General features: G+C 40.5%; 1 protein-coding gene across 1 annotated transcript; it reads right to left on the bottom strand.

Moving 5' to 3' along the window:
* Window positions 1-16,789: 16,789 nt before the first annotated feature.
* LOC117408430 (hematopoietic prostaglandin D synthase-like) lies at window positions 16,790-59,584 on the bottom strand. The gene is made up of 6 exons (XM_034927419.2): window positions 59,501-59,584; window positions 55,218-55,368; window positions 33,114-33,206; window positions 32,144-32,253; window positions 30,550-30,648; window positions 16,790-17,244 (listed from the first exon to the last, which is right to left on the bottom strand). Exons 2-6 carry the CDS (start codon window positions 55,348-55,350, stop codon window positions 17,080-17,082), a joined length of 600 nt encoding a protein of 199 aa, XP_034783310.1. The 5' UTR covers window positions 55,351-55,368; window positions 59,501-59,584; the 3' UTR covers window positions 16,790-17,079.
* Window positions 59,585-72,089: the final 12,505 nt, after the last annotated feature.

Here is a 72,089-nt window from a genome sequence, read left to right as displayed (position 1 = left end):
CACCAGAATTACTATCGATCCCTGTTGGAACAGGGATAGACAATTCTGTATGGCGGCCACGCTGTCGTCTGACAGGTAGGCTCGCATTGCAAGGGAGTCCAGCCGGAGTCCCAAGTAAGCTGTACTTCGCACCGGTACTAATTGGCTCTTGGCATCGTTGAGGGTGAGACCCGGCCACTGTTCCTTCCTTCAACTGGGAACAGATCAACCAGTCGTCCAGTTAGTTTGCACTTCGAGAACGTGCAGGGAGCTAAGTAGATGCTGAATGGCAGCATGGAAAATTCAAAGACGCTTCCCTGAAAGACGAAGCGGAGATACTTTCTGTGCGCTGGATGAATAGGGATGTGAAAATATGCGTCAAGTCCACGGTGGTAAACCAGTCGCCTGGTCGGACAGACTGCAGAATATGATGGTGTGTGACTATCTGGAACCCCCTCTTCCTCAAGAACCCGTTGAGGTGTCTCCAGGTCCAGTAGGGGCGAAGGCCGCCATCCTTCTTCGGCAACAGAAAATACCATGAGTAGAACCCGTCCTCTTGGGAGGTGGGTTCTACGAGGTGGATGATTTGTTTGAGAAGTAATATAGCTACTACTTGCTTGAGGGCCAAGACCTGGAGAGGGTCGCTCACGGATGTAACCGTGATCCCTTGAAAGTGAGGAGAACCTGCGCAGAACTGAAGCGCGTAACCGGTGTGTACGGTGGTGAGCACCCCAGTCTGAGGTGCAATTGCGCCAGTATTGCAGCTGATGTTGTGTGAACGGGAGGGTCTGAGGCTGCAAGCCTTCAGGGGCCCAGATTGGGCTGCTGAGGCTGTGGCAGAACCTGCTGCGGGGGCTGCCTAGGGCGGCGATGGAACTGCCTTCGGGAGCGCTGTTGTGTTGGGGCCCCATGTCAGGCACTCCCTCATCTTTATGTGTGGGTCCAGCAGTTAGCTGCCATGGAAGCCTGAAGGCAATGCCTCAGGTCATCATGCAGGGCAGTGGGGATCGGGATGCGTGCCATGGGTGGACGCCAGCGTCTCGATCTGTCTCGCACCGGAGCCCGGGAAGGGAGCTTCTAGGCTACCTGCCGAGACACCTCATGTTCTCGGTGGGAGCGTTGATTGTAGTATCTTCTCCACGGCTGGCCTGAAGGTATGGTCAGGAGATATCAGCGCATCCAGTAAGGCCGATTTGTCCGCATCAGTGACCCTTGCTTGGGACAGCCAAAGCTGCCTGCGAGCTACTCCAGACCAGGGCCTGCCCTTGGAAGCTAGGAATCTGTAGCAGCGTGTCTGATACTAGGCGCAGCTCCAAAGCCACCGGTTCAGAACTGAAGCGCGTAACCGGTGTGTACGGTGGTGAGCACCCCAGTCTGAGGTGCAATTGCGCCAGTATTGCAGCTGATGTTGTGTGAACGGGTGGGTCTGAGGCCGCAAGCCTTCAGGGGCCCAGATTGGGCTGCTGAGGCTGTGGCAGAACCTGCTGCGGGGGCTGCCTAGGGCGGCGATGGAACTGCCTTCGGGAGCGCTGTTGTGTTGGGGCCCCATGTCAGGCACTCCCTCGTCCCGGGCAACCACCAGTAAGGACGGGGTCAGTTCTGGGGCAGGTGCTAGTGGCAGAGCCGGGGCTGGAGCAGGGGGTTGGGCCTGCTGCCTGGCCAAATACTCCAGGACTTGAGCCATTTGGTCCTTCAAGTCAGAGATGCCCTATGCCTGCTTTGACTGTCTCACCCGCTTAGCACTCCGTGTAGGAGACCTAGAGCAGCTACAAGCATGAGACACCAGAGCCTGAGCAAGGTCACACCACGTGCACAAGGTGTCAAGTGCCTGAGTACTGAACTGCCAGGGCATCGAAGCACCGAGGCACGGAGCGTCTAAGCACCATGTGCACCGAAGTACAGAGGGCGTCTAAACACTGGAGTACTCAGGCACAAAGGGTGCAGGAGCACCAAGATCATTGAGTGTAGCGAGGCTCTGAGGCACAGAGGCGCCGACGCATTGAAGGGCGCCTGGGCACTGAGTGCACCGAGGTTCCAAAAGGTGCCGAGGCATCGGATGCCAAAGCACTGAGGGCACCACATGCACAGAGGGGTGACAAGCACCGAGGGAGTCTAACTCTGGAGCATCGAGGCCCAGAGGGCGCAGAAGCACTGAGGGGCGACGAGTCCTGAGGGCTTCTAAATTCTGGAACACCAAACCTTGGTGTGCCAAGGCTCTGAGGCCCCAAGGGTGCTGAAGCACAGAGGGGCACCGAGAGCGTTTAAATTTTGGAGCGCCGAGGCATCAAGGACACTGTGTGCACTGGCAACGGGAGAGCAGTATGAAGTAGCACACGGTGCTGCACCGGGGCCATAGCCTGGCCTTGACCACGTGCAGTCACACAACCGGGGCAGCTCGCAGCGTACACCGGAGTGGAGCACAGGCTCAAAGGGCTGCGGTAGGGTAGGAGGTGGGTGGGCCGAGGCAGCTGGGCAAGGTAGAACCAGGCCCCGGTGGAGGAAGCACATGTTGTCAAGCTGTTATTATTTAGTTTTTTTTTTTTTTAAACTGCAAGAGCAGTAGAAGAAAAACACACACACACACACACAGCAGCCAAGCTGTGGGGGTAGAACAGTCACCAAGCGCACCGAGAGGGCGGGCCAAGACAAACAGCAGAGTCGACTCAACAGCGGGACGTGGCAGAGCAGGGCCTCGCTGGAGGAAATCACGCGTCTCTTTTTTTTTTTTTAGCTGCAAATAGCTGCAAAAAAAAATAGCAAATATATTAAATGATTACTTTTCACAGGTTTTTACAAAGGAGGACACGGACAACATGCCCCACATGTTGACCTGTTCCTATCCAGTTTTAAGTAACTTTAGCATAACAGAGGCAGAAGTGTTAAAGGGACTAGAGCTCTTAAAATAAACAAATCCCCTGGGCTGGATGAGATCCTCCAATAGTACTCAAAGAAATGAAAGAAGTTATTTACAAACCGCTAACCAAGATCATGCAACACATGGGTAAAATTGCAAACGTAATACCGATCCACAAAAAGGGAGACAAAACCGAACCAGGTAACTACAGACCAATAAGCCTGACTTCTATTATATGTAATCTTATGGAAACTATAATAAGAGCCAAAACGGAAAATTACCTATATGGTAACAATATCCTGGGAGACAGCCAGCATGGTTTTAGGAAAGGGAGATCATGTCTAACTAACCTGCTTGATTTTTTTTGAGGATGCAACATCGACAATGGATAAATTGCAAAGCATACGACATGGTTTATTTAGATTTCCAGAAAGCTTCTGACAAAGTCCCACATAAAAGATTAATTCTCAAACTGAACGCAGTAGGGATTCAAAGAAATGCATGCACATGGATTAGGGAGTGGTTAACATGTAGAAAACAGAAAGTACTGATTAGAGGAGAAACCTCAAAATGGAGCAAGGTAACCAATGGTGTACCACAGGGATCAGTATTAGGTCCTCTGCTATTCCTTATCTACATTAATGATTTAGATTCTGGTATAGTAAGCAAACTTGTTAAATTTGCAGACAACACAAAAATAGGAGGAGTGGCAAACACTTTTGCAGCAGCAAAGGTCATCCAAAATGATCTAGACAGCATTCAGAACTGGGCAGACACATGGCAAATGACATTTAATAGAGAAAAGTGTAAAGTACTGCACGCAGGCAATAAAAATGTGCATTATAATATATAATATCATATGGGAGATACTGAAATAGAAGAAGAAAAAAGAAAAAAGAAACAAGGACCAGGGTCACAAATGGAGATTAGATAAAGGGGCATTCAGAACAGAAAATAGGAGGCACTTTTTTACACAGGGAATTGTGAGGGTCTGGAACCAACTCCCCAGTAATGTGGTTGAAGCTGACACCCTGGGATCCTTCAAGAAGCTGCTTGATGAGATTCTGGGATCAATAAGCTACTAACAACCAAACGAGCAAGATGGGTCGAATGGCCTCCTCTCGTTTGTAAACTTTCTTATGTTCTTATGTGAGTTTATTTTCATAAATGGCATACATTTAAAATTCAGGATTAAAATATTGATAATATGGTGTAATGTTTGTAAAACTATTTTATATTTGTTTTTTTTTCTTGTGTCTTTTCTTGTGTTCTAGAAAATGATTCCTTTGGGTGAACATATGCCTTCCCATTACCAGTATCTTGTAGAAGGATCTATTCTTGCTCTACCAACTTCCTGGCTAAAAGTTACCTTAGAAAAACTTGAAGAGAAGAAAGCTACATGTCAGTTGAAATTGCTATGTGATGCTTTCATGCAGCCAGATGACTGCTCTTTCCGTGGAGGAATATCAGTGCTCCAGGAGAAATACAAAGATGTTTTTGTTACTCTACAGTGTAAGTGTTTCTGATAGACAAAAGTCAGATTTTTTCACAGTGTATATGAAGCTTTATTGGGACATGTTTGGCAGTTTCAGTGCATCAATGTCAATGAAAGACCTTGGTATACTCTTTCATTAAGATAACCCTACAACCCAAACTCTGCAGGACTTCGATTGAGGAAACATGTAAGCCATAATAATAACTAAAGTTGCATTGACTGCTTTCTTCAAACATGATCTTACATTACTCTAGGTTCTTACACATATTTGTCTTACTTGATATTGGTCAGCACCTTTGTGAAGACTCAAGCATTCCAGTGCACAAAATGTTTTTTGTTTTGTTTACAGATATATTGCACCAATAATGGTAAACAATTCCTTTTTACAATGTATGCTTAGAACAACCTAAGGCTCTGTGGATCCGAAATTAACAGATGCTTCAATCAAAAGATGGCAACCTATCGCCGTGCTGCATCAAATATTCAAAGACAGAATCAGAAGGATGCTGAAACATCTTAACAATGTGTGGTAGGAGGAGCCACTATGAGGTTGCTGAGATTTAGGTACTCTGAGATGCATACACTGTATACTGAGATACTTGCACTATACTGAGTTCGGTCATCAGTCATATGAGTTGTAGTATTTAGAAACTTGACTGAATCAATGTGTGCTACCAATCTCTGTATACAGTGTATGAATATTAGTGGGTGAATTTTAACAAACTGAGCTGAGTGGATCAGAAATTAACAAATGCTTCAATGAAGAGATAGCTAACACCTTACTGAAACTAATTTTCTTAATCAGAAACTTGTATGACAAAAGGAGCCTGCCCTTATTGAAGTTTACCATATTGTGTTTTTGCATTTTTACCATTGTTTTAATTTAACTTTACCTATGGTTTCAACATGCTTTCACTGTTCTTTGCTGTACTGTACCATGGGAACACCATAATATTCCATAATAGATGTTTCTAAGAAATGTTTTGACAATGGTTCTGTATATTAAAGATCACGGAAATCAAGTTAAAACAGTAGGAAACCATGTTAAAAGTAAGGTAAAGCCAAGGTAAAAGTCTATGATAAATTCACCATGGAAAACTTGAATAAGGGTGGTCTCGTTTAAGACATACTTCACCCACTAATATATATATATATATATATATATATATATATATATATATATATATATATATATATATTGTAACGGGGCGAGCAGCCCTGTACGTATTTATTTATTTATTTTTAGAACGGGGTCTCCCACTCCGCCCCTGTGCAGATTATTGTTTTGTGTTTGTTTGTTTTATGATTTAGTTGTATTTATTGACGACGAAGCGCCGTGTGTTTATTATTGTTTTATTTTTTTTAAAACGTGTTCTGAAATAAATTTAAAAAACTTGTGCAGATTGTGGCCGAGGGGTAATAGAATAATTGCTAGCTAGTTAAACCCCTCGGCCATGATATAAAAAGCCTGCAGCTCTCCAGCTCGTGGTGTGGGTGTATGAGGCGCGAGAGTGGAGAGAGCAAGGAGAGAAAAACAAAACTAAAACTAAACACAGGATGAGTGAAGGCTACAGCCCAGCCTGACCTGTATGGTTTATTTATACTTTGTGTTATTATTATTATTATTATTATTATTATTATTATTATTATTATTATTTATTTCTTAGCAGACGCCCTTATCCAGGGTGACTTACAATCGCAAGCAAATACAAATACATTCAAGTGTTACAATACAAGTGATACAATAAGAGCAAGAAATACAATAATTTTTGTTCAAGTGTGACAAATCACAATTCAATAATACAGCAGATAATAGTGATAGTTACATCAGGATATGATTGAGTACAAAACACTACAGGTTAAACACTTGGCAGATTACAGTATTCTGAAGTACAGGATTAAATGCAGTAAAATAGGGGGCAGATAAGAGCAAAATAAAGCACATCTAAATGAAGGGTGATAGTGTCCCAGGATACAAACAGAGGAGTTCTACAGGTGCTGTTTGAAAAGGTGAGTCTTAAGGAGGCGCCGGAATGTGGTCAGGGACTGGGCAGACCTGACATCTGTAGGAAGGTCGTTCCACCACTGCGGAGCAAGGGTGGAGAAGGAGCGGGCTCGGGAGGCGGGGGAGCGTAGCGGAGGTAGAGCCAGTCTTCTAGTGCAGGCGGAGCGGAGAGGTCGAGTGGGGGTGTAGGGAGAGTGTCTGGAGGTAGCTGGGTGCAGTCTGGTCAAGGCATCTGTAGACTAGTACAAGAGTCTTGAACTGGATGCGAGCGGTGATCGGGAGCCAGTGGAGTGAGTAGTGGAGTAGCGTGGGCGAAGCGAGGCAGAGAGAACACCAGGCGGGCAGCAGAGTTCTGGATGAGCTGGAGCGGACGGGTGGCGGACGCAGGGAGGCCAGCCAGGAGGGAGTTGCAGTAGTCTAGGCGGGAGAGTACCAGGGCCTGGACCAGGAGCTGGGTAGCATAGTTGGTGAGGAAGGGTCGGATTCTTTGGATGTTGCTCAGGAAGAATCGGCAAGTGCGTGCCAGAGTGGAGATGTGCTGGGAATAAGAGAGGCAGGGGTCCAGGGTGACTCCAAGGTTCTTAGCGGAGGAAGAGGGAGAGAGTGTGGTAGATTCCAGAGGAACAGAGATAGAGAGATCAGAGGAGGGGGAGGAGGAGGGAAAGAAAAGGTGTTCGTGACTTGTTTTTGTTTACCTGTTTTATTTTTGGCTCTGTGAGCAAGAGTTTCTTTTTGTTTAAATCTTTTATTTATTTTTGTTATTTAAAAATAAAACGGCGCGTCGCATCTTTTTCTGTTTAAAACTGCAGTTTGGTGTCAGTGTTTTTAGTTCCTGCTTCTGTCTGACGTCACCGCCCAGCGATCCTGTCACAGGTGGTGTCCTACGTGGGATCACCAGCGCCTCCTGGACGTAGGCCAGCGCGGATACTGCAGTTTTTTTCGTTTTTTTCATTTTTTTGTATTACTTGCGTGTGGATAAAAGGAGAGTGAGGAAGGAGAATGAAAGGAAAGAGGAGAATGAGGAGACAGCAGCCACTGCAGCAGCAACAGCCACAGCAAGTCTGCCTTACCTGCCTGCCAGGGGAGGAGTGGTGCTTTAATTGTGGGGAGCCATGGCACATTTCCCCTGGCACATTCCCCATATGGCAGGAGGAAGAGACACGGACAGAGGTGAGGAGGAAGCAGAGAGGAAAGAAGGAACGAGAGGAAGAGGAGTGGTGCACCAACTGCATGCGGTACGAGCACCACTGCCTGGAGGTCTTACAGGACACAGACCTGGAGTGGGAGGAGCCCAGATGTCCTGCACCTGAGTGGGAGGAGCCCAAACGTCCTGCGCCTGAGTGGGAGGAGCCCGGACGTCCTGCGCCTGAGTGGGAGGAGCCCAAACGTCCTGCGCCTGAGTGGGAGGAGCCCAAACGTCCTGTGCCTGAGTGGGAGGAGCCCGAACGTCCTGCTCCTGATTGGGAGGAGCCCGAACGTCCACAGCCCAAGGGGGGAGTCGGTGCATCCATAGCCCAAGAGAGGGGAGTCGGTGCGTCCACAGCCCAAGAGGGGGGAGTCGGTGCATCCACAGCCCAAGATTTACCTAAATTCAAATCCCGCGGCGTTCTGGGACACGGGGGAGGAGCGGAGCACGCAGCACAAACACAAACAAACACAAACAAACAAAAGGCAGGCAGACTTCCCAGCGACAGCGTGTGGAAGCGACAGCGTGGGAGAAGTACGAGTGGACAAGTACAACGCAGTTAGAAGCAGAAAGGAGGAATTACATCTTTAAATCTGGAGTTGCTTTAATCAGAAAACATTGCAGCTTAAAGCCTTGCAGCTGCGTGTATTTTTCTGATCAGCTGAAACTCGGAGCAGCTGATTCAAATCCCGCGGCGTTCTGGGACACGGGGGAGGAGCGGAGCACGCAGCACAAACACAAACAAACACAAACAAACAAAAGGCAGGCAGACTTCCCAGCGACAGCGTGTGGAAGCGACAGCGTGGGAGAAGTACGAGTGGACAAGTACAACGCAGTTAGAAGCAGTTGAAAGCAGGTTGACAGCTGCAGAAGCTAAACTAAACAAAAAAAAAACAAAAAACAAAAAAAAAAACATGGTCTTCAAGCCAGTAATCTGTGACAACTGCATGATGTGGGAAATCCGAGAAAACCCAACAGAGCTCAACCAAGTTTGTGTAAAGTGCCGCACCATCCAGGACTTGCTTCAGCGATTAAGCCTGCTAGAAAAAGAGCTGGAGGAAATGAGACAGCAACAGGAGCTTGAGGAGCTGACACACTCACAATTCATGGAAGTCTGCACCCTTAGCAGACTGAAAGCCACCAGGGAGATGGAAGAGAGTCGAAACAGCTGGGTTCAGATAGGCAGAAGGAGGGAAAAAAAGAAACTTCGTCAAACACAACCACCAGAAATCCAGACAGCCAACACATTTGAGCCACTTCAACATTTAGATGACCAAAACCAACATCACGAGAATGAAAGAAACAACACCCAGGACCCTATAAACAGTGCTGACCAGGCAGCAAAAAGAAGGGAGGTCATGATTGTTGGGGACTCCATATTGAGAAACACAGCAAGTTCAGTTCGCAGTTTGGACCCCCTTACTACAACAGTGTGCTGCCTTCCAGGAGCCTCAGTCAAGCACATCACTGAGAATGTGGACAGGCTCCTAGAACGAACAGGAGATGACCTGGTAGTAGTCGTCCACATTGGTACAAACAACATTGGAAGAGACAGGCCAAGATCCCTGCAAAACAAATTCAGAGAGCTAGGAAGGAAATTAAAAGACAAGACCAAAACTGTGGTATTTTCTGGGATACTGCCGGCGCCTTGCAAAGGACCATATGGACAGCTGGAAATACAAAATCAAAATGCATGGCTGAAATCGTGGTGTACACAGGAAGGCTTCACCTTTCTTGAACATTGGAGCACTTTCTACAACAAGGACTATCTATACAGGTGGGACGGACTGCACTTAAACAGAAAGGGAACCAATCTACTCGGAGAAAGGATCCTTCAGGCGGTACAGAAGCATTTAAACTAGAAAGGAAGGGGGGAGAAAACAAAAAAACAGAAGGGAGACTACATCAAAACAAGGGCAACAACTCAGGTAAGACCACTATTAAATGTATTTATCTTAATGCTAGAAGTCTCAGAAACAAAATGTTAGAACTTGAAGCTACTGCACTAACAAGCAACTACGATGTGATAGGTGTTACAGAAACTTGGTTGTCTGAGAGTGATGGAGATGAATATAATATTAGTGGGTACACACTGTATAGGAAAGACAGGCAGGACAGAAGAGGCGGAGGGGTAGCGCTATACATAAGAAATAGCCTTGAAGCCCAGGTGTTAAATCAGGACAAAGAAAACAATGCAGAATCAATATGGGTCAGAATAATGGACACAGATTCAAAGGGCATAATAATAGGAGCATGCTATAGACGGCCAAATTCAGACGCTGAGCAAAATAATCTGTTGTACAATGACATTCGAAATGCGTGTAGAAAAGGAGAAGCCATACTAATGGGGGATTTCAACTTCCCCTGTATAAAATGGGAAAACCCAATGGGGGCGCGACGGACGAAATTGAAATGGTGGAAATGACAAATGACTGCTTCCTAACGCAATTTGTCAAGGCACCGACTAGAGGGGAGGCATGCCTTGATTTAGTCTTTTCAAATAACGAAGACAGAATAACTAAAACAGAGGTCAGAAAGCCATTGGCAAACTCAGACCACAACATGGTCTCATTTGAAATATTTTTTAAAACTCCAAAAGTAATGACTAAAGCTAAGGTTTACAATTTTAGAAAAGCAAACTACGAAGGTATGAAACAGAGACTAATAGAAGTAGATTGGAGTAAAATAGAGAAAACATCCACAGAAAAAGGGTGGCTGTTTTTAAAAAATGTAGTACTAGAGGCACAAAACAATTACATCCCAAAAGTAGACAAATCTAAATCTAAAACAAAATAGCCAAAATGGTTTAACAGATCAATTAAAAAAAATATTCAGCGAAAAAAGGCACTTTACAGAGCGTTTAAAAGGGACCAAAAACAAAGCACACAGAAAGAGTACTTGGAACTGCAAACACAAGTCAAAAAGGAAGTTAGAAAGGCCAAGAGAGAGATAGAAATCAATATTGCTACGGGGGCTAAAACCAATTCCAAAATGTTTTTCCAATATTATAACAGCAAGAGAACATTCAAAGAGGAGGTTAAATGTCTAAGAGACACAAATGGCAAAATCATAGATGAAGAAAAAAAAATAGCAAATATATTAAATGATTACTTTTCACAGGTTTTTACAAAGGAGGACACGGACAACATGCCCCACATGTCGACCTGTTCCTATCCAGTTTTAAATAACTTTAGCATAACAGAGGCAGGTGTTAAAGGGACTAGGAGCTCTTAAAATAAACAAATCCCCTGGGCCGGATGAGATCCTCCCAATAGTACTCAAAGAAATGAAAGAAGTTATTAACAAACCGCTAACCAAGATCATGCAACAGTCTCTTGACACAGGGGTTGTACCAACAGACTGGAAAATAGCAAATGTAATACCAATCCACAAAAAGGGAGACAAAACCGAACCAGGTAACTACAGACCAATAAGCCTGACTTCTATTATATGTAAACTTATGGAAACTATAATAAGATCCAAAATGGAAAATTACCTATATGGTAACAATATCCTGGGAGACAGCCAGCATGGTTTTAGGAAAGAGAGATCATGTCTAACTAACCTACTTGACTTTTTTGAGGATGCAACATTGAAAATGGATAACTGCAAAGCATACGACATGGTTTATTTAGATTTCCAGAAAGCTTTTGACAAAGTCCCGCATAAAAGATTAATTCTCAAACTGAACGCAGTAGGGATTCAAGGAAATGCATGCACATGGATTAGGGAGTGGTTAACAGGTAGAAAACAGAAAGTACTGATTAGAGGAGAAACCTCGAAATGGAGTGAGGTAACCAGTGGTGTACCACAGGGATCAGTATTAGGTCCTCTGCTATTCCTAATCTACATTAATGATTTAGACTCTGATATAGTAAGCAAACTCGTTAAATTTGCAGACGACACAAAAATAGGAGGAGTGGCAGACACTGTTGAAGCAGCAAAGGTCATTCAAAATGATCTAGACAGCATTCAAAATTGGGCAGACACATGGCAAATGACATTTAATAGAGAAAAGTGTAAAGTATTGCATGCGGGCAATAAAAATGTGCATTATAAATATCATATGGGAGATAGTGAAATTGAAGAAGGGAACTATGAAAAAGACCTAGGAGTTTATGTTGACTCAGAAATGTCTTCATCTAGACAATGTGGGGAAGCTATAAAAAAGGCTAACAAGATGCTTGGATATATTGTGAGAAGTGTTGAATTTAAATCAAGGGAAGTAATGTTAAAACTCTACAATGCATTAGTAAGACCTCACCTAGAATATTGTGTTCAGTTCTGGTCACCTCGTTACAAAAAGGATATTGCTGCTCTAGAAAGAGTGCAAAGAAGAGCAACCAGAATTATCCCAGGTTTAAAAGGCATGTCGTATGCAGACAGGCTAAAAGAACTGAATCTATTCAGTCTTGAACAAAGAAGACTACGCGGCGATCTGATTCAAACATTCAAAATCCTAAAAGGTATAGACAATGTCAACCCGGGGGACTTCTTTGACTTGAAAAAAGAAAAAAGGACCAGGGGTCATAAATGGAGATTAGATAAAGGGGCATACAGAACAGAAAATAGGAGGCATTTTTTTACACAGAGAATTGTGAGGGTCTGGAACCAACTCCCCAGTAAGCTGACACCCTGGGATCCTTCAAGAAGCTGCTTGATGAGATTCTGGGATCAATAAGCTACTAACAACCAAACGAGCAAGATGGGCTGAATGGCCTCCTCTCGTTTGTAAACTTTCTTATGTTCTTATGTAAGAAGGGAAGGTCGGTGCATCCACAGCCCACGAGGGGGAAGGCCGAACATCCACAGCCCAGGTATCCGCCAGCAGAGGGAGAATACCTGCGGGTTCCACCTCCACTGCCCTCGGAGGAATGTGTGTCCCTCCCACCTCCACCGGCAGAGGCAGAATACCGGCTGGTGCCACCTCCACCGCCGTGGGAGGACGACTTACCGCTCCCACCTCCACCAGCAGAGGGAGAGTACCTGCTGGTTCCGCCTCCATCACCGCCACCAGCAGAGGGAGCATGCCTGCTGGTTCCCCTGCTGCAGCCAGAAGGGGAGGAGCCCCTGTCGCCTTCGCAACCAGAAGGGGAGGAGCCCCTGCCACCTTCGCAACCAGAAGGGGAGGAGCCCCTGCCGCCTTCGCAGCCAGAAGGGGAGGAGCCCCTGCCACCATCGCAGCCAGAAGGGGAGGAGCCCCTGCTGCCATCGCCAGGAGCAGGGCAGCAGGAGCTGCCTCTGCCTCCACCACCACCTGAGGGAGAGGAACAGGAGCTGCCTCTCCCTTCACGACAGGACAGACCAGAACAGAAGGTTGGCGGTCAGCAGCTGCCCTTGCATAGGCTGCTGAGCAGTGCAAGGGGGAAAACGGCCGGGTCGCAGCGGCTGAAAAGATGGCCAACCCCAGCACCACCGCCGGTCCTGGCTCCCCTCCTGCAATCGCTTCCCGAGGGTCCGCTGCCGCCGTTGCCTCCTGAAGGACCGCTGCCGCCCTGTCATGCATCGCCTGGGGATGCCAGTTTGCCATCGCCTGAGAATGCCAGTTCGCCACCGCTCAGGGATGCCTGCCATGCACCGCCCAAGGATGCCTGCCTTGCACCGCCCAGGGATGCCTGCCTTGCACCGCCCAGGGATGCCTGCCTTGCACCACTCAGGGATGCCACACCCCCTCCACTCAGGGATGCCATGCCTGGATTGCCTGGGGCTGCCTGTTGCCCCGCATCGCCTGGGGCTGCCTGTTGCTCCGCATCGCCTGGGGCTGCCTGTTGCACCGCATCGCCTGGGGCTGCCTGTTGCACCGCATCGCCTGGGGCTGCCTGTTGCTCCGCATCGCCTGGGGCTGCCTGTTGCTCCGCATCGCCTGGGGCTGCCTGTTGCTCCGCATCGCCTGGGGCTGCCTGTTGCTCCGCATCGCCTGGGGCTGCCTGTTGCTCCGCACCAGTTACAGGGTACGAGGGAAAAGTGGAGCTCCCGCTGCCGCCTCCATGACCAGGGGCTCCCCTCCCGAGTTCGCCTCCGGAGGGTCTGCTGCTGCTGCCGTCGCCTCCCGAGGGTCCGCTGCTACTGCCATCGCCTCCCGAGGGTCCGCTGCTGCTGCCATCGCCTGGGGTCATCGAGGGTCCTGCTTCGCCAGGGGTCGTCGAGGGTCCTGCTTCGCCTGGGGTCGCCGGGGGCTCTGCTTCGCCTGGGGTCGCTACCAGTCCTGCCATGCGGCAGGAAATAATGTGGCCGGAGCCCCATGAAGGGGAGCTGTCGGCCATGAAGAAAGGGGGGGAGGTCAGGAGACCAGTTACCCCAGCCGTATTTTCGCGACAGGAAACACTGTGGCCAGAGCCCCACGGAGGGGAGCTGCCGGCCACGAAGAAGGGGGGGGGGTCAGGAGACCAGCTCCCCCCACAGCAGTTTCGATGATGGAAATTGGGTGGCTGGAGCCCCACGGAGGGGAGCTGCCGGCCACGAAGAAGGGGGGGGGGTCAGGAGACTAGCTCCCCCCACAGCAGTTTCGATGATGGAAATTGGGTGGCCGGAGCCCCACGGAGGAGAACTGCCGGCCATGAAGAAGGGGGGGAGGTCAGGAGACCAGCTCCCACAGCTGCACTTTCGCGGCAGGAGAAGTTGTGGTCGGAGCCCCACGGAGGGGAGCTGCCGGCCATGAAGAAGGGGGGTGGAGGTCTGGAGACCACCCCCAAAATTTCCTTACACGGAGGAGCCGGCCTGTGCACGGTGCACCGGGACGGTAGAGCTGTTTGGGTGGGAGGAGGACATCCTGCCGTGGCCGCCCCCGGAGACACCTTGCTTCCCCTGTTCCTGGGCCGGGACTGTTAGCTGGGACTTTGGGACTAAGGGGGGAGGTGGCCGTTGGGCCATGTGTGTTGCGCACGGGGGGGGGATATGTAACGGGGCGAGCAGCCCTGTACATATTTATTTATTTATTTATTTTTAGAACGGGGTTTCCCCCTCCGCCCCTGTGCAGATTATTGTTTTGTGTTTGTTTGTTTTATGATTTAGTTGTATTTATTGACGGCGAAGCACCATGTGTTTATTATTGTTTTATTTTTTTTTAAAACGTGTTCTGAAATAAATTTAAAAAACTTGTGCAGATTGTGGCCGAGGGGTAATATAATAATTGCTAGCTAGTTAAACCTATATATGGATGTTATGAGCATCAACAATTTACTCAGAGCCTCCACTGAGCTTGTATTCTCTGTATAGAGTGTGTAGATTATTCTCAGTAAAGAGTGTGTTTCAGTGTATGAGTTTGTAATCTCAGTACAGTATGTACAGTATTTCAGTGTATAGTGTATCTCGGTTCAGTGTATGAGCTTGTAATTTTAGTACAGCGTATGTGTTTCAGTACATCTGAGTATAGTGTATTCTCAGAATAAAGATAGTATGTTTTACTATATAGTGTAGTAGTGTATGAGTTTGTAATCTCCGTTCAGTGTTGAGTGTATCTCAGTTTGTATAAGATTGTAATCTTAGTGTGTTTCAGTATATACAGCTCAGTATGGTGTATGAGAGTTTATTCTCAGTAAAGTGTATGTTCATTTATGATCTACAGAAATTAAATAAAATAAATACATTACAGATCTTTTTGTGTTTTTTTTCTTTTTTTTTTAAGATAGCCATATAATTAGTAAATAAAGCAGCACAAAAGTTTCCTGCAATATTACTGCTGTAGGTTTTAACGTCTCCATAAATACAATTGATCCTAACTTAGTTACAGCAAGGTAATTTCAAATGTTCAATTAGAGAGGTAGTGATTCAACTCTGCCCAGTCTTAATCCAAAAGGGCGTAAAGTCCCCCGCTAACATTCGTGAGGTGAAGAAGTTGTCAACAGTGGTGACATAATTGCAATCATAATCATCAAAGTCCCTATATGCACCAGTCTAACTACAATCCATATTTTCTACTTCTGTTTTATTTTTACATTGTCTAGCAATGTGTCCCTTCTGATGACAATTAAAGCATATGATATCAGGATTAACCACCCTCCTATACCTTTTGCCCTAAGGTCCCTTCACAGTCCATGGCTGCTCTTCGTCACCCCGTTTCCCAGTTCCGTGGGTTCCCGGTTCTTCATGAATGGGGTGCGCTGTTTGAAGCGCCGTTGTTCCTCCAGAGAAAACCGAGCCAACCCGTCTCTCAACAAGAGAGATAAGTTAATTTGCGTCGGTAGGACTTGTTTGTCTGACCTTTTTTCTCAAATATGCAAATACCAGTCCATGACAAGTAACTCCACTACTTGAACTGATGAGTTGATCTCAGGCTGCAATCATCTTTGGGTCAGATGTATAAGGTAAAAGATTTGAGACCACAGCACTTTAACCTTCTCTAACCGCTGAGCTCGTACGGCTGTGGTGACTCCTGCCCGGGCCAATATCTCCTTCTTCAACTGACTATAGTCAGCAGCAGCATCAAGCTCCAAGTCAGAGTAGGCTTTTTAGGCATCACCTATCAGGAGTGGTGCCAACATCCCCGCCCATCGAAATTGAGGCCAGTTTTCCCGTTCCGCTGTCCGCTCAAAGGTAAGCAGGAACGCCTCCACGTTGTCCTGTTCGGTCATCTTCTGCAATATATGGGTCACCGGTACAGGTCGTTCTTCCACCATTTTAGCGATCTGTTCTTGAACAAGTGTCAATTGTTGCTGTACGAGCCGACTAGCTTTGCTGTGCAGCATTAACCTGCAACAGTTAACTTCTTCTTCCATGTTGTGTTTTATCATAATACACAGGGTACGAGTCTGAGTTTGTCATAAGACAACTCACCCCACTTCTGGTACCACAATGTGACGGATTGGCTCTTTGTCAAGGTTTTCCCTCCTTCAAATAAGCAATTTGACACCAGGATGCCAGAAAGCGCTGTACCTTATGTTCATTGTGTACAGTCACAAAACTAAATAAACAAAACAAAACCTAACTCAGTCTCGGGCCCTACCTAAACAGATGTGTTACTATCTAATTACGAGGCAGGCTAAGCCTGTTACCTCGTCTCCAAAACCAAATTGTAATCCAGGCTCGTTCTCCAAATACCTTTTCCAATTTTTTTGTTTCACAGTAATAATAATTCTCCTTCCACTCAGTCGCTCGCTTGCTCTTCAACTCACCAACCAAACTCCTACCATCACCCTCTGTGATCCATACACACTTAACTCAAACTGTATCATTCCTGCACAATAATATTTATTTTAAACCAAATTTATTTAATTTTAATTTCACTTAATTAACACACCATTTATCATTTAAAAGTTTATTCATGAACCCATCTTTAGTTTTAATCCCAAACACTTTACATTATTTGATTACTTTGTTCACCAACCAGCTTGTTTATGTTGTCCTTTTACATTTTGTTTAATTTTCTTTAACCAACCTCATAAATATGTGGAGGCGTTCCTGCTCACCTTTGAGTGGACAGCGGAACAGGAGAACTGGCCTCAAGTTCGATGGGCAGGGACATATATATATATATTAAAACAAGTATCTTTGGAAAATTAAGCACACAGCAGTAACATTCTGAAAATTTACTGAACAATAAAACATAATGCTTTTACTGGGCCTTAGAGGACTGTTTGTGGCCTGTTTTTGATCCATTCTGCTATTTCGGGAATGGCTTCAACCCTGTCTTTCAGAGCTAACAGGTTTGGATAGTTTGCTGCAAAGTCTTGCCTCAGTGTAATAAAAGTTGTAAAACAAACATCCCAGTAGAAATCTACCCAAGTAACCTGAAACAAGAAGAAAGAGAAAATCATGTTAACTGACACTGGTATTTCAGAGATTGGAATGCATTGAGAAGGCTAAAACCAAATGTACTGGTAAGATTCATTTTCAAATAATGGATTGATGTTCCATAGGAGCAGGCCAGAAGTATTTTACTCTGCACCTTTAAGCAATATACTAAATATTATGTTCTTATTATTTATTTCTTAGCAGACGCCCTTATCCAGGGCGACTTACAATTGTTACAAGATATCACATTAGTTTTACATACAATTACCTATTTATAAGGTTGGGTTTTTACTGGAGCAATCTAGGTAAAGTACCTTGCTCAGCACAGCAGCAGTGTCCCCCACCTGGGATTGAACCCACAACCCTCCGGTCAAGAGTCTAGAGCCCTAACCACTACTCCACACTACTGCCATATTGATCGGCAGATTTGTTAGTATATTGAACAAGACTTACACATTTTGCCATATGAATAGTACTTTAATAATAGAACTGTGTGAACATTTAACAGAGTATCATTACAGACATTTAAAATGTATGTGTCATATTAATAGTATAACTGTTATACTATAATATATACTCTTATAATATACAGTCTGAGAGCGGGAAATGTGCGACAATGTGGTTGTAAATAAACTTGTGTCTTTGTTTCCATTCCATCTCTGACACAAAAATGAAAACCTCAGTAAGTTAAAAACAGACAGATTAGTCCCATGGAAAGGGATAACAGGAGCACCTGGGAAATCCATGTCATTTCTACCCTTTGTAGTGCTGCACCGATTATTTTTCAATTAATCGATTAATCGCAAATTTTGCCATCATCGATGAATATTTTTATCATCGATTCAACAGGATTTAACAGTGAGCACTCAGAAGCAAGCAGTGACATGAGCCCCTCCCCCTAACACACACAGACAGGTTTTTTTTTTTTTAAGCGACAGTAAATGTGGAGAAGCGGATTAAGTGTCTAGATATTCCCAGAGCTAAAAGATCCAGAAACAAATATAAAGATTGTGAACACAGAGACAGTAGGATTAACATTCATTTATTTATTTAAGGCAAATGTTTCCTGTAAATTTATCAACACGGGCTAGACTCCTGTCACAAAGACGGCCAGAGTGGGTTGCGTCAGACCAGAGAGGAATTCAAACACAGACAGAGACGGTGGTGATGATGAGCTGAGTGCAATGGCTGCACTCAGCGTTTATTAACAAATAAAAGGTTTGAACAATGGAATACAAAACAGGACACGGCACTTGACGCCAAAATAAACAGACAGACAAAACGACTAGACACTAACACACAGGTGAAACGGAGACGAACAAACACGGTGAGAATACACTTATTATATTTATAATTACGCTGACGATTTTACTCCTTCTCTCTCACCCGTTCTCCACTCTCTGAACACCTAACCCTGACTGACTAAAAATGTGCCTATTTATACTGTTGTGCTGGGATTCAATTACTAATTAATTATTCACTTGAATCCCAGCACGTGAATTAATTCTGTGCAACCCCGTGCTCACATATTACATTTAACCAGCACGTGAAGTGATTTGTGCTCTCCTTGTGCCTAAATACAAATCTACACTTTAAATACACGTGAAACACAGACCCGTTTATATCCCGTGTACCAATCTATACACCAACATTTACACACGCAACATACAACACATAACACAAATGCACACAGGGGCGGGGCGCTTTGCCACAACTCCCCATGTCTTTTTCTTTTTTTTGTTTTATTTCATGTGCCCACTTCTATTTTTTACACTAGGATCAAATTTGTTGTCTTCCTCCAGATGGAAACACTGGCACGGTGACTTGCTCTTTATGCAAACAGTCAATGACTTATCATAACAGCACGACCGTTCTGCTTGAACACCTATGCATCCATCTTAAAACGCTTGGTGACTCTCAACAAGCGATTTATATGTTTGCAACAAAGCCCCTTCGTTGAATACGTGACTGACTTGAAGATACCAAATATATTTCACGTCTTTAGTTTCCTCAACAAATAATTATTAAAATGACTATTAAGATTTGCAAACAAACAGGTTATTTGTTTAAATTACATCACGCTGTGAGATATAATAGAAACGTTAGACCATTTTTGTTTTGTTTTACAAGTAAAGAAAATTACTTTTTTTCATACCATTCCATTGTTAAAAAAGCAATCGAACCTATAGTTGCTTTTTGTCTTATGAAGTGGTCAACTTAAATAAATAGTTTCTGCTTGTGAAATTATAAAGTTTATTTGTGGTAAGATAGATAGCTGCCATCATTTGACCTTGGCGTTTTTATCAGAAGGATACTACGCGGAGTATTCCTTATTTAATACTTTATTTTAGATACTTTAGAAATTGTAGAGTATTTTTTGTTGCTGAAATAGAAAAGCAAAGGAAGTACAATCATCTTGAGACATTTATTGCACTGGGTACATAAAAATCTGTACAAATGTTTCAACTTGCTAGCTATTGAGTGATGTGTTGGTATTTTTCCGAATACTCGATTAATCGAAGCAATAATCGATAGATTAATCGATTACATTAATAATCGTTTCATGCAGCACTACTCCTTTGTATGGTTTACTTTTTAATAAATCTCAAAAAACAATCGATGAAGGCAAGATCACACAAGAGTCGCACAAACACATTTCCATATTTATTTGAGTTATTTTTTATAATTTTTACTGACTGTCGGCAGGCCACTTGGTTGTCCCTTGCGGGCCGGACCAGTTGAAGAGTCTTGGCATACAATATGAATATGGCTACATTAGAAATATGTATATTATAGTTATGGTTTCAACTCAACACGTATCAACACGTAAGCATAGAATAGTTGTAACAGTGTTGATTGCGTATTTAAAAATATAATTCCTGACAATGACATTAATTCCAAACAGTAAATGACGTTAAACACCACTCAATACCTTAGTAACCCTACCTTAGTAACCCGAGCAACAAGCTTCCTCAACTCATTGGTTTGTGGTGTACAAGTTTGTGTTTGGTGTTTTCAATGGATCGCTTTGTGGTGCGAGTTACAAAAGATGGGGGAGAGCCTTCTGTGCCTTCCAGTAGTACCAATTTGAATGAAAATATCCCAGCTGTTTCAAAAAAGGCGAAGCTGGCGCCAAAGCGTAACATTAACGAAAGGTAGGAGCTGGAATTTGCCATTATTTTTGGTTCCACATACCTGTGCGAGACTATGTTTTCATCACTGACCGACCTGAAGTCGAAAAAACGCGGAAAGCGTTTATACGGTCTCCCTGCCAAATAGTGTTGCCAGCACAACTGTGTCATTGAAGATTACGACTAGTAACAATGTGCAATAGACTGTATAACCATCATATTAATTTGATATTTTAATTATGTTGCGTTCTTTGTTTTTGGTTATCAAAGAACATTGTACTGCTTATTAATGTATTTACTTCTTTAGTGTACATTTACATTTTCAGAATACTGTACATTTACATTTTCAATGCACAATTGTGTCTCAATGCAGATTACGACTAAAGTAACAATGTGCAACAGATTGTAAAACCATCTGTGACAGAGACAGAATGATTCTTGGTGATAAATCTCCCTCCTGACCTCTGAGGGCACTGTGTAAAGGGAACAGAGTGCCCTGGACTGGATGGCCAGACAGTTCATTCCCAAGGTTAGGTGGAAGTTGGCCATCGAGAAAGGGGGCGGAGCTACGGTACACTAAATCATCGACCAGGAAGGGAAACGATGTGGCAGCCACGGATTGGAGGAGCGGTTGCAATCGTTAACCAAGGGTTCATGATTGACAGTATAAAAGGGGACGTAGCGAAGTGATCTGTTCCTTTGTTATGGTTAACGCTAATCGGAAGGAGTACCGTATTGTGAATCGTGAGACTTTTGTTTGTTTTTGTCGTGTCTAATTGTACTTGTTTGTTATATAGATGGCTGATCCGGAGCTTTTGCTACAGGACAACACAAAACCTGGACAACACTGCACTTTGTTTCACAATAAATTGTATTTACACCACGAGCACTACAGCACTCACTTTGGACACATTGGACTGGTGACTGTGTTTGTATATTGTGGGTGTATTAAAGACTCTGTTTATTGTTTTGGGACTGAACCCCAGGGTTAAAAAGCATAAATAAAATACCCTTGCACCTGGATTACTGTTGTCTGTCTGTTATTGATCACTGCATTACTCCTTCACCTGCACACTGCTAACCACTTTGCCACACCATCATATTGATTTGATATTTTAATTGTGTTGCATTCTTTGTCTTTGGAATATATATATATATATATATATATATATATATATATATATATATATATATATATATATATATATATATATATATTTGGAAAAAGGATAACTGCTGTGTACCAAAATAATCAAAATAAAGAAGAAAAAGGTAATACAGGTACATAAAAATGTGAATAATTAATATAAAATCAATTATCAGAACGTTTCGGACTATGTCCTTCATCAGCTAGCTTTTTTCTGTATATATATATATATATATATATATATATATATATATATATATATATATATATATATATAATTTATTTCTTAGCAGACGCCCTTATCCAGGGCAACTTACAGTCGTAAATAAAAATACATTTCAAGAATACATTCAAGATTACATACAGTAATCCGTCGCTTATCCGCGTGTCACATATCCACCCTAGCCATTTATCCGCCATGATCAACCTCTTCAGCAACGTATTTATTATTAATACGAGGCTATGTGGTCCAGTGGTTAAAGAAAAGGGCTTGTAACCAGAAGGTCCCCGGTTCAAATCCCGGCTCAGCCACTGACTCATTGTGTGACCCTGAGCAAGTCACTTAACCTCCTTGTGCTCCGTCTTTCGGGTGAGACGTAATTGTAAGTGACTCTGCAGCTGATGCATAGTTCACACACCGAGTCTCTGTAAGTCACCTTGGATAAAGGCATCTGCTAAATAAACAAATAATAAAAATAATAATAATAATAATCAGAGAAGATTAGTTCAGATATTGTAGATCCTACCAGAGTTTTCGTACACTGTGTTGTATGTGCTCTGTGCGCTGCCACTGCTGGTAGTGTCACGTCACCTGTTCAGTCTGTTGATATGTAAATAAATCCTGTTCGCCTGCAGGGCATATCAACTTCAACCTCCATCTTGACAGTGGCGTGCCATCATGACCTTCAAGGTATTCTTAAGGTATTTAAGGTATTTATTAAGGAGGCTGTGTGGTCTAGTGGTTAAAGAAAAGGGCTTGTAACCAGGAGGTCCCCGGTTCAAATCCCACCTCAGCCACTGACTCATTGTGTGACCTTGCATAAGTTCCCTGCATAAGTCTAAAACAACGACCAGACGCTAGAAAAAAAACAGTTGAGGGTATTCTCCGTTTCAGTTGAAGATCTTGAGTGAGTTTAACCCATAGGCGATTTTTTTAGACAGGTGACCAATCAGGAGTGAGCAGAGGCGGGCCATAAATCTCCCAGGGTATTCTTTGCCTCACTTGAAAGCCCTGTTTTAGCAACCAATGGGAAAGTCAAAGCTCTGACAGCTGACCAATCATTAGTGAGCAACCCCAAAACATGAATATTCCTCGGTTACCACTGCAGTTAGGAGGATAGCTGGATTTCGCATGATATTGCTTATAAATATACATTGATAAATACAAATACCTTTACAACATCTAATTATTTCGAATTTTATTTTACACTAAATGAAAAAAAAATGTGAGAAAATGGAGACATCATAGTCGATTTGGTTACGAATCCTTTTTCAAGGAGAACTTTCTTTGAAAAATTGGAGATTGTTAAAAAAGGGAGATATACACCACAGATCCCCGAGCTGACACAGGAAGGGAAAGGATATAGTCAGCACTTTCAGAATTCAAATTATGAAAGGTATCTGTGGCTTACAGGTAGCTGACACTTAACAAAAAGAGGGTTGGGGGGTGGGGTTGCGATGACTCTGCTACCCCAGTCCATTTTGTCACGGCACGCCACTGCATCTTGATCTGCTGCCTGTCACTCAGCAGCGAATGCACACACCCACACAGCAGACAGCTACTCTGTCACAATAATACCCTATATCTTTCTAAACAAGGGATTTAGGGGAGCTCCCTAATAAACGCTGAATTTCAAAACAATAATTGTGTGAATATAGTAATTGTTACAGTACTGTATATAGTGGTATTTAAAACAGGATTCATTCATCCGACTTTTTATATATCCATCCTTATATAAATTCAAATTACTCAAATGTAGGACCAGTGTTTGGTTGGAAGCTCCGATCATCGTCACAAACTGCTATAAAACAAAGTTGATAAAACTGGGCTGTTTATATACAGTGACACGTCTTGCATTCAATTAGTCTAATAACTTAGTGTTCCATGTTATTTCAATGATCTTAATTAATAATAGTGCAAATTTGCAGAACTGCATGGTTTGTGTGGACGGTACCTTCCTCTTCTTAACTAAAAAGGGTTTCCCAATCGACAATGTCTATTTAATATCGTTTCCAATCAAACTTTGGGTTTTTTAAACCTTGTTTTTTAGGATTTTTTTTTTTTGTACACTGGGGTAATTTTAAATAACTACTTTTAGTTTGTTTATAGTATAACTGAATTATGAACTTTACTATTGTTACCTGCGACAACCGATAGTCCAGCAGACAGTGAAACACTCATTACTGGTACATTTATGAGCAGATCATATACGGAATATGACTATTCTAATAAGTATTACCAATTCTCTATTTATGAAACATGATAAGCATAACTTTTGATTAAGGTGTCAAACTGGAAAAATGGCCAACTAATCTGCAAACTAATCTGGTGGTTAAAGAACAATTGAAGACTAATCTGGTGGGTTCTGTAAGAAAGTTTTCACTTTGCTACCTTCCAAAGAGAACTTGTTGGCATATCTTCTTAAACTTCTTTACTGATTTTTGAATCAATTATTAGGGTATTTACCCTCAGTTAAAACATTTTTCTAATGTTCTCTAAAACCATTTTTTTCCATTTTCATGTACTGATTCAAAATTAAAGTTGAGTTTTTGGCAAAGATGGAGGAAAAAATATTCTAGGCATGCACAGATGAATTCGCATGACTGCGCATGTGTTCTGACTATAAATGAGACACTATTCTTCCAATTACACTATTTGGCACAACACCTGAAGCAGCTTGTTACTGACGCTTCTCTGGATTGATTTGAACTGTCGGCCCAAATGTTGATTAGAGCAAATGTTTCTACATCCCTGCTACAGTCTGGCTCATGCTGTGTCTCAGTCAACAAAAATATGGCTAAACAGAATAAACAGAAATGTTCCTTGTGGAAGTGAAACCTTCATGCAGGCAAGCTGTTTGTTATTGCGTCGGCTCACGAATGGCTGTCAAGCATTTTGTCTCGCTCAACCTGGGTCAAAGCGTGCCAAGTCATATCCTGACCTGGGTAGCCAGGACCCAGGCAGGAGTGCCAGTGTGAAAGGGGCTTTAGATGTTTCTTTAATTTTAATAAATGTAGATGTTCACTGTTACTTTTATGGGGTGATTTTTATTGGACAAAAATACATATCAGCTTTCAGACTTCCTTTTACTTGGATTCCTCCATTTTGTTAATAAGCTCCCCTAACATAATGGTCCCCACTGGCTTAAAGCCAGATAACCACAACTGGTCAAAAGTGTTTTACTTTATTGTACTCTTGTTCACTTTCCTGCTGGTGGATCGTGGAGCCCATTAAGATCCACTAAAATGGATCTCAATATTTGTGTATTGGCCACCACTCGGGTATAGTGATGTTCTTTGGAACATTAACACTTTGACATATCTCTTTAAATATTTAAACAGTCTTTCAATAGGATTTGTATTTTTGGGGGGGGGGGGGGGGGGGTCAAAACATACAAATTTCCCCTGTGTACAATATTAATTATAATGTCATTTTACATCTCAGCGTTTGAGAGGTGCTGGTTTTCCTCAAGTACGCTCAGAAAGACACACACCCATATCACAAGGCACTGTGTGAGAATGCTGGCCGTGTTCTGCCCTTTTTTGCCACCTGCCTCTTGTTGCTTCCTTAGGGAACTGCACATCCTCTGTGCATGCTCTTTTGCTACCTTTAAATATGCTCAACACTTCTACTATGTCTGAAATAGCTACCCAACCCAACCAAGAGACAAAAAAGATTCAGAAGGTAAGATACTTTAAATTCTGAGACTGCTTCTTTATTAACATTATTACTACTTTTTTTATTTGAAAATATTGCAGCTGTTTATATAAGTATCTGAAAAAAATAAGTATCTAAAAAATCTACTCGATAGGTACTACACTCAAACTAAATGGCTCAGATCGCTCAATTAAGGTAGTAAAATATGTTGTACTTTTGTGACAATTCCTTTATTATTCCATTACCCTTTAGTTTATAAACTTGTGCGGTTGCTGACTGTTTTCCTCACCGATGTTGTGACACATTTTTCCCTGCTGTTAAGCCCCCCCCCCCCCCCCCCCCCATCATAAACGTATCATCTGACGATTTGTTTTCGTTTAGCTCTGCATTTTCTGTGAAAAATACAATATTAGAATTGTGTTTTATTATGTATGAAGCATAACAGAGTCAAATAATTCGCTGTCAAGGTCAAGTTCTGAGGCTTGTGAAGATTAAAGAGTTACAAGGTTGAAACATTTGTGAGCATTAGCAAGCAATATTTATTTTAGTATCAAAAAGAATAAAAAACGCATTGAGTTCAATTACTGAAACATGTGTTACACATGAATAACAGTAATACAAAAAATATAAACTGAAAACTAATTCAGTGACACCAAAGACACTTAGGGTACAGTGTTGAACAATTCTAATAGATAATGGAAAACTACTAAACTGATATGTGGTTGTGCTAAGGGAATATTGCGTATTGTTTTGTAGGTTTAGTGGAGTTAGTAATATGAATCCAAAATCTAAGACACATTCAAGCGCAAAAAGCCATGGTTTTATTGTTTTTATTTTCAAACACGAATCTGCTTGGGAGAGATAATGAATTGAAAATAGAGATGTGTTAATGCACGGTAAGAGCAGCAACGATATCACAAATTTGTGATCTTAAAGAATTTGGGGTAACAATTAATTCAAACTGACTCTGGCAAGCCTCCGAGGCTATGACACGCATAGGATTGATTGACTTGGGGTGGGGGGTGGGGTTTAGTGCCAAGGACCTCAAAAGGTTTATTTGGAGTTTATATGTGCTAAGTGTGCAATGTAGCCTCAGTATTGATAGTATGGAACTGATTTTTGGGCTGTGGGTCTCCTGGTGTGGACTTCCGTCCATATTCAATGAAGCAGTTTTGTGTCTGTTTCACTCTGTCCGCCTGCCATGCCCAGCAGCCTGTCGTCTTTACATAGATGCTTGCTCCTCTGACATCTTTGAAACACAAACAGGCAATATACATAAAGCACATTATCTTTGTAACTCTCCTAGTTAAATCGATTGATTGGTTTTAAAACAACATTACCCAGAAGCACAGTGACGACACTTGTAAAGTACGTTTTTGTACCATTTAAATGTTCCTATCCTAACTACAGTTAAATAGGCTTGCATTTTACAAAGATTACATGAGACAGTAATAGAGTTAAACACTATCTTCACATATTTCTTTCAAAATGTTAATTAAAACTTAATAGCAATTGTAAATACAATGTTACTATGAACTCACCTCCTTTACTTAAACAGTATAGCAACATGATTTATGGTTTCAACTTCGTATTTATGTTAAACTCTGATTTCTCAGTCTCAGTCAAAACACATTTAAGATAATTACCCCACCCCCACTCGATACAGGCATATAGAAAATTATGTCATTAAATATGAGTAGAAAAAAGTTCAGTCAAATATAAACAGATTTAAAATTGTTTTTTTTACAACTTAAAAGTACTTTATTTTCAGTACTATAATAAAGTCTATGTATATATATATATATATATATATATATATATATATATATAGATAGATAGATAGATAGATAGATAGATAGATAGATAGATAGATAGATAGATAGATAGATAGATAGATAGATCGATCGATCTGGAGAAAAAAACTGTAATAGCTACAGCTATAGTACTGGGCACCTTCTATGGTGGTTAGAATGCGGCTTGTACATACAAGTGTTTGGTAGAATATTAAACCAATCATGTGGATGAATCCCAATGTCATTTGGTTGTGATTGGTTGTTTTGGAAATAGTTTTTTCAGAAAGCTAGACTTAAATTCTCTGAACCGGCCCTGCCGGCGATATCTGCTCTATGCGGCCGACTTGCAGCTCATTTCAAGCCTCAGGTCCCCCGGCCTCCCCGAGCTGACTTCCGTCTCTATTCATTTCCTATGGATTTTCCGAACCCATTCCTTGTTGTTATTTTAGCGCATCAATTGCTACAATTATATGGTATTTGTATGTTACTGGCAATACAAATCTAATTTATGTAATGATGAGTAAGTATTTTAACAGTCAAATATGTTCTATTTGTGTTGCTTTGATGTTTAATTGTAAAGGTTATTCACTTCAAATGTTGAGTTTGTAACATTAAAAATCAAGTTAAAATACATTAAGAAAAAGGGTATAACATTATGGACTTAAATTACTCTATTCCTTCGAATTTAAGGCACAGCCAAAATTTCCCACCCTCAATTTAAAGATGCATTTACAAAGATACAGCCTCAATTGCGCATATACAAAAATGACGTATGGAGGCTGTTTGCGCCCATCTGCTATCACACAGAGCATTACAGATGTGCTGCTTCTCATTTCCAGTTAAGATTACTCGCACCAGTTTTTTTCACTTTTTGTGAACTGTGGATTGCTTGGCATGTTGAAAAATATGGGGGTCTGATCAGCATTTCCGATCTTTCCAAGCTGGTACTGTTTGTTAGAACTGAGCCTTATAACGAAACGCTGAAATTGTAAAAGCGTCTCTTCGAATTCCTCAGGAAGCTAATGACACTTCTTTGAAAACGGCTGTCTGTATGTCATGGATGATTCAAGATCGGGCATTAACGTTTTTGTTCGGGCAGTCAGTCACATTGCTGTTTGTGTTCTTGTGCAGTCAAGTCTTTTGTTGGCGATTTTAATGCACATATCACTATTCTCAAATTTAAGACGCAGGAAGTTTTTGAGAAGGATTTTTTTTTTTTAAAAGTACATCTTAAATTCGATGTTATACAGTAACTGCATAATGATCAAAGGGCATCAGCTTTTAACAAAAGTTAATTTCACCGCCTTTGCAGGTGGTTAAGAACTATAGGCCACTTAAATATTCAGCTTTTTCATAATTAAACATTAGTCTAACACTGTCAGAAAGTACATGGAATCATATTAATTTAAAATGTTAATCAATTTCTTTTAATGCTTTTTTTAAAATCTCGACGTCTTGATCGGCAGCGAGAGCACCTTTGAGCGCCCCAGTCTTTAGTGCTGAATGCAGACGATCACTAGTTTCTTTAGCCGGGGTACAGCAGGGTTTTGTTGGACCTTAACAACAAAGCGATCACTTATGAATAAAAGAAAACAAAAAACAATTAGGTGCAAGAAGTAATAAAGTAAACAAAAGTATGTTAATTGCAGACATCAGTGTACATTAAAATGCAGTGAACAGTTTTGTTGGTATTGAGTGACACCCAGCAAGCAAGCAAGCAAACCTCTCTGAGCCTAACTGGAGGTGAGAACAAAAGTTAAAAATTTAAAGGTGCAGAGCTACTTTTCGATTTTATTTATTTGTATACTAGAGCTGGAAGGTATTGTTTTTCTATAAATGAGTAAATAAATGTGTCTATCTTGGAATCTGCTTGCAAGAATTTGATTATACTTTGCTGAAGCATTTATTATGATATATTCTATATGCTGTGGATGTAAGTCATGGTGACCTACCTATTAATTATACTAATACCTGTAATGTGTAGTTTACATCCTGGATAGAGGTACCTGGTCATTATTGCTTAATTGAACTTGTCATTGTGTTGCTACAGATTTTCATTGCTCCCCTTATCATTGTTTAACAAGGAAAAGTTTCACTAAAGGTGTTGTTGCTAAGGTTTTAAAATCAATTTTCTTACCTCTGCCATTTTCACTGCTCCCCTTATCACTGAATGCCACCTTGTTAAGACCCCATTCACACTTGCGATTCGCCACATTTTAGGCCTGCTTTTCAGTCACATCTGGGGTTGCAGACCTAAATCTGAAGCAGCCCCTGAGGCGGTCCTGGGCCAGCACAGTAGTGTGAATTGAGTCTAACACATCTAAATCTATACTGAAAGCCTAACCTGGATGCAGCTGAGTTATGGGAGGTATGGCATTTCATGACCTTTGTGGCTTCAGGCTTAAACCATAACTATTTTTAACAGTTTTTTTGCAATGAATGTGTTTTACACATACTATATTTACTATAATTATCAACATATTCTGAAGGTCTTTTCACTGCAAATTGCTGCATGTTAAAGTTATGCTGTCATCTTGATTTATACAACGTGTCTAGGAAGATGAAAGCAGCACCCCTCATGATCAAAAAGGCTGTTTGTTAAGTTTTTCTTGTTTATCACAGACTGCTACAATCCTTTTATTTAAGCAATGTCTACAATGTGCATAGAGTGTACAAAGAGATAAGTCTTCAGAGTGGATTCAATAAGAGAAGGTTTAATATGTGGCAAACGGTTGTCTCCAAATACATTCCTTTCTATGCGTCCTTTCGTTACAGTTGTGTTTTGGTCTCTCCTTAATGCTCTGAGTCTGACTTCAAATGAATTAGTCAACTGGCTTAACAACAGGGTCCTTTGTCTATGGTGTCAACAGGACCCTATTGGGACCTATGCAATCTGGGCCCAGTTCTAACAAATGTTTTGTTGAGGACTATTTTTTTTATGATTTTTCTCTAGTTTGCAGTTCACAAAACCTTTTAAAATTATACCTGAATGAAAAAATACTGAGAATGTTCATTAACATTCCTTAAAACAGTGATCACAAGTTCTCATCTTTAGCACTAGAGGTTTAAGGTTACACAATATTTGTTGAAATGTGTGGGGGAGTAGACAGATATGACAGATAAGTGACTCTGCTTTTTGCTGTCTATAAACATTATGCAATATAGGTTTTTTTTTTTTGCTGCACGTTTACTGATAAGCTATTTGTAATTTATCTTAGAAAGGCCAGGTTCAACAGTACTTCAGGCACTGGCTGGAACTATTTATTAAAACCCTTTTCATATTATTATTATTATTACTATTATTACTACTACGACTAATTGCTGTATGACAATGTTGCAGAAACTTTACTTACTGAATCGCCAACAAACCAGTCCTTGTTTCCCAATTGATTTGCTAAGTTCTGCAAAAGCACTGGGGCTTCATTGTCAAACAGATCATCAAGTAACTTTTTCTAAAAAAGAAAAAAAAGAAGAAAAGAGAATGTTTTGGTTAGTTAGTCAGTTTTATGTTACAGCAGTTTTGCCTCAAAACATTTGACAACCAAGCTCAATCCATTACTAAAGCTCATTACAAACTACATCTACAAATAATTGAATCTATTCAGTCTTGAACAAAGGAGACTACGCGACGATCTGATTCAAGCATTCAAAATCCTAAAAGGTATTGACAATGTCAACCCAAGGGACTTTTTAGACCTGAAAAAAGAAACAAGGACCAGGGGTCACAAATGGAGATTAGATAAAGGGGCATTCAGAACAGAAAATAGGAGGCACTTTTTTACACAGAGAATTGTGAGGGTCTGGAACCAACTCCCCAGTAATGTTGTTGAAGCTGACACCCTGGGATCCTTCAAGAAGCTGCTTGATGAGATTCTGGGATCAATAAGCTACTAACAACCAAACGAGCAAGATGGGCTGAATGGCCTCCTCTCGTTTGTAAACTTTCTTATGTTCTTAAGTTCTTATGTTCTTATGTTCTTATGTTCTTAAGTTCTTATGTTCTTATGTTCTTAAGTTCTTATGTTCTTATTAATTGTTGGTTCAAATTGGCTACATGAAGTTTGTGCTTTTATATTTCAAGGAAAACAAACAATTTAAATTCTAGTAATATTAAGACCCTAACAACTTGGGGATGGAAAAAATTTTGATATTGGAGGGTTTTTTTCTGTTGGCTAAAAAAAAAAAATACTGTTAGGGAATCTGCCCGGTTGTATTAGCTTTACACACTAGTGTTATTTAAAATGCTATTGTGAGTTTTGCTTCTGTTACATTAAGTGCGATTGTAAACATATAAAGGGTCTAACGAATATACATTCTTTGATATATAGTATTTAAATAACAATGTAACAGCTGTATCAATTATATACAGTTGTCTTATACTTTACAGTGCCTTGCATGAGTATTCTCTCCCCTTGGACTTTTCCACATTTTGTAGTGTTACAACCTGGAATTAAAATTGATTTAATTATTGTGACACAAAAGTTAATTAAACAAAAAAAAAAGACATTTGTTGGTTGCATAAGTATTCACCCCCGAGTCAATACTTGGCAGAAGCACCTTTGGCAGCAATTACAGCTGTGAGTCTTTTTGGGTAAATCTCTACTTGTATTCAAATATTTACATGGCTGTACTCTGTTAGCAATTTTTGTTAAAAGAGGAGATATTTCATTCTATGTTAGTGGTTGCATTTTATAAAAAAAAAAAATATTTACTGAAATATAGTACTCAATGATTTATAACGATCAGTGAAAGTTATCTTGTGATATGTTATATTTTGGTGAATGATTTGGGAATGGTTCAATGTTATTAATGCACCATGCTTATGCCTCCAGGACCAACTTGGAAAACTCGATGCTTTAACTAAACAGGGCAATTTCAAGTATCGGCAATAACATATTTAAAAAATGAAAAATAAATAAATAAATAAATAAATAAATAAATAAATACTTTAAGGATTTCATCCTTCTCGTTCCATGGAATCAATGTTGTGAAGTCATTTAGGGAGTCCACTAAAGCATCGATTTGGGCTTGTTCCAAGATGCTTTTCCCTACCAAACCTGCAGACAGGAGGCAAAATACTTAATTATTCTTGCTGGATTTGTGTATCAGATGAATGCATTGTTGAAAATGCTTAAGTGTTGCTTGTATGCTTGTCATCCCCCACAGGGGCTGGAATGGGGATACAGTGGAAGGTGTTGTCATCCTGTACACATATGTCGGTCATTCTCTAGGTCAAGTTTGATCGTGGATGTCATACAAAGAAATAAACTTTCCTGACAGTTTTTTTTGTAAAGCTGCCAAATATTTGAGGTAGTTGTATATATTTTCAGGGTTATATAAACCCTTCATGCTAAATGTGTTGCTGACAATGAAATACTTTGAGTTATTGTCTTTCTTTTGTAACCAGCTGTATTTTTTGTATTTCCTTATTCAAGTTCTATAACTCTTTCACTTGATCTAATATTACATACCCCTTGGATTATGCTTCTGGGATTGCTTTGTTTTTCTTTAGAAAAACTCCCAGTTCTAGTTTTTGAATTGGGTGAAGCCTATTTATTGTTGTATAACACTGCAGACTTAATCCCTCTGCAGCAGTTATTTGTATCTCACCTAAAACCAAGGTGCAGCAAAGGGCATTTAATGTTTCAGGTGTGGGACAAATAGTGAGTCTACAGTGTTGTGGGTAAATTAACTTTAGCAGGGTCAAAGTAAAGTCTGGAAAATTAAACACCTGCAGGAAAGTTTTTCTAACAAAAAGTATGAAAAAATATGTTAAGCCATTTTTGATTTCCAGTATATCTCTGGGGACCACTAACTGACTGTATATCATATGTGGTTGTTGGTATTGCTGGACTATACATTTTTCACAATGTGGAACAAAGCAGACATTTTACTAGTACTACTTTTAGTATGTTACCTGCTTCCCGGGCAAGATATCTTGAAATGGCAAGGCTCTGATGAATAATGACTCCATCAACTTCCATTACAGGAAGATGCAGAAACGGTATGGCTGGAAATAGAAACATATAGCACATCTATACACATGCTTTTATTGAAGGAATAATGATCAGGAGCTCGACCATTACCGTGGCAGACCCGCTGTGGACAGTGGCCAAGATGCCAAACTTTGGTTTAATGGCAGGGAAGCCTTTTATTCAGCTAATGCTTGTGCATCTATATATATATATATATATATATATATATATATATATATATATATATATATATATATAAACAATACAATACTTTTTTTTATTTTATTTTTTACCACTACCACCCCTGCGCTGACTCGGGAGGGTGAAGACGAACACACACTGTCCTCTGAAGCATGTGCTGTCAGCCGACCATTTTTTTTCACACTGCGGACTCACCATGCAGCCACCCAAGAGCTACAGCGTCAGAGGACAACGCAGCTCTCGGGCAGCTTACAGGCAAGCCCGTAGGCACCTGGCCAGACTACAGGGGTCACTGGTGCGTGGTGAGCAGAGAACACCCTGGCCGACCTAACCCTCCCTCCCCCCCGGGCGACGCCCCCTGGGAGCACCCGTCCACGGTCGGCTGTGGAATAGCCTGGACTTGAACTCGCGATGTCCAGACTATAGAGCGCATCCTGCACTCCACGTGGAGCGCCTTTACTGGATGCGCCACTCGGGAACCCCAACAATACAATACTTTTAAATTAGTGGAGCAGCTCTTATATCTACTGAGGGTATTGTTTTCCAACTGCCAAATCGGATAGTCTACATTTCCATGCATTCGGATAGTGTATATAGATAATACAGTAACTTAGTTTTATTTGTTTTCAGTGCAGCACTAAATTAAATTACATTGAGAATATAGAAAAGACAACTTTTTAAGGGCAAGACATAGCCGCAGTATAAGCCTGCAAAGATTGAAAAACTATTCATGCAGGTGCAAAAATCGCGGCTCTGTATTCATTGACAAAAACAAATTGCACTGTCTGTAATTCTGCTGATGCTAAGAGACAGCATTAGAAACTTGTGAGAGACATAAAACATGTTAGTCTAAAGAAAAACACTAGAACAATCCACAAAGTTTTCTTTATATCTATGCGGCAAGCTGGCTTGTGTGGTGACATCAGACCCTGAAGAAACACACTGCACTGCGAGTGAAATGAATGCGCTGCTTGCACGTTTTGATAAATAAACAAATAAAACAGTTGAACAAAACAAACCACTGCACACAAAACAAAACGGCACGTTGGACAAAACAAATAGACAAAACACAGCGAACACTAAACACACAAGTATCGTGCTGATCTGTGTCAGCACAAGTAGCAATTGCTTTTTAGTTTTAATTTACTCTCCTCTCTCCAGTTCTTTCACCCTGAACACCCAGGCCCGAGTGAGTGATTCATGCATTTATATATACAGCTGTGCTGGGATTCAATTACTAATTAATCACTCACTTGAATCCCAGCACGTGAACTCATTTGTGCACTCCCCATGTTCACATGCAGATAAAGTGTGTATTAGGATGTGAAGTGATCGTGCAATCCCTGTCCCTAAATACTTGTGATACACAGCCCAATTTATACCCTGTGCACCAATATATACACACCACATACAACATAAAACACAAAATACGCACAGGGGCGGGGCACCCTCACCACAAGCTACTAATTTACTTTAGGTTAAAGAGTAAGTAGGGGTTCCAAAAAATATAGAATATATTTATCTTTTCAAAATGGCGGCTCTAGTGCACTGGGGTTTGAGATCTGTCCTCTAAATCAGTGGTTCCCAAACTGAGCTCTCAATTACTTAACTAGACTCTTAATTGAATTGACAATTTGCTGAATTAAATCTTTTTAATTGTTTTTAGCTCTTAATAGTTGCCTAATTCAATATATATATATATATATATATATATATATATATATATATATATATATATATATATATATATATATATATATATATATATATATATATATATATATATAGCCTTGTAGGAGGCTGTGTGGTCCAGTGGTTAAAGAAATGGGCTTGTAACCAGGAGGTCCCCGGTTCAAATCCCACCTCAGCCACTGACTCATTGTGTGACCCTGAGCAAGTCACTTAACCTCCTTGTGCTCCGTCTTTCGGGTGAGATGTAATTGTAAGTGGCTCTGCAGCTGATGCATAGTTCACACACCCTAGTCTCTGTACGTCGCCTTGGATAAAGGTGTCTGCGAAATAAAATAAATATATATATTGTCACAAAGACGGCCAGAGTGGGTGGCGTCAGACCAGACAGGAATTCAAAACAAAGACAGTGGTTGATGATGAGCTGAGTGCAATGGCTGCACTCAGCGTTTATTAACAAATAAAAGGGTTGAAAACAGCACAAAACACGGGACACGGCACTTCACGCCAAAATAAACAGGTAGACAAAACGGACAGACACTAACAAACAGGGACGAACAAACACGGTGAGTGAAAACACTATTTACTTTATATTTACGTTCTTCCGTTCTTATTTTAACTCTCCTTCTCCACACTCGTTCTCCACTCACCGAACACCAACCACGACTGAGTGAAAATGTGCATCTATATATACTGTTGTGCTGGGATTCAATTACTAATTAATTATTCACTTGAATCCCAGCACGTGAATTAATTCTGTGCAACCCCGTGCTCACATATTACATTTAACCAGCACGTGAAGTGATTTGTGCTCTCCTCGTGCCTAAATACAAATCAACACTTTTTAAACACACGTGAAACACAGACCCGTTTATATCCCGTGTACCAATCTATACACCAACATTAACACACGCACGCAACATACAACACAGATCACACAAATGCACACAGGGGCGGGGCACTTTGCCACATATACCCCCCCTTGTGCGCAGCACACATGGCCTCAACGGCCACCTCCCCCCTTAAAAACCCAGCAGTCCAGAACAAAGTCTCGGGCTGGGAAGGGAGGCTTCAGTGGGCCCTTGGCTGGCAATGCTGTCAGCACCCCTGCCGGTAGTGGCACGGCTGACAGCCTGTTGGTCCACTCCTGCAGCGAAACTGCTGCTGGGGAAAGTGGTCTCCAGACCTCCTCCCCCTTCTTTGTGGCCGACAGCTCCCCTTTCTGGGGCTCCGGCCACCGTACTCCCTGCGGAGGTACGGGCAGCAGAGGCAGCCCCTGCTCCTCTGCTCCGGGCGGTGGCGGAGGCAGAGGCAGCTCCAGCTCCTCTGCTCCTGGCGGTGGTGGAGGCAGAGGCAGCTCCAGCTCCTCTGCTCCTGGCGGTGGTGGAGGCAGAGGCAGCTCCAGCTCCTCTGCTCCTGGCGGTGGTGGAGGCAGAGGCAGCTCCAGCTCCTCTGCTCCGGGCGGTGGTGGAGGCAGAGGCAGCTCCAGCTCCTCTGCTCCTGGCGGTGGTGGAGGCAGAGGCAGCTCCAGCTCCTCTGCTCCTGGCGGTGGTGGAGGCAGAGGCAGCTCCAGCTCCTCTGCTCCTGGCGGTGGTGGAGGCAGAGGCAGCTCCAGCTCCTCTGCTCCTGGCGGTGGTGGAGGCAGAGGCAGCTCCAGCTCCTCTGCTCCTGGCGGTGGTGGAGGCAGAGGCAGCTCCAGCTCCTCTGCTCCTGGCGGTGGTGGAGGCAGAGGTAGCTCCAGCTCCTCTGCTCCTGGCGGTGGTGGAGGCAGAGGCAGCTCCAGCTCCTCTGCTCCTGGCGGTGCTGGCTCCCTCTGCTGTGGCGGCTGGGCATGTGCACGCCGTGCTGCCTTCAGCAGCATAGCGAGAGGCTGCTGGGGGACACCAGCATCCTGCCCTTCTCCCCCCAAAAATTTTCAGGGGGTTGAGCCTGTAACTCCTCCCCTTCTGGCTCTTGGGGCTGAACCAGCAGGCATTTTCCCTCTGCTGGTGGCTTGGGTCCCAGGGCTGTGGAAGCCCCGACTTGCCTCCCTTTGGGCTGTGGACGCACCGACTCCTCCCTTTTGGGCTGTGGACGCCCCGACTCCTCCCTGTTGGGCTGTGGACGCCCCGACTCCTCCCTGTTGGGCTGTGGACGCCCCGACTCCTCCCTGTTGGGCTGTGGACGCCCCGACTCCTCCCTGTTGGGCTGTGGACGCCCCGACTCCTCCCTGTTGGGCTGTGGACGCCCCGACTCCTCCCTGTTGGGCTGTGGACGTTCGGGCTCCCCCCACTCAGGCGTAGGACGTTCGGGCTCCTCCCACTCAGGCGTAGGACGTTCGGGCTCCTCCCACTCAGGCGTAGGACGTTCGGGCTCCTCCCACTCAGGCGTAGGACGTTCGGGCTCCTCCCACTCAGGCGTAGGACGTTCGGGCTCCTCCCACTCAGGCGTAGGACATTCGGGCTCCTCCCACTCAGGCGTAGGACATTCGGGCTCCTCCCACTCAGGCGTAGGACATTCGGGCTCCTTCCGCTTGGGCTCCTCCCATTTGGGCTGTGGATGCTCAGGCTCCTCCCATTTGGGCTGTGGAGGCAAAACCAGCAGGCATTCACCCTCTGCTGGTGGAGATGGGGACAGCAGGTACTCACCCTCTGCTGGTGGAGATGGGGACAGCAGGTACTCCTCTGCTGGTGGTCCTGCTACCTGGGCTGCTGTTCCGTTTATGGTTGCCTCCAGGTAGCTGAGGACAAACTCCACACCCTCCTCCAAGGTGTTTGGGGTGTGTTCCTGCTGATATGCCTCCCATCTCTCACTGTCCATCATCCACAGGACCCGGACAACTATGGGCAGAGACTGGGCCTCCAGCCCAGCATTCTCTAGGAACCAGTCCCACCATTTTGTGGCGTCTTCTGCCATTATATATATATATATATATATTTTTTTTTTTTTTTTTTTTAAACAGACCCCTCCTGGTCTGACGCTTGGAGGCGCGGCTATCCCACGATGACACCACGTGTCACAAAGACGGCCAGAGTGGGTGGCGTCAGACCAGACAGGAATTCAAAACAAAGACAGTGGTTGATGATGAGCTGAGTGCAATGGCTGCACTCAGCGTTTATTAACAAATAAAAGGGTTGAAAACAGCACAAAACACGGGACACGGCACTTCACGCCAAAATAAACAGGTAGACAAAACGGACAGACACTAACAAACAGGGACGAACAAACACGGTGAGTGAAAACACTATTTACTTTATATTTACGTTCTTCCGTTCTTATTTTAACTCTCCTTCTCCACACTCGTTCTCCACTCACCGAACACCAACCACGACTGAGTGAAAATGTGCATCTATATATACTGTTGTGCTGGGATTCAATTACTAATTAATTATTCACTTGAATCCCAGCACGTGAATTAATTCTGTGCAACCCCGTGCTCACATATTACATTTAACCAGCACGTGAAGTGATTTGTGCTCTCCTCGTGCCTAAATACAAATCAACACTTTTTAAACACACGTGAAACACAGACCCGTTTATATCCCGTGTACCAATCTATACACCAACATTAACACACGCACGCAACATACAACACAGATCACACAAATGCACACAGGGGCGGGGCACTTTGCCACAATATATATATATATATATATATATATATATATATATATATATATATATATACACTGAGTGTACAAAACATTAGGAACACCTGCTCTTTCCATGAAATAGACTGACGAGGTGAATCCAGGTGAAATCTATGATCCCTTATTGATGTAACCTGTTAAATCCACTTCAATCAGTGTAGATGAAGGGGAGACAGGTTAAAGAAGGATTTTTAAGCCTTGACACAATTGAGACATGGATTGTGTATGTGTGCCATTCAGAGGGTAAATGGGCAAGACAAAAGATTTAAGTGACTTTGAACGGGGTATGGTAGTAGGTGCCAGGCGCACCGGTTTGAGTGTGTCAAAAACTGCAACACTGCTGGGTTTTTCACGCTCAATAGTTTCCCGTGTGTATCAAGGATGGTCCACCATCCAAAAGACATCCAGCCAACGGCAGGCCAGTGGTCGAAAAAGTGGTCGAAAAAAGTGCCTCCTATTTTCTGTTCTGAATGCCCCTTTATCTAATCTCCATTTGTGACCCCTGGTTCTTGTTTCTTTTTTCAGGTCAAAAAAGCCCCCTGGGTCGACATTGTCTATACCTTTTAGGATTTTGAATGTTTGAATCAGATCGCCGCATAGTCGTCTTTGTTCAAGACTGAATAGATTCAATTCTTTTAGCCTGTCTGCATACGACATGCTTTTTAAACCCGGGATAATTCTGGTTGCTCTTCTTTGCACTCTTTCTAGAGCAGCAATATCCTTTTTGTAACAAGGTGACCAGAACTGAACACAATATTCTAGGTGAGGTCTTACTAATGCATTGTAAAGTTTTAACATTACTTCCCTTGATTTCAATTCAACTCTTCTCACAATATATCCGAGCATATTGTTGGCCTTTTTTATAGCTTCCCCACATTGTCTAGATCAGGTCATTTTCATAGTTCCCTTCTTCAATTTCAGTATCTCCCATATGATATTTATAATGCACGTTTTTATTGCCTGCATGCAATACTTTATACGTTTCTCTATTGAATGTCATTTGCCATGTGTCTGCCCAGTTCTGAATGCTGTCTAGATCATTTTGAATGACCTTTGCTGCTGCAACAGCCAACTTCACACAACTGTGGGAAGCACTGGAATTGAGTCAACATGGGCCAGCATCCCTGTGGAACGCTTTCGACACCTTGTAGAGTCCATGCCCCGACGAATTGAGGCTGTTCTGAGGGCAAAAGGGGGTGCAACTCAATATTAGGAAGGTGTTCCTAATGTTTTGTACACTCAGTATATATATATATATATATATATATATATATATATATATATATATATATATATATTAGGAATATGAAAGAAAAATATTTTATTTTCAGGAGGTTTTGGGCAAAAGACCTTCTTCAGCTGTTTAAAAAGAAAAGTAAACACAGCGCAGTAAAGTACAAGGTTGTCCTGGAAGAAAACTTGCTTCCTTCTGCTCTGACAATGTTCCCCAACTCTGAGGATTGGTTTTTCCAGCAGGACAATGCTCCATGCCACACAGCCAGGTCAATCAAAGTGTGTATGGAGGACCACCAGATCAAGACCCTGTCATGGCCAGCCCAATCTCCAGACCTGAACCCCATTGAAAACCTCTGGAATGTGATCAAGAGGAAGATGGATGGTCACAAGCCATCAAACAAAGCCGAGCTGCTTGAATTTTTGCGCCAGGAGTGGCATAAAGTCACCCAACATCAATGTGAAAGACTGGTGGAGAGCATGCCAAGACGCATGAAAGCTGTGCTTGAAAATCAGGGTTATTCCACCAAATATTGATTTCTGAACTCTTCCTAAGTTAAAACATTAGTATTGTGTTGTTTAAAAATGAATATGAACTTATTTTCTTTGCATTATTTGAGGTCTGACAACACTGCATCTTTTTTGTTATTTTGACCAGTTGTCATTTTCTGCAAATAAATGCTCTAAATGACAATATTTTTATTTGGAATTTGGGAGAAATGTTGTCAGTAGTTTATAGAATAAAACAAAAATGTTCATTTTACCCAAACACATACCTATAAATCAGGGGTGGGCAATCCTGGTCCTGGAGGGCCGGTGTCCCTCCTGGCTTTTGTTCCAACTGTGCTCTAAATTACTTAATTAGACCAATAATTGGTAATAATCAGTACAATTAAGTAATTTAGAGCACAGTTGGAACAAAAGCCAGGAGGGACACCGGCCCTCCAGGACCAGGATTGCCCACCCCTGCTATAAATAGTAAAACCAGAGAAACTGATAATTTTGCAGTGGTCTCTTAATTTTTTCCAGAGCTGTATATATATCCCTGCCTGTAAAGAATGTGTGTATTTTGGTGGTGGTTGGCAGGGATGGGGTTAATCCCCAGCCTGCCAAAATACATGTGAGAATGTGGTTGCTCTTTAACAAGGCAATTTGTGCTAATAGGGAACAGCCACATGCTATAAAAAGAGAACTTAAAGCTCCATTAGGGAGGGGACGACTGGGGAGTTCGTAACAGAGAGAAGTGATGTGGTAAGAAGAAAACCAGTGAAGGCTGTGCCCAGCCTGGTTAAAATTAAAAAGAGCGGTTTTGTTGGGAAAACAACTTAGATGTTCCAACCCTTTAGTTTAGAAAAAAAAACAAAAATGTGTAGTCTTTTGTTTTGCTTGTTTGTTTGTTTGTTTGTTTGTTTATTTTGTTTTTTATTTAAAAGTGTGCAACCCCTGGTTGTGATGTTCAAATACATACAGTGAGCGCTTGCTAATTTACTTTTTTAAACATAAAAGTAGGGTTACACCCTTTATAAAATAATAATTAATTACATTTGAAAAGGTTCAATTTATTTTTATTTTTTTATTTTTTGCACAATGCAGTGTACCCTGATACATCCTTTTAACATTCCCACGGTTCCACCCCAAGTAGTCTGCGGACAATAAATACAAATGTGCTCCTAAATTAAACATTGCTCAACAAACAACTTCAGACTGCTGTTGAAGTTATTTTTGATCTCTTGTAGAAAAAATAGGTTTATCTGTTTTCTAGTCTTCTAACTTTATTAAACCTATTTATTGGACACTGTAGGTGCTGTGACCTTTCAACTCTGGTCTGTTTATTAATTATTTTAAAGGGGCAGTCCTGTAGCCTACTCAGATACAACCATTCACAGACTAAATGATATGGTTGCCCTGAAGTGCAAAACACATGCAAAATAAAATGTTAAGGACTGTTAGGGACTGATGGCTTGTGGGTGACGTCAGACCAGGAAGAGAACGGACATAGTACTGTGGTTGAACGCCCTAGTGCGTGAGTTTTAATAATAAATAAACTTCACCGTGCCCACATACAAACATACATTTTAAATCACCTGTGCTACATAACCTAAACTATACCAAATAAACCAAATACACCCAGGGGCAGAGGGTACCTGGTCACACATTTCCCCCCTTGTGCGCAGAACACATGGCCTCAAAGGCCACCTCTCCCCTTAAAATCCCAAAAGTCACAGGAGTACTCCTGGGCCAAAAATGGAGGCCTCAATGGGCCCACGGGTGGCAATGATATCTGCGGAACTGCTGACAAATGCCAGGCTGGCTCCTCCAGCCTTGGCAATCCTGGCAGCAGAAATGCTGCCCTTGGCAACGCTGACAGCGGCAATGCTGTCAGCGGAAATGCTGACAGAACCAAAGCTGGCTCCTCCAGTTTGGGCAATCCTAGCAGCGAAAATGCTGCCATTGGCCACGCTGGCAGCGGCAATGCTGTCAGCGGAAATCTGACAGCACCAAGGCTGGCTCCTCCAGCAAAGGCAGATCATGCAGCGGTGCGGTGCACTCCGGAAGTGGTGGTGGCGCTGACAGCGGTAATGCTGCCCTCAGTGGTTCCCTTTTCTTGGGATCCGGCCCCAGAATTTCCGGCAGCGCATTCCCGGGCAGTGACATGCAGGCATCCCCAGGCGATGTCGAACAGGCATCCCCGGGCGATGGCAAACTGGCCTCCCCAGGCGATGCAGGCAAGGCAGCCCTAGGTGTTGCAGGTAGTCTCCCTCTAGCGGTGGAGGCAGGAGCAGCAGGTAGTCTTCCTCTATCACTGGGGACTGGTGTGGTTCTCCCTCGGTCACTGGGGACTGGTGCGGCTCTCCCTCGGTTGCTGGTGACTGGTGTGGCTCTCCTCTGGGCTTTACCGTGCCTACTGCCTGTGGAGCTAGAATAGGCATGGCACCTCCCGATGGCATTACAAACTATACCATATAAACCAAATACACCCAGGGGCGGGGGGTACCCCATCACAGGGACATAGAATACAAACAGGCAGTGACTTACAAATAAAACGTGCAAACAAATTCTGTTCCAAAACAGAAATGGAACAATTAAGTGGGCAGGTGCTAGGTAGTGGAGGGAAACTGGTCACAGATCTACAATTGTTTATTTTCAATATAGTGCACAGTACTTTAAACTTTTAAACGGGACTAGCCTGTGGTCCCTTGTGAACCACATACTCAACGCATCATTGACAAAAGTCCTCCACATCCTGGTGACACCAGCCCCAGTAGTACCGCTGCTGAAGTTGGCCAATAATTTTGGCTACTCCAGTGTGTCCTACAGCCGGCTTCAGGGAATCAGGCACCACAAGCTGCCACCATTCCTCCCGATCTGCCAATGCCTATGGAGCATGATGTCAGTGGTTGCCAGGCTGGTCTACTGTGCCCACATTCCTTTTTTTGCCTCCAACTGCAAGGCCTCCGGCGATCCTCCAGCCACTTCCGCAGAGGCACCAGATCTTGTCCAAGGCAGTCTCAATCCCATGACTGGTCACTCGGTTTCCCATTAAGGCGACACCATGTTGCATCAAGTGTCACTTTTCGGGATGAAGCTTTTAGCCGCTGCAGCATCTGTCGTAGATTGTGGACTGCTCCGTCAAAGGTGGGGACTTGAGATACACAAGGCAGTGTTGCGGGGTAATTCTGTCCAACACCTTCCCCATAAGGCACTCTAATGTGGCAGGTGCATACAGTCCGAAGGGCATAACTTTGAACTGCCACAGCCCCCGCCCCATTGAGAAAGCTGGGTTGGGCCTCTGCAGCAAGCTCCACCTGCCAGTAGCCACTGTACAAAGCTTACCAGAAATCATACCAAGTCGTCCAAAATGTTCATAAACCCAAAACAAAGTTAACAAAATATTAACTGTAGTGAAATATTCATAGGATAAACTTCAAGGATGACTCTCCAATCAAAATGCATTTCACTGAAGCCCCAAGCCAATATAGATAACCAAAAATGTCAGTGATTTTGGATCGAAATAGAGGATGGTATTTTTGTGCATAATAAAAGGTATCTCTGATGGCAAACTTCTTCACATTGATTCAAGTAAATAATCTGAGCTAGATGAGCCTTACAATTTTGTATAAAATCAAAACAATACAAAGTATTTATAAAATAATTTCTGATCCTAATCCCTGAGGGTTGTGACTACCACTGGTAATTTTACAGTTGTTAGGTAGGAGATCACACTAAATTACACTTTCGAGGACATTTCTAAAGAAAAATGTATTTGAGTACATTTTAAAACTATTTTCTTTTTAATTAAAACTATGTAAAAGTATGGTATATTTCATCATATAATGAAAACGTTATTCTCTTAATAATCTTCACTCTGCTGTTTAGAAAGGTATAATATGTAGGGACCTACCTAAATCGCGATTTTGCGGATTTCGCGGAAATCATGAAATTGAGGGATCACCGCGAAATTCACCTCTTAGGGGACAATGCATACAAACAAGTACGGAGAGGAAAAAAAAAGAAACCGCGTTTAAATGAACTACTGCACAACGCAAGCGACGCAAACTACGTATCTTCCTTGTTTAGATAGCCTGTTTTTATTCCTTCGCCGTCCCGTGTGCATTGCACTTAAGCAAAAAACAAACAAACAAAAAACGTCCACAAATAACATTTACACAAAAAATTCTCCAAAGCAGTTAGCGTTCTTGTTTACTATTCAAATGACAAAGTTTTAATCAGCCTATCAGTGCGTCTTTACTGCTTTTATGTGATCTGTGTACTGTGCAGTAGGGGGTGGGACAAGGTTGCTGCATTGTTTTGATTTAGGTTGCTTAAATCTAGTTTTCAGCATTGGAGGGAAATAGTAGAAATGGACGACAAAAAAGCAAAGTATATTTCGGATGATGATCGTTTCAAGATATTTCCCAGAGAAACTGTACATGCAGGCTGAGGTAATTGTTTTCCATATCTTAATGTGTATTTGGAGAAAATACGATCGATCGCTATTAAGCTTCAGAATCACACATTAAAGAAAAGGCTACCACAGAGGCTGCTGAACTGAATGTAAAATAAACAGCTTTCAGAAACCAAACTGGAAAGTCAGCCCAGACAAAAAGTATTCCTGTCTGCAAGTTAAATCAGTACTAAAACGATCCAGCACAGCCACCTCGCTTCAACCTGCTTAGTTGTAATTTTCGACCCGAATAGCCACGTCTTCTTTGTTTTGACTCGGTACTAATAAAATAAATTATTGGGTGGGACAAATAACATGACAACGAACGTGCTGCATACATTGACTTTATTAAAGTATGCCAGATACCCGCCCTTGTGTAACCGAGTTTTTGGGCTGTTTCTAATCGATTTCCACATCTGTATAACTTGGCAAAGCTTTGCCTTAACTTCCAACCAATTCAGTGGATGCAGAGCGTGCAGTCTCAATGTATGGGCAAGTCAACTGCAGGGGGATGCTGCATGCATGCCTTTAACAAATGACAGCACTCTGTTTTAGTAAAGAAGCAAGTACCGCTATTTTTAGGCTTTTATAGTGCTCTGAAATACTGTCTACTTAGGTTTATTTAATGTTTAAACAGGTCCGTGAAATGTCCGCGAAATCCTAATTTTATTCCGCAACATACCCGTGAAAAATACATATATTTACCGCGATTTAAGTAGACCCCTAATGATATGGTATAGTTTTGGTGAATATTTGTCCTGATACAACAAGCCGAAAGACAAGTTATGTCAGTCAGACCTCAAACAGATAGAATTTTCACCGTAGCGTACGTATTGATGAAATGTACAGAAATGTTTATGTACCTGAAATTTGCTGTGTTTCCTGAGTAAGATTGTCAACCATCCATAAATTTTAGGGACAGTACGAAAAGAGTCACATTTTATTATTATTATTATTATTATTATTATTATTATTATTATTATTATTATTATTTCTTTTTAAGCAGACGCCCTTATCCAGGGTGACTTACAATTGTTACAAGATATCACATTATACATATTATACATTATTTCACATTATACAGATATCACATTATTTTTTTTACATACAATTACCCATTTATACAGTTGGGTTATTACTGGAGCAATCTAGGTAAAGTACCTTGCTCAAGGGTACAGCAGCAGTGTCCCCCACCTGGGATTGAACCCACGACCCTCCGGTCAAGAGTCCAGAGCCCTAACCACTACTCCACACTGCTGCCTATAAACCCAAAAATAACACTATAAAAATAACACTATAAATCCAAAAATAACAAAAAATGTCAGTGATTTTGGATCGAAATAAAGGATGGTATTTTTGTACTGCTTTGCGGCTTTCCCAATCAGCTCAAATGACATACACCTACACCTTATGTGATGGCAGTGAAAAGTAACAAAAGAAGAATGACAATTAACAATACTGTGCTGAAATTAGTATACGCGTTCTTCAACCAAGTAAGTAGCCAAAGCACAGCGAGAAATCGTCCAGCTTGCAATGCCTTTCCCACAGATTGTTCTTGGAAATTTGCTGGATAGCCTAGAAATGAAATGTATGCAGTACCAAGTGACTGACTTGACGGATCTGGCAGCTGATGAATACTGGCACAAAATTGCACCTTTGTCTATACCTAGCATAGACGAGAGCAACATTTTCCTAAGTTTGCCATGAATATGTTGGCTTTGTCACACAGTACAGAAGTACAAAAAAATTGGATGGAATTATGACTACAAAAAACAGCACAAGCTTCCAACCCACGAAGCAAATGATCCAGTCTGCAAATGTGTCCATGAATGACCACACAAAGTAAATAAGACCTAAAGAAATGTAAATACTAGGACTGTCAATTAATCGCAGTTAACTTCTGTGAGTAATGCGTTAATTTTTGGGGAGATTAATTATTTTTACGCGTATTACTCACACTTGAGCCTTTTGGCACACCGTACTTCAATCCCGGCCGCGGCAACATTGAACTGAGTGTCTGAGTGCATATATTGTTTAAATAGAACCGCGTAATGGAGCAAAGCACTAAAAATGAATGGGAGGGTTTTTTTTGATGTATTTGACATTGTGACGGAAAGATGCTTACTTGTCTGCTGTTAATGTGAGTTCCAGTAATCACACACAGTATCACACATGAATACATCTAGTCTGCTGCATGCTGAACATGCCTTCACTTCTCATAATACACTCACAGCTCTTCTGCGACAGACAACGACAATACAATAACAAATTAAACCCACCAGTTTCGACAGAAATTCAGGATCGCTGCAAGCCCATGAATCAAGCTAAATATGATAATATAAGACTTTTTGTTTTTGTTTTTTAAAGAGTTGTAGTAGGCTGCGTTGCAGCTTTTTTATTTTTGCGCATAGTATGTAAAGCCTACCAAACTTTCTTGTTAGTTTGCAGTTTTTGGATATGTTCTCTTCACAATGAACAGTTCATTTAGTAGAAGTGCATACTATAGCTACATATCTATAATTTTATTTTAAAAAGTATATATATATATATATATATATATATATATATATATATTTATTTCAGTCCACAATTATATTTAAAAATAGATATCCTATTTATTGTGTTTTCTGATCTCTGTGTGCTGCTGATCAAGCTTGAACCGCACATTTTATTGTGTTGGTTGTATTTGTAATTTCTAAATTATTGCCCCTAGTAAATTTTGTCAATGGGTACCTTTCCTGGTTAAATAAACGAGACACCACGTGGTACCCCGGGGTACCGTGGCACCCTGGTCACTCTCGTTCATATTACGTCATTAGAATATTCCTGGTTCCCGCTAAACAAAAAGGGCTACATGTGCAGGTGGACACTTGCAGTTAAAACATAAATGAAATGGGGCTCCCGAGTGGCGCATCCAGTAAAGGCGCTCCTCGCAGGATGTGCCCTATAGCCTGGAGATCGCAGGTTCGAATCCAGGCTATGTCACAGCTGACCGTGACCGAGAGTTCCTAGGGGGCGGCGCACAATTGGCTGAGCGCTGCCCGGGTAGGGAGGGCTTAGGTTGGCAGGGGAATCCACGGCTCACCGCGCATCAGCGACCCCTGTGGCCGATAGGGCGCCTGTGGCTCTGCAGCGGAGCCGCCAGATCTGTGTTGTCCTCCGGCACTATAGGTCTGGTGGCATTGCTGTGGATCTGCAGTGTGAAAAATGACGGCTTGGAAGGAGCACGTTTCGGAGGACGCGTGTTCCAGCCTCCGTTTCCCGAGTCGGCGGGGGGGTTGCGAGCGGTGAGCCGGGGATACAGATAATAATTGAGCATGCTAAATTGGGGTGAAAACCGGGGTAAAAATATTTGGCGACGACTACATTTATTAAAAAAAAAAAAAAAAAAAACATAAATGAAATACTACGCACCAGACACGTCAACAAAAACTAGAAAAAGCCCTGCAGGGACTCAGCAACTCAGCACCTTCTCATTGAAAACAGGGTGTACGAAGACCTAAAAAAAAAACTGCCGCAAGCCCAAACAAGCCTGCATTCTGCAGTTCATTCTTGGTAAAGCAAAAACACATGATAACTGAGGTAGTTTGTAAATCGTTTCCAGTGATTAAAACTTGAAAAGGCTAATGCAAGTGTTTGATTTGTATTTTTTTTGTCTAGTTACAATTGCCTGCTTGTTCTCTTGAGTTTGTTTCAACAAGTTATTTACAGTTTTCAAAACGTTTACGTGAACACATCTTTTTTTGTACGTACATAACTATAACTGTGTACTAATTATTTACATGCAGCACACAACATTACAGGCAATGTGACAATCAAAAAACTTACATCCTGTCAATATATTTTTTAAATGGTTCTACTTTAGGTATCTGGGCCAATGCCAAAAAAAAATAATTTGACAAAGATGGCGAATTTGCACGGGGTACACCGGGATAACGTGTTCAGTCTCAAATACATAAATACATTTAAAACTATTTTATTTACAGTTAAGGATAATAATAATAATAATAATAATAATAATAATAATAATAATAATAATAATAATAATAATAATAATAGCATCAGTAATAAAACAAATTTATATTAGATGGATGTATGTGGCAGTGTTGGTTGCAGTGCGCAGGTGTAGAGGTGATAAACAGTCTGATGACAACAGTAAACAATAAATGGAGGACTGGAAGTACCCAACGATGTATACTGCTCAGCTAAATAAACACGGGGCTCAGTCCCGAAATAATAAGCACAGTATTTAAACACACACAATACACAAACACGAGTCCAAGTCCAGGTTGAGTGCTATTAGTGCTAGTGGTGCAAATACAATTTATCTGTGAACAATAGTGCTGGTTATCCGGACAGCTCCGGATTGTGTTAGCCGTCTAACAAATAACGAATACAACAGTTAGACGAAACAAACAAACAAAACACTCACGGTTACGTTTCACTTGTCCTTTAGCGGTTTTTAACCATAATAAAGGAACACCTTGCTACGTCCCCTTATATACCATCAGTCACGCCCTCTTGGTTAACGAGTGCAACCATTTCTCCTCCAATCCAAGGTTGCCACATCGCTACCCTTCTGAGGCAATGACTTAGTGTACCATAGCTCCGCCCCCATTCTAGTTGGCCAACTTCCACCTAACCCTGGGAATTAATTGTCAGGCCATCCAGTCCATGCACTCTGGTCCCTTTACACAGCGCCCTCACAGGTCAGGAGGGAGATTTATCATCAAGAATCATTCTATCTCTGTCACAATGTAGTAATTGTATCAATTTAATATGTGATTAAAACTGAGATTAACTAAGATTAACTTTTTTAATGGCAAGATTAATTGTGATTATTTTTTTTAATTGCTTGACAGCCCTAGTAAATACATAAAAATAGCCTATATTCTAATGTATTTTATTGTTTCTCAGGATCTCTGTCTGTATCTGTTAATCCATGGCAGTCCCTCCACTTGTTATGTGTGCAGGATAGAGGCTATTTCTCCACGCTTCTATCTCAGCTCCTTGCTTAATAGGTTGTGGTTGTCATTTTATTAAGGCACATGCTATGGTATGCTAATGAGTTCCATAGCACACCTTAATAAGGGGCATTCACCTTAGAAAATACAGTACATCCTCACTATAACTGACCTGTTGGGGTCCAATCCTTTTTTTCACTATATCGAGGGGTTTGTTATAGCGAAAGGACAATCAAAATGCATGATAAACTGCTGGAGTAAGTTAATGAGAAGAGATTGTGAATAAAAGTAGAATTATATGTACCTGTTCATCTCATTCTGCCTTTGCTTTATCCTATTTGTTAAAGAATTAAAACGCAGTACAAAAAAACAGAATTGAAGCTGAAGTTTTATTATTTTAAAATCAATCTGACATGAATCGTTTCAAATCTTAATCCGACATGCAAGAATCCCAAACTGAGTTTTTATTCAACCCAACCTGAAAAGTTCGACATGAAAAGTTCCTCAAGTTTTTGTTGTTGTTGTTGTTGTCTTTAATCAGTTCTGCTTTGCTGCATGGTTGCTGAACAAGCCAAAAAAACACGTCACGACAGAGATATGCCATCAGTATAGTTTCCAGCTTTGTTGCAACAGAAAATTATTTTTGTTTCGTTTTCACAGCGCACACTTTTTATTGAGACAAAAGAGTTGACTTCACTGTGTGTGTTTATATTATCTTTTTTTATTTTTTATTTGGGGTCCAGGGTCCAGGTTCGCTACAGCCGAAAGTTTGTCATAATGAAGGGCGTTATAGCGAGGGTACACTGCACCACCTTACGTGTAGAAATAAGGTGCACGTTAAGGGATTGTGTTAACGCGTACCTTATTTCTACTTTGAACAAGGTTTAGTGAATGAGGCTCATAGACTTTACATGCAGTCTTAAAATAGGACATTGTCATACTTGTGTCATGAAATCCTGACATAGCACGCTCTTCTTGTATGACAATGGAAGTGTGTGACAAAATGTAGCTACATTAAGAAAGTCTGGGACAGAGTTGTATTTCGTGATTTCGTAATATTAAAGGAGATTTAAAAATTAAAAGCAAACAATAATTAATCCATTCTCTAATACATTTAGAAAAATTCTTATCATTTAATACATAGGTGCTACATTTCCAGGAGTGTGCTTTTTTTTTTTATTATAGACTGTGTTTAGTGTCATAACTAATGTAATAGGTAAAGATTTGGATATGAGAAAATATTCAATTCTTGAGTATGACTGGTGAGGACAAGAATAAAAAGCTAATTCCCTTGCAGATGGGTTAAAAGTTATTTAACAATCTGTGAGACCAATCTCCCCTGCTATGAAAACCGGTGCTGCCCCCAAGTTATACACAGTAATCCATCACATATCCACCCTGATCAATCTCTTCATCTAAGTTAGTTTATTATTGAACAGAGAAGATTAGTTCAGAGATTGTAGATCCTAACAAAGTTTTCGTACACTGTGTTGTATGTGCTCTGTGCGCAACCATTGCTGGTAGTGTCACATGAGCTGTTCGGTGTGTTGATATGTAAATAAATCCTGTTCGTCTGCGGGTCGTATCAACTTCAACCTCCATCTCGATCTCCTGTCTGTCACTCAGCAGCGAATGCATGCACCCACATGGCAGATGGCTACTCTGTCACATGCATTAATACCCTATATCTTTCGAAACAAGGGATTTAGGGGAGCTCCCTTATAAAAGCTGAAATTGTTACAGTTGTGTATAATGATATGATATCCGCCCTTACTCTGGTCTGACCATAGTCGAATATGCGGCGGATTACTGTATTTATTTTATAAAGGTTTGCAAAAAATGAATTATTATTTATGTTGGGTGCATAAATTTTAGCTAAAATTATAGTTCTGTTATCAGTAACAATTTTATTGCTATAAATCACCCCTCTTTATCTTTGACAGAATAATGTATATGTTAATATTTTATTAATAAGGATAGCAACTCCCCTAGATTCAGAATTGTAGCAGGATGCAAAGACATGCCCCACCCATCTGCATTTACGTTTGAGAGATTCCTCCTCAGTCAAATGAGTCTCTTGCAGGAAGGTAATGTCACATTTTTTTTTTTTACTGGGCTATGAATACTGTTAACATTCCAATACATTGCTTTTAACATTGTTTCTACTGCTGTAATATCAAAAAAATATTTTAGTACCATATCGCCAATTGCATATAGTTGGGTGGGTGAACAGAACGTGATCAGTTTCATCCTCTATGAGAAGGACAGTGTGTGCATATCGTCAATGCAGCAGTTTTGAAATCGATGTAAGACCATCCCAGTACTTTTTGTCTGTTACACGTCTGTACTAAAATATTTAAGTATGTTTGTGTGGTTATATGTTTAACAGAGCTCTAAAGTTGCTACAAATTGTAAAAGACAACTGAACCCGTTATATGAGTAGTATAATAATTTCTCAAAATATAATATCAATCACAAAATATCGTTCTTGTTATGGTACTGTTCACCTAGATTTCATTTCGTAACAAAAAAATCTCATTTTTCGAAGTGTTTTTTATTATTTACAGTTTGTGTTTAGACAAGCGTCACAGTCAATATTGTGAAAGCCGCAGCGCCATGTCTGTGTCACATTTTCAGTTGCGGTCTCCCTATTTCGACCTGGCCACAGGAAGACATACTACACTGAATTATTAAGATAGCAGGTGTGGTTTCAGAGTTATAGGGGTGGGAATAAGTGATGCACTTTCACATTTGCGCTTTTCACTGGCCTGTCTTAGCAGCGGATGTTGTTGTTCTACCTCTGCAACTCATTTGTGCTACTGTGCCTTTGTAACCTCCAGTAAATATTAGTAAAAATTATATAGCATAGTATTGACTTATTAAGAGACATATTCATTTACTTTAGCATAAGCATTTAATTAACACATTTTGATATGTTGTAAACAAAATATTACCCTTTTAAAATGACTCCTAAGCATTTTAACCAAGTTAGCGATTTGGTTGAGGGAGAGGAAGGCAAGAGAGTAGACAGCATCTAACAAGACAGGGAGAATATATCATACATATACTCTTCTTTTTTTACCTCAGAATCTAATATGTTGGATTTTCATGGTGACATGTTATTTTTTATTTTATTTTATAATCATCTAATAGATAGATCTAAGATATGTATTTTATTGTAGTTTTTGATATTATCTCAAGACAATATTTTGATATTGTCTCAAGACAATATTTTAGGACGCACATTAAATACATACGAATCGGTTCACTTTACCCGAAGTCAATCTGAAGAAGATCCGCTTTTGTACTTTTGAAATGTAAATAAATCGGATAATCGGATAATCGGATAATTGTATTTAAAAGAATAGGTCCCCAGAAGATGCCAAATGTAAAAAACAAATAAAAAAAAACTTTGATTTGGGGCTTGCATGACAAGTTTAGCATGCATTAAATAGTCCCACCCTCATTTGTATATACAGTACTTATTAAAAAATAGCTAAACCAATAATAAACTAGAAGTTGCAAGCAACTTTACAGCTTCCGAGGAGTTACTGTGAAATTTAAGCATTTTGATTGGTTGCCATTCACTCAGTTGTAGACATCACTTTCTATAGGCCTTTTTATGCATTCCTATCTGTGTTCTATAGTAACCATGACTGTATCTGCACTATGTAATTTTACATTTTACCTTAAGGAGAGGTCAAAGGTCAAGGTCAATATCAAGGTATTTTTTTAATAGACCATACATTAATTCCCATAGGCCTCCACTACTCTGTGAAGTTCCAAGTGTTTTTGTTCAATGGTGTTCATTTTATGCGCAATATATGCAACTAGAGCAATAATGAAATTTGATTGGCCCACGGCAACCATGTTTGTTAATGTAACAACTTAATTTGGGCAAACTTTAAAGAAAACCATACTTGGATCATGTATGCCAAGTGTTGCTTCGATCAGATTAGCAGTTTTGGAGAAGAAGACATTTGTGTGTTAATTAGGTTATCCAACATGCCCGCCATACCACTGAACCAATCAGCTTAATTTCGAGCACCGTGTATCTTGGACAATCCCTAACCATGTATACCAAGTTTCAGAACTCTGCGATAAGTGGTTTCCGACAAGAAGATGTTTGTAAATTGTCCAAATTTGTCGTAAAATCCAATATGGCTGCCAAGCAATGTGATGAATCATGTTCATTCAGCTGTGGACATTACTTCCCATTGACGTCTACAACTTTGTGAAATTTCAAGAGTTTTCGTGCAACAGTTTTCATTGTATGCAACTTCTAAGGTTTTGTTGGCAGAAAGAAAAATAATAATAATAATCTTAACAACAACAATAGGCTTCCCAGCCATGGGCTCGGAAGCCTGATAAAGTAGGAGGTAATATAGCAATGAGGGAATAAAATACAGTCCTCCCCTGTTTATGACTTGCAATAAAAAAGTTGAAACATTGAAGACAGTGAATTAGTGAAGGGCACTTGTACAGAAAAATATAGGAAATATACTCTCAACCTGGACTAACAGTAGGGTGGGCGAATCAGGCGATTCTGTCTATGGAGAGTTCTACTCAGAGACTGTGCTGCTCATGAATTTTGCCGTTTTCAACTCATCATATAATTGAATACTAATTAGTGGAGCATAATCTTAAATGCCTTGGTAAACATAAATAATAATCACAATACTCTGACAATTTTTGTTTTATTCCCCTTTAAAAACGACCATTTCAGAAAATATCATCTCCAGCATTTTTAAACTGTTAAAATTGAATAATAATATTAAATTTAAAGTTAAAAATACAAATTTAAGTATAGTATAGTAATTGAAGAAGGCATGTTATGTGCCGTTTATTTTATTTTTTGCTTGTAGTATCTTCTTGATTGATTTCAGTTTCTTGGTTGATTGTTCAGTGTTCAATTTTACATTTCTTCCTCTTTATTTAATTATTCCTTTTCATTTATTAACTTTCATTGATGTTCCTAACGTTTATATTGTACTTTATAACTGCTTTGGCAATACCACAAATGTTGTCATGCCAATAAAACAACCCATGAAAACAAAAACACTGCTTGTATTTATAATTTCTCTTCATTTTTGGATACTGAAACAATGTTGTAAGTTTGAAAGACACCACAAGCAAGAATTATTCTCCCCATTAAAGACAAAGTGCACTGTAAAAATGACAAGTTTAAAACTAAATTTTGGTGTTTCTGTCCCCAAGAATTACATACTCCTGACATTCGCCTCTTGATGTTCTTTTAAGATTACCCCTTGCTGTTACCTACTTAGAGAAGTCTTACATTTAAGATTTATTTCTCACTGATGCCTGTCTACTGTCACAGTAAAAAAAAAAAAATTATATATACTGTATATATATAGCGTTACTCACAAGGCTTGATTGTAGGCCAGTTGACCCACTCTATTCTGATGTCATCGTATTGGATTCCTGCATAGGCGAAAATGTAACGGGCAAGCTCAGCTCTCCCCCTCATATTAAAATATGAAAGCTTGTAGGTAGACATATTTTTCCTCAATGAAAACTGTCAAAGAAAAGAAGGTAGCATAGTTAAAATATGCATTTACTGTTTTTAAACAAAGACACTGTTATATTAGGAAAATGGTGTAGTGGTCCTGGGGTTGCCAGCTAATCAAGACTGATTTTAGGTTAAGGACCTAGTAATGCATTATGGAAATAAGCAGTTAAGCACTTACCTTGGTCTACAAAGTTGAAGCATGTTCACACAATACAATGTAAAGAAGCTTACATTGCCAATATCTATGCGATATCTAATTGAGTTTGAAAGAATTACTTTCTTTTCCGGTACTGTCAATCCAGCACATTTCACAGACACTAAATGTTTTTATTTTTTTAAAGGTTAAACCCCTGTTAAAGGGCTTTTAATGTACTGGTCCATTTAATGTATCAGGCAAACATAATATATTTACATTAGAAACTGTCATATCAGATTCTGTAAGATATGTTAGCCTGTTTCAACCAATAGACCTCTGGCCTGTGTCATTTACACGTGCTGCTACCAAACTGAACTGAATGGTACAGATGGAAACTGATCAGTACACATTTTACTATGGGTCTAAATCAGTAAATTCAGCTCTTAGCAGGACAAATGATTCAGTTGCAGAAAAAAGTGTGTTTGGGAATTTCACTTTTTACATGCTATCACCTCACATAAAACAAACTCCCCAGTTTAACCATCTTCAGTAAAAGAAAACAAGAAAGCAATGGATTCAAATAATTATTACCGTTAAAAAGCCGGAACAAGATTTTTTTGCAGACCTCCAAGCCCGTTTTATGTTTGTGTGCGTGGGTTTTTATTGTAGTTGTTGTTGTTGTTTCTGTCTCGGGTTAACACGCACGGTGCCAAAAAATAACTGTTGGATTACTTTGGCATAGACTACAAAAGCACGGTAAGAACTGTTTTAGGAATGTTGTTTTGTAAATTACTGAGGACAAAAAAAGTCAAGTTTGTACCCCAAAAAGTATTAAATGAGCATAACTGGGAATCCATTGCCAGTGGCTTTATTATTGTTGTGATCTACCGACAGCACCAGGCTTGAGCGACCACATGAAGAACGAAAACATGAAAAAGAAAAAAAACTGTTGGTTCCAGAAATTTGGCGAAGCTGCTTTAGGGGGTGGGACCAGTGACAGCAGGAGATAAAACCGACCAGAGCAGAATAACGGACAGACCAGGGGCAGCGGCAACAAAACATCCATTTAATCACCAGTCTCTTTTTTTTAGTGTGTCCAATTATAATTTTCTCCCAATTTAGGATGCCCAATCGCTTTTCCCCTCACCGCAGCAATTCCCCACATGGCTCAGGAGACCAGAAGGTTCAGTAGCCATCCTCTGATCCCACTACCCAGCCAGCTTCCTTTTTCACCCAGGAACTCGAGAGCGGATGTCAGCGAGTGACTGACCTCTGGAAGACAAAGGCCAGCCCTGCAGGTGTCTGCTCTGAACTCACTGGGCACCTGGCCAACAGGGTTGGCTATAGAGCAGGTTTTACCTGCCTAACCCAAGGGAGCGCCTGAGCCAATGCGATGCTCCCTTTGGAGTCCCCAGTGAAGACCAGCCTACTTCGCTCAACCAGGATGCGAACCTGCACTGTATGACTCACCCTGCGCCACGTCTCTGTGCCTCTACCAGGTGAGCCATTTGGGGACCCCCAAAGTCTCTTTTAACCCCTTAGCGGTCCATTTATTCAGCACGTCTCAGGCACATCAGGTCCAATTTATTTTCACACACGCAGTTTATTTTAGATGCGCTGTTTAATTTTTATTTCACAGTAAAACAGGTTTAAAAGGCACTGCATATCAACAGGACACTCAGTACTGCATCTCCAACCCCGCCCCACCCTTTGTTCGCTGAATTTTTCACATACCTCTTCATAGTCGTGCATACTGATAAATCATCTCCTGATCACTCGTTTTATCACCATACTCCTCAATAATGCTATCCAAGTCATTATTTTATTACTACAACATCTCAAAAAGCTCTGCAAATGTCTGTGATATTCTTTGAGCGCTGGATGCGGAAGCAGCTATTTTGTTTGTTTATGGCCGTGTTATCTCTGTGGTGCCAGGGCTATGTGTATTGCTCAGATCCACCACTTTTTTTTCGGATTCTCTTGGCTCCTATCGGTCTCACTCGGCCATTGAATGGTTTTCTCAGCTTTTTCCGGAGAAAAAACGACTAGAGACCTGTGCTTTACGTCTTTTTGATGATGTCGGACAGCGATCAGAATGGCGAGTTTTGAATTAATGTGAATACTTTTGCTTTTTTCACTACTTTAATCATTGGTGTCTGATTCAGACTCACTCAATATCTCATGTACACTTTGGTTTCCCAAAAGGTCAACAGTCATGTTTATTGCGATAAATTACAATATGCCTGTCTTTTTTTCCACAATTCTAGTGGTGTATGTATATCTACCAGTGATTTGCTGCTTTTTGAAAAGAAGTGTTGACCCATGGTGCTATGCTGTAATATCAACACTCCCATGTGACCTGTTTTGACCAATCAGGATAGAGTATTTAAAATACCCATTTTATAAGTAAGCAATAAGACACGACAGGGTGTGTGATATACTCTAATATCCACACGATATAAGAGTATATCCACACCCTGAAGTGCCTTATTGCGCTTATAAAATGGGTCAACTAACTAAATTAAAACATTTTAAAAAATAAATAAAACGTAAAAACATGTTTTAATTAACAAAAAAGTAATTTTTATTAAATATCCTTTCGCCGCTGACCTAAAAAATAGTCCCTTAAATCTGAAAAAAACAATAAAACCAAAAATGTATTAATTAAAAAAATAATAATTATTTAATAAACATTGAACTGACTAAAAACAAGAAGCACTATTCATAGATATTAAATTGAACACTGCCATTGAAATTGCAGCTTTGAAGATTTACAGGCCCTTTTTTTAGATGTTCACTCGAACAGTAGGTGGAGCTGCAGCAAGCGATTTCAAGCAACATCATGCAGACCATCTTTGCCACGTCTGGCCATATTTAGTTGCATCAAAACAAACCTTTCTCACAAGACCTGCGGCAGTGTCAGGTGACATTGTTGGGGAAGATTTTTTTTTTTTTTTTAATTGTCCTTTGTGATCTGGGAGTAGTGACAGGAGATATCCATGTCAGATTTGCGGTACCGTTTCACAGTGGCAACAAAGATGTTGTTTGCATTTTGAAATACTTGGACAGTGGCATAAACAGGACAGCCAATGCCCAGGCAGTGGACTGTGTATTTTTTTTTCCTTTTGTTTTTCTATGTCCAGAAGCTGTGCCTCGGTAGATGCCTGGCAGTATTACTTTTTTTCACCACTTCAATAAGTCTTGGTCTTGGTGATTCAGACTCATTCAAAATCTCATCGAGTTTGATTTCCCAAAAGGTCAAAATTGGTATACCTTGTCAGTCATCGTTATTGCGAATTTAAATATGGCTACCGTTTTTTTTTTACAAAATTATATATGAAATGTGGTTTATTAATATACATTTAAATATGGCTACCGTTTTTAATTTTTTTCAAAATTCTAATGGCGTATGGATATCTACACGTGATTTGCCCATTTTTGAATAAAAGTTTCAACCCATGGGAATATGCTGTAATATTCACACTCCCATGTGAAAGGTACTACCAAATTAGCATGACAAATTAAAATGTTTCCATGGAAACGCCACCATCGTTAATTTAAAAAGCCACACCGTTAACATCTGCAATGTAGTATAACGACTCCCTCTGATAGTATATTTTTACATTGCCGATGGACCCCTGGAGCGAATTGAATCAGATCTGATCAATTTCTGATTTAAATGATTATTGAATACTGATCTAAACTGACAGAATATACTAATTAGTTTAATGTATATTATGGTAAATGTTGTTTTAGAAATACTAAGCATTTTCATATAACCACGTTCTTATTTTGTTTAAACCAGCAGAAAATTGAAAAAATATAAACACATTTTTTAAATTAAAACATGATGGTGTATAAAAAGCAGGGGAAAAGCACAGATATTTTAAAAGAAAACATTTATATAAGTAACATTTATGGAAGTTCATAAGCTAAATATAATAATATGGCGACTGTAAAGAAATGCATGTAAATGCAAGTAAAAGAAAAATGATAGCTTACATTTTAACTTCAGAGTTTTCTTGCTGTAGTACACGTCCAGTCTGTGAAAAGTGATAGCTCTGCTTTGGCAACAGTGTTCTGATAATGTGGTAAAGGGACCTCCTACATGATTATCTTAAATTATTAATAGGATAACGCTCACGCATGTATTTGCATAACCAGTAGGCTAGAATTAGACCACATTCTTGTCTCAAACAAATTCATAAGGTACAGTGCATAAATTATAGTTCAGGTGATAATCACTTCTTTGTGAATCGTCTAACAACACAGCTTGTGATACAAATAAATATATATATCTTTGGAAATTAGTACAAGAACCATTCATTTAATTTCATTTTTATTTCAAACAAAATGGCCAAAATGGTTTAATAGACAATTTAAAAAAAATATTCAGCGAAAAAAGGCACTTTACAGAGCGTTTAAAAAGGACCAAAAACAAAGTACACAGAAAGAGTACTTGGAACTGCAAACACAAGTCAAAAAGGAAGTTAGAAAGGCCAAGAGAGAGATAGAAATCAATATTGCTAAGGGGGCTAAAACCAATTCCAAAATGTTTTTCCAATATTATAACAGCAAGAAAACATTCAAAGAGGAGGTTAAATGTCTAAGAGACACAAATGGCAAAATCATAGATGAAGAAAAAAATAGCAAATATAGTGCCTTGCAAAAGTATTCAGACCCCTGACCAATTCTCTCATATTACTGAATTACAAATGGTACATTGAAATTTCGTTCTGTTTGATATTTTATTTTAAAACACTGAAACTCAAAATCAATTATTGTAAGGTGACATTGGTTTTATGTTGGGAAATATTTTTAAGAAAAATAAAAAACTGAAATATCTTGCTTGCATACGTATTCAACCCCTGTGCTGTGGAAGCTCCCAGTTTACACCGATGAAAAAAATTGCCCTAACGAGGACACAATTACCTTACCATTGGCCTCCACCTGTGAACCATTAAAGTTGCTGTCACATTTTCTAGATAAAAACCCACTGTTGAAGGATCATTGGTCAGGCTGGGAATCTGAAGGAAAATTTAGACCAAAGAGCATTCTACAGAAGTTAGAGATAAAGTAATACAAATGCATTGATTAGGGAAAGGGTACAAAATAATATCCAAGTGTTTGGATATCCCAGTGAGCACAGTTGGATCAATAATCAGGAAGTGGAATCTGCATCACACCACCCAGGCACTGCCAAGAAAAGGCCGTTCCTCAAAACTCAGCGCTCAAACAGGGAGACGACTTGTGAGAGAAGCCACAGAGAGGCCAACAATCACTTTGAAGGAGCTACAGAGTTCAGTGGCTGGGAGTGGAGTAATGGTGCACCAGTCAACCATATCAAGAGCTCTGCATAACACTGGCCTGTATGGGAGGGTGGCAAGAAGGAAGCCGTTACTCAAAAAGTACCATCTGAAAGCACGTCTGGAGTTTGCCAGAAAGCATGAGAGTGACCCAGCTGTGATGTGGGAAAAGGTTTTGTGGTCAGATGAGACCAAGATAGAGCTTTTTGTCCAAAACTCAAAGCGCTATGTGTGGCGCAAACCTAACACTGCCCATGCCTCAAGACCCTACAGTGAAGTATGGTGGTGGCAGCATCATGCTGTGGGGATGCTTCTCATCAGCAGGGACTGGGCATCTTGTTAAAATTGAAGGAAGAATGGATGGAGCAAAATACAGGGAAATACTGCAAGAGAACCTGCTTCAGTCCGCTAAAAAACTGAAGCTTGGGAGGAAATTCACCTTTCAGCAGGACAATGATCCCAAGCAACATTGGAGTGGCTCAAGAACAAAAAGGTGAATGTCCTACTATGGCCCAGTCAAAGTCCTGGTCTCAATCCCATTGAGAATCTGTGGCACTATTTGAAAATTATGGTCCACGTCGTACAACCAACCTGAACAACCTGGAACAAATCTGCCAAGAAGAATGGGCCAAAATCACTCTGACAATGTGTGCAAAGCTGGTACATACTTACCCCAAAAGACTTAAAGCTGTTATTGCAGTGAAAAGTGGCTCTACCAAATATTAATGTGTGGGGGTTGAATACTTATGCAAGCAAGATATTTCAGTTTTTTATTTTTCTTAAAAATATTTCCCAACATAAAACCAATGTCACCTTACAATAATTGATTTTGAGTTTCAGTGTTTTAAAATAAAATATCAAACAGAAAGAAATTTCAATGTAATTCAGTAATATGAGAGAATTGGTCAGGGGTCTGAATACTTTTGCAAGGCACTGTATATTAAATGATTACTTTTCACAGCTTTTTACAAAGGAGGACACGGACAACATACCCCACATGTCGACCCGTTCCTATCCAATTTTAAATAACTTTAGCATAACAGAGGCAGAAGTGTTAAAGGGACTAGGAGCTCTTAAAATAAACAAATCCCCTGGGCCAGATGAGATCCTCCCAATAGTACTCAAAGAAATGAAAGAAGTTATTTACAAACCGCTAACCAAGATCATGCAACAGTCTCTTGACACAGGGGTTGTACCGACAGACTGGAAAATTGCAAATGTAATACCGATCCACAAAAAGGGAGACAAAACCGAACCAGGTAACTACAGACCAATAAGTCTGACTTCTATTATGTGTAAACTTATGGAAACTATAATAAGATCCAAAATGGAAAATTACCTGTATGGTAACAATATCTTGGGAGACAGTCAGCAATTGTTTTAGGAAAGGGAGATCGTGTCTAACTAACCTGCTTGATTTTTTTTAGGATGCAACATCGACAATGGATAATTGCAAAGCATACAACATAGTTTATTTAGATTAATTCTCAAACTGAATGCAGTAGGGATTCAAGGAAATGCATGCACGTGGATTAGGGAGTGGTTAACATGTAGAAAACAGAAAGTACTAATTAGAGGAGAAACCTCAAAATGGAGCGAGGTAACCAGTGGTGTACCACAGGGAACAGTATTAGGTCATCTGCTATTCCTAATCTACATTAATGATTTAGATTCTGGTATAGTAAGCAAACTTGTTAAATTTGCAGCAAAGGTCATTCAAAATGATCTAGACAGCATTCAGAACTGGGCAGACACATGGCAAATGACATTTAATAGACAAGTGTAAACTACTACATGCAGGCAATAAAAATGTGCAATATAAATATCATATGGGAGATACTGAAATTGAAGAAGGAGTCTGTGAAAAAGACCTAGGACTTTATGTTGACTCAGAAATATCTTCATCTAGACAATGTGGGTAAGCTATAAAAAAAGGCCAACAAGATGCTCAGACATATTGTGAGAAGTGTTGAATTTAAATCAAGGGAAATAATGTTAAAACTTTACAATGCATTAGTAAGACCTCACCTAGAATATTGTGTTCAGTTCTGGTCACCTTGTTACAAAAAGGATATTGTTGCTCTAGAAAGAGTGCAAAGAAGAGCAACCAGAATTATCCCGGGTTTAAAAGGCATGTCGTATGCAGACAGGCTAAAAGAATTGAATCTATTCAGTCTTGAACAAAGAAGACTACACAGTGATCTGATTCAAGCATTCAAAATCCTAAAAGGTACAGACAATGTCGACCCAGGGGACTTTTTTGACCTGAAAAAAGAAACAAGGACCAGGGGTCACAAATGGAGATTAGATAAAGGGGCATTCAGAACAGAAAATAGGAGGCACTTTTTTTACACAGAGAATTGTGAGGGTCTGGAACCAACTCCCCAGTAATGTTGTTGAAGCTGACACCCTGGGATCCTTCAAGAAGCTGCTTGATGAGATTCTGGGATCAATAAGCTACTAACAACCAAACGAGCAAGATGGGCTGAATGGCCTGTTTGTAAACGTTTGTAAACTTTCTTATGTTCTTATGTTCTTAAACTAATTCAAGTACCAAGTACTAAGATTTTCAGAGTATCCGTTACAATTATACATACAAGTAATACACTATTATAAAAGGGCTTGACCAAACAAGATCACATGCCTGTGCAGTAAGACAATGCTAGAGGCTCATCATCTTTCAAGCTCAAAGCATACTGGCAGTTAAGTACCCGTATATTCATAATTTTGTATTTGCCACAGACGAACAAAAATTAAATAAAATCATATAGCATTAAAATGATCATCAATGTCCTTGGATTTCTTTGAAATCTCCAAATGCTGATTTCTTTGGCTACAGCGAGAGCACATATAAAGCCCTGAGCTGAAGTACCAAATGTAGTCGAATTGCAGGGTCGGATATCAGGGTGGAGAGAGGATGAAATAAAAAACACAACCTAGGTTCAAGAATATGGTATGTAGGTTAAACACATTACAGTAATTGCACACAGTGTGTATTTTAATGCAGTGAGCAGTTTTGTTCAGGTTGACTGATATTTGTGACATTATGCATAACCGTCTGGGTTCAGCTGATGCACTAAGACTGGACAAGTTAAAGGATTCCGAAATAAGCAGACATATTTTTTTATACATTCCATAACTACTTACGTTTTTAGCTTGATACAGGGTGTATCAATCACTCAACATGAAAGTTAATTTCCATTAATTGATTCTCAGTTTTAAAGATGAGGGAAAGGCAGCTTTTCTTGTTTTCAAATCAATACATTAATTATTGGGTTTGTTTGGATTTATTTGCTACCTGCCAACAAATCCTTCTTAAAGGCAATTACTCAGAAAATATACGTAGCGTCACATCCCTAATACTTACATACATACATACATACATACATACATACATTAATTCTGTTTAATAATAATATTAATAATAATCTAAACTTGGACTTTACTTGGACTGCCAGGTCCACAAAATATACACAATATGTATAATATGCAGGCAAAGGCCCTGCCACACTCAATTGTTTACTTAACTGTTCTAGTAATACCAGTCAAGTCATCTTCTGTTACTTTGTCTACTCTCAATTATGTGTTGATTTGTCAACTTTACAGTACATATACAGTAAGTTAAAACTAAACATTAATCTGAATAGACACACAAATTTAGACACATACAGTGCACACAATCTTTAAGTAACAGTGGTATGCTCCTGGTGCAGTGCTTCCTAACTATAGTGCAAGAGCTTTTGATTTCTTCAGTCTTTTATTTATAAGGCAATGCTTAAAGTATTGTCATGAGGGAACACATGATGTGCCCTGATCATATCAAATGCTTCTGAAACTGCAAGTCTCACTCGTATTGGTAAACAGAACCATGTATTTTGTTGTGTTGATTTGCATCATGCAGACAGTATGGTTCATATAATTTTCATTGTGTGTACACAAGATCAAAACAGGTGTCAGCAATGATGTACCATGCCCAGTTAACATGAATTTATTGTCAAAATGGCTTAAGAACAGTGGACAGATGAGTTTATTGACAAGCTCATTGATTTCTATGAGAAACATACCATTTTGTATGATGCTGAAGGAATACTTTGACCTCAGCAAGAGATGAACTGACACCCAGCCTATATAGCAACTGCCATGCATTAAGCATTGTATTCATTTACAGAATGCCACCATTATTGGTTACTAATACTAGCACACTATCGTGTTTAAAAGGCTGAATTTGAATCTTATGCTTTGAAATGTTTCATTTGAAGTAATTTACTTCATTGATACTGTATAGTGCCTTGCATAAGTATTCACCCCCCTTGGACTTTTCCACATTTTGTAGTGTTACAACCTGGAATTAAAATGGATTTAATTAGGATTTTTACCATTTGATTTACACAACATACTTAACACTTTGAAGGTGCAAAATATTTTTTTATTGTGACACAAAAGTTAATTAAACCAAAAAAAAGACATGTGTTGGTTGCATAAGTATTCACGCCCCTGAGTCAATACTTGGTAGAAGCACCTTTGGCAGCAATTACAGCTGTGAATCTTTTTGGGTAAGTCTCTACCAGCTTTGCACATCTGGATCCTACAATTTTTGCCCATTCTTCTTGGCAAAATTGCTCAAGCTCTGTCAAGTTGGATGGGGACCGTTGGTGAACAGCAATTTTCAAGTCTTGCCACAGATTCTCAATCGGATTGAGGTCTGGGCTTTGACTGGGCCATTCTAAGATATTCAGGTTCTTGTTTTTAAACCACTCCAGTGTAGCTTTGGCTGTGTGTTTAGGGCCATTGTCCTGCTGGAAGGTGAAACTCCGCCCCAGTCCCAGGTCTCTTGCGGACTGAAACTGGTTTTCCTCTAGAATTTCCCTGTATTTGGCTCCATCCATCTTGCCCTCAATCCTGACCAGTTTCCCAGTCCCACCACCATGCTTCACCGTGGGGATGGTGTTCTCAGGGTGATGAGCAGTGTTGGCTTTGCGCCACAAATAGCGTTTTGCGCTAAGGCCAAAAAGTTCAATTTTGGTCTCATCAGACCAGAGAACCTTTTTCCACATGTTTGCTGTGTCTCCCACATGCCTTTTGGCAAAATCCAAACGGGATTTGATATGGGTTTTTTTTTCAGCAATGGCTTTCTTCTCGCCACTCTTCCATAAAGCCCAGCTTTGTGGAGTGTCTGGGTTATAGTTGTCCCATGGATGGTTTCTCCCATCTCAGCTGTGGATCTCTCCAGCTCCTTCAGAGTTACCAATGGCCTCTTGGTTGCTTCTCTGACTAATGCCCTCCTTACCTGGTCACTGAGTTTTGGTGGACGACCTTCTCTAGGCAGAGTCGCGGTTGTGCCATATTCTTTCCATTTTTTAATAATGGATTTAACGGTGCTCCGGGGGATGTTCAAAGTTTGGGATATTTTTTTATAACCCAACCCTGATTGGTGCTTCTCCAGAACTTTATCCCGGACTTGTTTTGATAGCTCCTTGGTCTTCATGATGCTGTTTGTTTAGATATGCTCTCTAACAAACTCTGGGGCCTTCCAGAAACAGGTGTATTTAATCTGAGATCATGTGATACTTTAATTGCACACAGGTGGACTCCATTCAACTAATAGTGTGACTTCTGAAGGCAATTGGTTGCACCAGAGCTTATTTAGGGGTGTCACAGCAAAGGGGGTGAATACTTATGCAGTCAAGACTTTTCAGTTTTAATTTTGAAAAATAATTTTGAAAAATATGTAGATTTTTTTCCCCACTTCGACATTATGGACTATTTTGTGTAGATCAGCGACAAAAAATCCTAATTAAATCCATTTTAATTCCAGGTTGTAAGACTACAAAATGTGGAAAAGTTCAAGGGGGTGAATACTTATGCAAGGCACTGTATAATGAGTTTTGGTTGTAAATCTCCCTCCCGACCTGTGAGGGCCGCTAAGCATCGAAAGGGAAAGGCTTTGGACGGGCTGGCCTGACAGTTCTTTCCCTGGTACAGGAAGTCGGTCAGCCTGCAAGAAGGCGAGACTCCATTGCAGGAACGTATTGACCCGGAAGGGAAACGAGGTAGCAGCTACAGACAGTAAAGGAAGCTGCAATCGTTTACCAAGGGGTCATGTGGAATGGCATAAAGGGTCCGGAGAATCGTAAATCTTTTTCTTCGCTTTGGTTACGAAATATAACCAGGAAGGACCCATGCAGTGATTATTGAAATATCGTGAGTGTTTGTTTATTTGTCTTGTCTATAATTGTTACTTGTGTGTTCATAGACAGCTAACATATTCCAGAGCTGTCACTAAGGGCCAGCACTGAACCCGGAACAACACTATACTATTTGTCACTATTTAAACTGTATCACCAACCACGAGCACTACAGCACGCACCCAGGACTGGTGACCATGGTTGTATATTGTGGGAGAGATACCGTGTTTATTGTTTAGGGCTGCAATCCCTGACCTGGATTATAAAGAAAATAAAATAAACCTTTTCCATACTGGATTACAAATCTGTGTCTGTTTATTCCTGCGCTGCATCACCTCTGCACCTGTTCATAATCAGCAGCCACTTTGCCACAAAGATGCAATCAGAAAGGAGCTAGTATTTATTCTACAAAACAAACTGCCCCCAATCCATGTAAAACACAGTGGGGCAGTTGGTATTTTGCAGCTGAATATCATGACCAGTACATTACCTTTTCACCATTTGTTGTGGATAATGAAATGGAAATCTCACCAAAAAATGAAAGGTTAAAGGGGCTCCAGAATTACATAAAATACCTACAAGAACACACTGCCAAAGAAAAAAAGTCATTGTAGATACAATTGCTGGAAGTTGTAGGATCTGTAATTGTGTTTTGGCTCACAGAAAGCAGCCATAATATCAAACAACTTTTCAGGCCATTCCCACTGAAATGTTAAAGCAGTTGATAGTCACTCTAGGAGTTTGGAAAAACGTATGTGTAGGTGGTAAAAGAATGGGGGGTTACCGGTAAGTATTGGTATCAGAATAGAAGAAAGCAAAACAGAGACCAGGTATTGAGTTCACACACACAATGTATTTAGTTGTTTACAATATTTACAAGGGAAGAGCAAAGCACACAAACAAAACAAAGGGGGTTGTGCTTTCAGTGCTTACTAGTGGCCTAGTATGCAGGCGGTTTTCAAGTCCGGAGCCAGACAGTTCATGGGTCAATGTGGCAAAGTGCCCACTCCTTTATATTTATTAATGTATGTTTTATTATTATTATTGTTGCTATTGTTGTAGTTATTATTATTATTATTATTGTACTTTTATGCAGGCGGACAAAGCCGTCCATCTTAGTTATTATTTTGAGATAACGGCAAAAAGTCTGTTTTGTTTTGTTTAATTATTTAAAAACCTTGTGCAGCCGGTGACCATCTCCCGAGTTAACCTGTATAAAAACCTGCAGCTTATCTGCACTCGAGGAAAGAGTGTTCAGGGAGTAATGAACGGGAGTTAAGTAGAGGTAAAAGAAAAGCGAAACAACTGGTTCCAGCACAATATTTGTTAGCATAATTGTTTGTTTGTTTGGCCAACGCGCCCTTTTGTTTATGTCTTTTGTTCTGTTTAAATATTTAGTTTTATTAGTTAATAAACGCGCTGTGCGCCGGCTGCACTTCAGTTTTGCCGAGCCCTTTGTTTATACTTTAGTCCTTCCTGGTCCGTGACGTCACTGCAACCACTCTGACACAGTCAACAAAAGAAGTGATTGCCAAATGGAATGTGACCGACTGCCCGAGAAAAGACGAACAAAAACATTACTGTCTGATGTCAAATAATCCATGACAGGCAGCCACAAAGAGCATCCTCTTCACACTGACACTCTCTCTCTCTCTCTCTCTCTCTCTCTCTCTCTCTCTCTCTCTATATATATATATATATATATATATATATATAAAACATGTTTAACACCAACATTTAAAAAAAATTTAAATAAACTTTTCAACATGTAAACAACAGATTTCAAAATACTAAAAAAAACAAAAAACTTTTAATCATATCAGCATTAGTTTTATCATTGTTCTCCACTATAAGAGACATTTTGCAGATTATAGTCTTGTTTTAATCTTTAGGTAACAGAAACCCATATTTCGTAAGGCACTGTGGTTTTCTGTTTTTCAAGATAGAAATGAGCACGATAACTTACTTTTTTAACCTTTTGTACACCAATATTTAACAAGCAAAATACCTTGCAATCTTCTGCATAATAATAAGTAGGTGTCTAACAAAGAAGTCATGACACTACTAATTTGATGCACACCTGCACAAGTACATGTAACTTGAATAAATGGGGATCAGTGATCACAATGCAGATACCAGTTATTCCCAGTTAATGGCTTATCTATGTTCATTTTGTACAGTGAAATCAAAATGTAAGGTTTGTGTTCTGTAGGAGATGACATTCTTCATAAAGTATTAATGATGTATTTGATTATAAGTTTCTTTACTTCTATGTTAAAATTTTCATATTATATAGTATGAGTTTTTATATTTTCATATTTTGATGCATTGTAGGGACAGAAAATGAAATCAAACTCCAAGAGTCGATGATTAAGAAGGTAGTTTTTATTCAAGCAGATATCTGGAGAGATAACACTTCACAGGCAATCTGTTAATGCTTCTCTGCCGGTTATAATATTACACAGAGTTTATATAATTAATCTAACAGTAGGGCAGTGGTCCTTTTCCTCCACTCCAAACCAGCCACAACCCAATTTCTACAACATAAGGTTAAAACACTTTAGTCTAAGCCAATGTAAATGTCACATGTCCTATAATGATAGCATCTTGTTATTCTGAACTGACACTCACACTACCAGGGAATTATAGCAATATTCAAAACATTGTGGTTAAGCCACACTAGTCAAATTAATTATAAGAAATCTATGTTACAGAAAAACAACTTATAATAATGTAGAAATAGCCAGTTTCTGCAGGCTAACAAATAAAATAGGTCAACCATGTTCCATCATCTTATTCTAAAACATACAAGAATAAGTTTGGTCCTTTAACATCTTAAAGCACATGTAATTAGCTAAGCAAGACTCTACAATTTTCCTGTCTCTCTAAAAAACTAGACATTTGCAGTCTCTCGTATCTTGGCATCTGGGCAGAGAACCAAAGTTAGCAGGTGTCCAATCAAGATGTGTGGAGGAGTGGAGACACAGTCCGAAAACAGAACACCACAAACAAAGGACTAGTATTTCTAACAGATTAGGTTAAGATAGTCTGTAAAATGCTTAAGGGCGAGTTCCCCCCCTTACCAGGAGGTGTGTTGAAGGTGTGTGATATTAGGGTGGATCCATACTCATTGGAAGAAATGGGTGTGGAAATGCTAATATTGTCATAGTATTTAATGTAATGTTTTTGTTTGAATCTTCAGTCAATTCTTTGATTTGACTTCACGGACATCTGTGTTATGATACAAACGTATACATTGGGGCATGCTGTGACCGGTGCGTCTTTGCTTGCTTGTATCTAATGTTTATACGATTGTATTAACATTATTTTCTTTGCACATATAAAATATTTGTGATAAAAAAAATAAATCACTACAGTTCAATTCAATCGTATACAATGAAATAAACTTAATGAAACATTCACACATGCCAAGGTGTACAGTCATTGTGTAATATACCATGCCTCTTCTGAGGTTTTTATTTATTTTCATGGGCTTTAACTGTATTAAATGTATCCATCTGCCAAAAAATTGAAAGGCAAATAAAAAAGTCTATATAAATGAAAACAATATTGCTTATCGCAAACTTTGTGCACAGTAACTTTGTGCATTAAACATTGCATGCCAGTAGTTCTCACATTATTCAGTCTGGGTTGTGTACCTGCTGTGGTTTTGCATTCCACACTGTAGACTGAGGCTTCCAGAAAGCCTTGAGGATCTTTTGAAATCAGTTCAAGACAATGTCAAAAAAAGTCTACCAAAGAAATAGATTAGGATGGTAATCCTAATGTTTATTTTCTATTGGTGTTTGATTAATAAACACATACAAATTAACTATAAAAAGCCTAAAATGCCAGGAAGAAAAAACAAGATGGCACCCACTACACTTTTCACTGTTGTTAACCAATGTTATTACAATTTTGTGCTTATATGCCAGTTAATGACCTCTATATTTGGTCATTATGCTTAACAAATTTTTAGAAAATTATATAAAACTCAAAAAGATTAAAAAAATCGTAATGTGTTTCCCTGTCTGGTGTAAGTTAAAGATTTTAATTACCTGGTTCTTGTAACAATAATCTACCTTAAAACCCTAATTTAACTCAAAACTTTGTTGGTCAGCTTTATTCAAAGTGGACTCACGAAACCCATCTCTCCTTTAAACAGTTGATAACTCTGAGAAAAAATAATCTAGAGGATTAAGATTGCAATGCATTTTGATCAGTATATTTTGTGGAGCCAGGTCTTGCCATCATAAGCCCCTTACACACTGGCACTTCTACCCGGGTCCAGACCCGGGTTCTGGCTACCCGGGTCACAATCCGACATAGTGTGAAACCACGTACCTGGGATGTACCCGGGTTAAGCGAGACAAAATGCACAGCGGCCAACGAAATAACAAACAGCCACGCCTGCGTGAAGGTTTCACTTCCGCAAGGAACATTTCTGTTTATCCTGTTTAGCAATATTTTTGTTGCTTGAGACACACCGTGAGCCAGATTGCAGCACGGATGAAGAAACGTTTGCTCTAATCAACACCTGGGCTGACTGTTCAATCCAGAAAAGCTTGAATAGAAGTGTCTGTAACAAGCACATTGTTAATTTGCATGCCAGTGTGAAAGGGTAGACATATTTGCATTTTGTGTCCTGACTTATAACTGCATTATGGGCAAATGTTCTATGATATAAAAGGCTGCCATATAATGAGGAAGCACAAATGAGGTATAGAATTAAATACATCTGCCGGTTATTTTTCCCATTGCAAATTAACCTGCTTTGCAACACAGAGATTTAGTATTTATACATTACACCATACATACCATTTACATAACAAACTAATCTGTTGTGTATTTTTTTAATGTCTTGTCAATGTCAGCTTTTTACATGAAACACAGATGGTAAAACATATTTTAGAATCATTTAAAAGTGTCATTGCACTATATATATCTGAAGAATATCAGTTCATTGCCATGTTCTTGTCAATCTATTATTATTATTATTATTATTATTTATTTCTTAGCAGACCCCATTATCCAGGGCGACTTACAATTACAAGATGTCACATTATACAGATATCACTTTTTTTTTTATTGTATTTTTTT

The sequence above is a fragment of the Acipenser ruthenus genome, chromosome 2 (assembly GCF_902713425.1).
Source record: "Acipenser ruthenus chromosome 2, fAciRut3.2 maternal haplotype, whole genome shotgun sequence".
Taxonomy (NCBI): domain Eukaryota; kingdom Metazoa; phylum Chordata; class Actinopteri; order Acipenseriformes; family Acipenseridae; genus Acipenser; species Acipenser ruthenus.
This window is presented reverse-complemented; position numbering and strand designations above follow the sequence as displayed.

Coding starts and splice junctions, on each gene's coding strand:
- LOC117408430 (XM_034927419.2), bottom strand. CDS start 55,350: ATGTCTACCTACAAGCTTTCATATTTTAATATGAGGGGGAGAGCTGAG. Junction 33,207..55,217: donor CTGGCCTACAATCAAGCCTT/GTGAGTAACGCT, acceptor TTCTATTTCCAG/CCATACCGTTTCTGCATCTT. Junction 30,649..32,143: donor AGAAGGATGAAATCCTTAAA/GTATTTATTTAT, acceptor TTTCTTTTTTAG/AAAAAGTTACTTGATGATCT.